Here is a 71,863-nt window from a genome sequence, read left to right on the forward strand (position 1 = left end):
TTACACCAGAGAAGACAATGGCACCCCACTCCAGTATTCTTGCCTGGAAAATCCCATGGACAGAGGAGCCTGGTAGGCTGCGGTCCATGGAGTTGCTGAGGGTTGGACACGACTGAGCGACTTCACTTTCACTTTTCTCTTTCATGCACTGGAGAAGGAAATGGCAACCCACTCCAGTGTTCTTGCCTGGAGAATTCCAGGGACGGGGGAGCCTGGTGGGCTGCCGTCTATGGGGTCGCACAGAGTCGGACATGACTGAAGTGACTTAGCAGCAGCAGCAGCAGACATCCTCACACACACATCACAGACACAGATTGAGTGCCTACAATCTTACCTTCTCCCTCTTCAAGTCCTTCCGTCTCTCCAAGGCCCCATCTACTGACCTCCTCCAAGAATCCTTGGCCAGTCCCCCTGCTGTTGGTCAGCGCCCTCTCTCTGCAACTTCTTCAGCGCTTTTTTCATTCCCATGCCCTTGGCACTTAAGTCCTATGACATGATCCCCAACTTGTTGTCTCCTGGTGGGAGGCATCATGCACCCATCTTGGGATCCCGTCAGGGCCAAGAAGTCTGCTTTGGAAGTTCTAGTCTGCCATTGAAAACATAAATGAGTGAAGAGGCAATGGTATCTATCAATGAGCACTCTGCTCTCACAATCACCCCGACCAGCTCCACAAATGGAAACAAAAAATGGATTTCAGTTGGTGCCTTATACTTGATTCCTAGAAAGACTGTGTTCTGCTGACACATTGTCAATTTAATTTTCTGTTTACAGTCGATCCTCACTATCTGAGATTCCGTATTTTTTAATTCACCTGCGTTCATGCTAAATCGCTTCAGTCATATCCGACTCTTTGTGATTCTATGAACTGTAGCCCCCCAGGCTCCTCTGTCCTTGGGATTCTCCAGGCAAGAATGCTGGAGTGGGAAGCCATTCCCTTCTTCAGGGGACCTTCCTATCAACCACCAGGATCATTTTAAGTCATTTGAAAACATTTAGAAAACTTCTTTATCTTTGTGTGTGTGTGTGTGCAGTATGAACAAGAAAATGGTGACTACATCCAAAGACCCATTTCCTAAGTTTTTTTTTTTTTTTTTGGCTGCTCTGCGTCTTCATTGCTGCTTGTGGGCTTTCTCTACTTGTGGTGAGTGGAGGCTACTGTGTAGTTGTGGTGCTCAGGCATCTCATTGGGGTGGCAGAGCGCAGTTTCCAGGCATGCGGGCTTCAATAGTTATGGCACACGGACTTAGTTGCTCTGTGGCATGTGGAGTCTTCCTGGGCCAGGGATTGAACCAGTGTCGCCTGCATTTGCAGGCAGATTCTTAAGAGAAGAACTTAAAGAACTTAAACATTTTTTCTTAAACAAAGAATTTAAGAGAAGAAGAACTTCTCTGGACCACCAGAGAAGTCCCCACCTCCTAACTTTTGAGCTTTATAATCTCCTTTGAAGCTGAATAGCACTGAGCCAACTTTAAAGCATAGGAAGCCTGAGCCTGCGAAAGACCCCAGGACAGGATGTTCTCAGCAGACTCCTTGTATGATCTGCTTAGGGCTGCCAGCCAGGTTCCCTTCCTTAGAAACCCCCTCTGGTACCAACTGATGGCATCTCTAGGAAATATTCCTAGTCAGGGAATGGCAGAAAAATTCCATGGAGAAGCCCAAGTCACCTGATTCACGTCCCAGCAGAACTCCAGTCTACACCATTCTGAAAACATGGGTCTGAAGTGAGAAAAATTATAGTCGAAGCCATTTTCTGACTATACCTAAATAATCCTTTGTAGATGACCCTCCCTGCTACCAGAGCCCTCTTGGATGGCCCACCTTAGTCCTTGCTGCTACAATTTCATCCCTTCCTGCCTAATCCGTTCTCAGCCTGCAAAGACAAAGCGAGGCTCCCTTCTGAATGACACCCATTCACATCCCCAGCTCTGTGATTAGACCCCCCTTGGGCGGCCTTCTTTAGTTAAATGATCCTCATTCATTGAACTTTTCCTCCTCTGACCCATATTGCTGCCCTTATATCAATTTCCTGGCTCCTTTTTGGTCTCTAGGTGAAGAATGTGAAAAATGTTTCCCCTCAGCTAAGGTCTTAGAACATCCCTCTCTTTTAATTTCACCCTGGGAAGTCAGGCATAGACCAGACCCTCTTTTCTGAAGAAAAGGGACCATCACCCAGTTCATTTTTTTAATTTGGTTTCACCGTGCTTAATACATGATACATTCTAAGACTCAGAAGAAGCTCTGTTGTTGCTGTTAAGCATGTATTGAAATTACATTAGGATAATGTATTCAGTTCTAGAAACCCCAGGTAAAGAGAGTGCTAACGATTATCCATATTATTCCTATTTTTAAGACATCGACACTCAGAAACTGTCACAATAAAGGGGGGGACGAAGCTACTTTCTGTTCCTAATTAATGTATTAAATACTGTCTTTCCCCATCTCCGTCTCTCTCCTCCGCTTCCAAGACACATGTATGGGTGTCGAGTTCTCTTCGATTAATTCATGGCATTTGGAGGCATCATTGTTCTCTCTTCCATGTGTAATTTACTGTAATCACCTTGGAAAATGAAAGCCATTTTCCTGAAGCCAGGGAGGAGGCAGATACTCATCTGCATCCCACATTTCAAGCCCTAAATTACTCTCTGGTTCCCCAGAGGTCAAGCTAGAGGGGTGGTTGTCACTGCCGCTATTTCCTGCCTGCTCCCTCCACATGCACGCTGGTGGCTGCCCCGGCAAAGAAAAGTGTTTGGTCCTAGCTTTCTCTCCAGACCCGGGATTGATGAAAACATCCATGGCTTGGCCACCATCTGACAAATTAAAGTCGACAACACAGGTACTGAATGTGTAATATCACTGAGATGGACTGCAGTACGGCAAAAGGACCAAAATCTGGCACAGGGGCAAAAACAGTTCAAGGTCTGGGCTGTTTTGTCTGGAGAAGAGAACATTTGGGTCTGCGTGAAAACTGCCTTCACGTGCCTGGGGGCTGTCATGTGGAAGAGGGATTAGTCTTAGGCCGCCTGGTCTCCAGGGAAAGGACAAGAAAGCCATGAGTGGAAGCAGAGAGAAAAAGATTGTAGCACAACATAGCACAGACTTTTCAAAGTGGATGGATGGAAAATGCACTTGTCGCTTGCACTTGCTGGATTCCTACTATGTGTCAGGCATCCCGCTGGTCACTGGGCATATCATTTTCCTTCATCCTCACGAGAACTCCTCGAGGTAAAGGCAATGATGCCCATCTCTGAGCTCCAGAAGCTAAAGCTCACAGGGTTATGGGGTCCTGCTCCCAGGAAGGAGGAAAGTCAAGAGGTGAATTCCTACCTGACTCCAAAGCTCTGTGCTAGAGGAGGGGCTTCAGGAAATCACATGGCCCGGCCTTGAAAGATACGCAAGAAATTCGGGGTGATGCTGCAACAGGGGTAGGTGTGAGAATCCATCTCTTTGAAAGACACTTTCTGTCCTGAACCTACCACTCAGATGCCACCAAGAACAAATCAAGAAAGATGGGGTATGGAGCTTCTGTGTGTACTGAAATCATAATGGTAGTGACTATGTCTGAGGTGTCTGTGTGTCTGTGCTGAACAGTGTGGTAGACATTTAACGGCATTGCTCCCATTTCTCAATCCTCACACAATTCTGCCACGTGGTTCAAATAAATACACTTGCTTCAAAGAGGCCAAGTAACTTGGCAAGACCACACACAGCTCAGCACTGGCAGAGAGCTCCAAATCCACCAGAATTCTGAGAAAAGGCCTGCATCTCTGAGCAGAAGTGAATATTTATATCAGGGGGAAGTAGAATAGTGTTCTAAGTAAGTGGTTAGACTCCCGAGCAAAACCTATGTTCTGACTACTCCCTTTGTGTGACCTTTCGGAAATTGGTTGACCCCTCTGGGCTTCAGCTTCCTCATCCGTGAGACGGAGGTTGTAAGGATGAACTGAGTTAAAGCATTTAGATCTCTGACTGATCTTGGAATGATGACAAGGGCTATACAAGTGTTGGTGATAATTCATTTTTATCTGGTTGAATTACACTGCTCAGAAATAACAATGGAGAGTGTGATAAGAGGGGTCCCCCGACTCCTCAGTTTGTTCACTAAGGCTGACCATCATTTGTTCCATCTCTGCGGAAGATGGAACCAGAAGGCTGCTCTGTACCCAGAGAAGGGGGAGCTTCCCTCAGCACCTGGGTGCCCCACAAACTTTCCTCTGCTGGAACTTCTCAGAGTGTAACTGCTGGTCCAACACATATGTTTTCATAAGCAGCTGGCAGTGCCTACCCACTCACTGAAGCGAAGAGGCAACCTGGGCTTTCTTCGAAGAAGGGGCCCCTTCTAGGGACGAAATCAGGCAAAGCTTCACCTCCTTGGTGCCAAGTGGGAGGGGCAGATCAGATGCCCAGTTTAGCACAGAAATTGTCCCAGCAGAAAGAGTATGATAAGTTTTAAAAAGATAATGTCATTCACTAAAACACTAAGCAAGCACTGACCATCTGTCAGTTTTTGCTCCATCCTAAGTACTCTTCATGCTTGAGTGGGACAAAGGGCAAGATTCAGGAAGAAGTTTTGAGCATAGGATCAGATTGGCAGGGTTGGAAAAAGAAAGAAAATGAAAGTGTTAGTCTCTCAGTCGTGTCTGACTCCTCGTGACCCCATGAACTGTATGTAGCCCACTAGGCTCCTCTGTTCATGGGATTCTCCAGGCAAGAATAGTGGAGTGGGTAGCCATTCCATTCTCCAGGGGATCTTCTGGACCCAGGGATCGAACACAGGTCTCCTATGCTGCAGGCAGATTCTCTATCATCTGAACCACCAAGGCAGGTTGGAAGGAGGGAGCAGATGCTAACGGAGCCCCTCTCTGTGCTGGACAGTCAGCTCGTATCATCCTTTCCAGTCATGTCAGGATGGAGATGAGGACCAATCAGATCAGACCACCTGGGTCCCACTTTCTATATCACACAGACCCTCGATGGGGGGACCAGAGCTTGCATCTGGATCTGTTCAGCTTCCTGTCCCACCTTCATCTCACACACTTCACTGCCTGCATACAAACATCTCCTTCTTAATAAGGCCTGTTTGGGGCTTCCTTGGGGCTTCAGACAGTAAAGAACCTGCCTGCAATGGGGTAGACTTGGGTTCGATCCCTGGGTTGGGAGGAGCCCCTGGAGAAGGGAATGGCAACCCACTCCAGTATTCTTGCCTTGAGAATCCCAAGGACAGAGGAGCCTGGCGGGCTACAGTCCTTGGAGTTGCAAAGAGTTGGACACGACTGAGCGACTAACACTTTCACTCTGCTTGGGGAACCACCCAAGGTGGTTTGGGGCTCATGCTAAGCTTCCAGTGACATAAAGTCCTGCGTGCTCTTTCACAGGTGCTGCTGTGGAGACAGGGGGATGGGTGTGGCAGGGTCAGTGCTCTCACAGAACCGGCGGACTTCAGGAGAGTGCTGAGGCCCACTAGGACCACAGGCTTGCAGAGAAGAAGGGTGGAAGGCCCCATCTCGGCTCCGCCTCCCAGGTCCTGGGGGCTCCAGCTGACTCTCTCGGGAGCAGGCAGCCACTTCAGCTGGGTCCACAGTCCCAGACAGCTGTGCTGAGGAAAGGCAATCCCCATCCTGGGGAGAATAAAGCAAGGCCTATACTGTAATCCACTGCTCGGCAGAAACCAATCAGTCCTCCTCATTAGCGAGCAAAGAAATGCCTCTCAGGGCTCCTTTCCCTCCTCACAAACAAAATAAAACAAATCCTTCCTATGGATTTCATTTGCCATTTAATGCAACCTAATGATTTCCAATTGAAACCATATTTGTATTTGTATTGACTTATTAATAGCACATCCATTTTCCACGCAATAAAGCCCAAACGTGAACTGATGACTTTGACCGAAATGCATTAGGTAGCATTAAAGATTAAATAAACACGGTTTCTATGAATAATGTTTAACGTCTTCTATTTGCCAGTCTATTGAAAATGGATCTCTGGGTATTTCAAGCTGGGGTTCCAAGGAGTGCATTTTGAACACATTATGAGTAATGAGGACGCATTAAGAATGGCTTCCAGGCGATCACTAGAGCTTGTTACAATCCAGTGTATCCTGGTCTGTTGGCATAAACCATCCCGTTGTTGATGGCAAGAGCGAAGCACCATGAGGACCAAACCAAAACGCATGTCGAATTCCAGAAAGCAACTTAGAAACAGCTTAAAAGAAAATTGAGGAAACCCTTCCTTTTTCCTTCCTCTGGGCACACTGGTCATGTTCGTTCATTTTTTTAAAAATATTTATTTATTTACATGGCTGTGCCAGGTCTTAATTGTGGCATGCGGGATCTTTCCCTGATCAGGGATCAAACCCGGGTCCCCTGCATTGAGAACACAGAGTCTTAGCCACTGGACCACCAGAGGAGTCCTATATTTGTACATTTTAATTGTCATTGATCTTTGCTTTTCTCCTTATATGTTGGTGGACTGAGTCCTACACTGAAGCTCAGACTTGAGCTCCCTGCTGACTCTGCCAGTAGAAGACGGGGGGGACCTTGGATGGAGGTAGCCCTGGCTGCTGCTCTCTGGGTCCCAAGTTTCCACCTAGAAGAGGACACAGTGGAGTCAGATGACCTGAGGGTCCCAAACATTCTTGTCTTTCCTTCACTTTGTGATTTCACTGCTTATAAGTGTTCTCTTTGAATTGGTGTCCCCAGGATCCAGAGCAGAGTCTGACACCAAGGTCTGCAGAAAGGAAGGCCAGACTTACAGAAACTTGGGCCAAGTTTAGGAGTCAGATTTTTGACCTGCCTTCAATAGGTCAATATTAATAATAAAGAGAATACTATAATTAAAACGTTGTTGTTGATCAGTTGCTCAGTCGTGCCTGACTCTTTGCGACCCCATGGACTGCAGCACGCCAGACTTCCCTGTCCTTCACCATCTCCCAGAGCTTGCTCAAACTCATGTCCATTGAGCCAGTGATGCCATCCAGCCATCTTGTTCTCTGTCATCCTCTTCTCCTCCTGCCTTCAATCTTTCCCAGGATCAAGGTTTTTTCTATTAAGTCAGTTCTTCGAATCAGGTGGCCAAAAGATTGGAGCTTCAACTTCAGTATCAGTCCTTCCAATGAATATTCAGGACTGATTTCCTTTAGGATTGACTGGTTGGATCTCCTTGCAGTCCAAGGGACTCTCAAGACTCTTCTCCAACACCAGAATTCAAAAGCATCACTTCTTTGGCACTCAGACTTCTTTATACTCCAACTCTCACATCCATACATGACTACTAGAAAAACCATAGCTTTGACTATTCAGACCTTTGTTGGCAATGTAATGTCTCTGTTTTTTAATATGCTAATAAGGATTCCCTGGTGGCTCAGATGGTAAAGAGTCTTCCTGCATTGTGGGAGATGCAGGTTCTATCCCTGGGTGAGGAAGATCTTCTGGAGAAGGAAATGGCAATCCATACCAGTATTCTTGCCTGGAAAACCCCATGGATGGAGGAGCTTGGCAGGTTGCAAAGAGTAGGACATGACTGAGTGACTTCACTTTTTTTCACTTTCTAGGTTTGTCATAGCTTTTCTTCCAAGGATAGCTACAACTATTTATCTAATAATGTAACTGCCACTCTATGTATTATATATGGTTATATAGCACCTACTGTGGACAGGCAGGCAACCAGGTAGTTACAGACGTGACCTCTGAATGTCTCAGCAATCTCCCAGAGAAGTTACCACCATGGCATACACTGGATGATTTCCTCCATTTGCGGTAATTGACACTATCCCCAGGATTATTATTAGGTGGTACAATATTTTCACATAACTCTCTTTCTATTCCTGAGCCCTGGTGGCTCAGGCAGTAAAGAATCCACCCGCAATGCAGGAGATCTGGGTTCAATCCCTGGGTCAGGAAGATCCTCTGGAGAAGGGAATGGCAACACACTCCAGTATTCTTGCCTGGGAAATCTCATGGGCAGAGGAGCCTGGTGGACCACAGTCCATGGGGATGCAAAGAGTCAGACACAACTGGGCAACTAATACTTTGACACTATGGAGCTATTAGGCAGGATGGTTTTATACCCATTTCACAGATGTGAAAGTGAGGCCCAGACCAATAAAATGACAGATTGGTTCCTGCCCAGTCTCTCCTTATCTTTTCCTTTCCTGACTTCTTTCCTTCTCTTCCTTCCTTGCCCTGGTTCCCTCCTATGGTTTCCCAGCCATCCTCTCCACTCCACCCTCAATCTCTTTTGGGTTTTTTTAATTTCATTCCTCTTTCTTCTGTGACAGTGAGAAGGAGTCTTCAGAAGCTGGTATTTGCAAGAGATCTTTTGGCCAAAGTTTTAAAAATAAGCCAACTGGCTAAGGTTGAAGTCTTTTGTCTTCAAATCTTAGCATGGTGGATTTGGAAAGACCTTCAGCCTCGAGCCAGCCTACTCTTAAAATTTTAGAGACGGGGAAACTGAGGCTTAGGGAGAAATGATTCTCCTCAGTCCCCTCTGCCAGGTGTCCTCATTCATCATGGTCAGCTTTTTCACGTAAGCAAGGTCGATACATCTCCTGTTCCCACCAGTTCCACTAGCTTCTGTCCCTCTTCCAGTCTGGACCACAGGGCAGACAGGGTTGGTCCCGCCTCCCACAGCGCGTCCCCTGTATTGCAGAACCAGCTGTCACAGGGCAGGGGTGGAGCCTTCCCAAACAATCGGCAGATTGTTGGTTACAGTTGTGCTCGGACAGCTGTATTAGTGCCCCTCATGCCATATGGTGGGGAAGCGAGTGGCTCTGAGCCCGACCCAGGAGAGTCTGCACTTCACCTGTTTGCTGCATCTCAGGACCAGCTCCGTCCTCACCCAGGCGGCAGCTGGAATCCCCCTGGAGACACCTCTTATAAACCATCCTCACTTAATGTTTTCAAATTGTCCAGGCTTAGCCTCTAAAAATACTGTATTACTCACTTAACTCATCTCCCTGCCAAGTAAAGGACCTGTTAAATTTGGGCACAACCATTAACCCTGGAACTGTGCCTTAAAAACCAGCAGAGTAATGGAGTGTTCTGCTGCCCAAGTGCCTATTGAAATTTGTAAGGAATTCCAGAGGACACTTGAGTGTGGGCAGGTCTGTGGACAATGTAGTGTGGAAGGCCCAGAGACCCTTTCAGGTATCCTATGAGGTGAAAATTTGTCATAATGATCCTAAGATATTGGCTTTTTTTTTTTTTTTTTTTTTTACCATTCTCAAGTAAACCATGGTTTTTCTAACAAGTAGAAAGCAGATGCCTATGAAATTCCACATGTCTTAATAAAGATCCATGTCAGTTTCTAATGTATTCATGAATTATAATTAAGATGACTGTATACATAAAAATAAAATAAAATAAACCCATCTTTACTCTAATCATTCTAGCTGCTGCTAAGTGGTCCTGCACAGGGATTGGGGTCTCACAGCTGTAGTCAAAGTGATTATCTACATTTTAAGTAGAAAAAAAAAAACCTGAGACTCAAATTGAACTGCTTAGGATCACATAGTGGGTGAGTGTTAGGGCTGAGATACAAACACAGATCAGGCTAATTCCACTGCTGAGGTTGAGCCTTGTGTCTCTTCCTTCAGGTCTCTGGGGACTCCAGGTCTTGGCTTCATTCCAAATTACTCTTGGTTCTGCTAACCCACGCTGAGCATTTTCTCCATGGCACACAGGACAGAGGCTAAAAGAGAATGAGTGAGACAAAGACACCACCCTCCAAGTGCTTGTGTAGTGTTAGTTAACTCAGTCGTGTCTGACTCTTTACAATGCTATGGACTGTAGCCAGGCTTCTCTGTCCAAGGGATTCTCCAGGTAAGAATACTGGGATGGGTTGCCATGCCCTTCTCTAGGGGATCTTCCCAACCCAGGGATCAAACCCAGATCTCCCACGTTGCAGACAGATTCTTAACTGTCTGAGCCACCAGGAAAGCCCTAATAAAAATAATAACCTTTGACTACATGTCCCGTGAATACCATGGGTCAGACGCTGTTCTGTTTTACATATGCTTTTATTCTAATTTCCATCACAGTCTTGTTAGGTTTAGTCAGGTCTGACTCTTTGTGACCCCATGGACTATATAGCCTGTCAGGTTCCTCTGTCCATGGAATTCCCCTGGCAAGAATACTGACGTGGGTAGCCATTCCTTTCTCCAGGGGATCTTCTCAACATCCAGGGGCTTTATTATTGCAATCCTCATTTTATAAACGAAGAAACTAAGGCAAAGAAATGTTGGAGTAAGTGGTCCATGGTCACATAACTTATAAGTTAAAAAGCCGGCATTCAAAACTATGGTCATAGGAATCCCCTGGCGGTCCAGTGGTTAGGACTCTGAGTTCACACTGCCAAGGATCGAGGTTCAATCTTTGGGAACTAAGATCCTACATACCTCATGGTGTGGCCAAAAATTAAAAAACAAATAGAAACTATGGTCATTTCCTTTCCACCAGAAAACAAGGAGAAAGGTAACATGTACATAAGCCATGTGAACACCTGGCAGGCAGAGTGAGGTGAGCAAAGAAAGGCCTTGCCAAACGTGGCATCTGAGTCCAGAAAAGTAACAAGACCCAGAGCCGGGGCCCTCTGAGGGTGGGCGGTGCAGAGAGCACTAAGACCAGTGTGACAGCCATGGGGGCGGGCAAGGGGCCCAGAACATCTGTTTCACACCAGTGTGCCAGGCCAGTGCTTGCTGGTTTGCACACATTATCTAATTCCATCCTTTCTTCAGCATCCCCCCATGGAAGACGTTCCTTCTTCATTTCTCAGATGACAGAGCATTGCAGAAGTTAAGTAATTCACCCAGATCGCCCAGAGCCAAACCATGGGCCCCTTCTGACCTCTCCTTCTGTCTCCCAAGATGTTGTGCGATAAGAAAAAAATCAGTCCCTTGGACTGAAGGTCCTTGAGATCATGCCCTTCATCCTAAGTGGCTTTGACTCCTCTTCAGGTATCGCTCAGGCCTGGGCACACAGGAGACCCTAGCACAGGGCATCGACTTTGTGTGGATTTCATCACAGCCTCATCCTTTGCTCTACAAAGCCCTCAGAGCATCTGTTTATCATGTGGAAACTTAGAGGACAAGCTTAGCTCGTCCTCTCCCACCAGCATTCGTGGGGGGACAACAGGGCTCTATCTATAAGTCACAAGCCTAGTGTTAAAGGCAAGATAGCAAGTCCGGAGCTGGGAGTTCGAACCCACGAGTTCTGGCCCTCACTCTGAACACACAGCCGGGGACCTTGAAGAAGTTGTTTCACCTCTCTTTATCTCAGGTTTTCCATCTGGAAATTGGATTTTTAAATATATATATATTTTAGAGGGAGTTCCCTGGCATTCCAATGGTTAGGACTCACCACTTTCACCACCAGGATATGCTTTCATCCCTGGCCAGGGAATTAAGATCCTATAAACCATGTGGCCTGGGCTTTCCTGGTGGCTCAGTGGCAAAGAACTCACCTGCCAATGCAGGAGACCCAGGTTCGATCCCTGGGTCAGGAAGATCCCCTGGAGAAGGGAATGGCTACCATCTCCAGTATTCTTGCCAGAAGAATCCCATGGACAAAGAAGCCTGGTGGCCTGGCATGCTCCAGTCTGTTGGGTCGCAAGGAGTCCAGACACAATCTAGAGATTGTAGAACAACAACAAAAAACTGTGTGGTGAGGCCAAGAGTAAATACACAAAGTAAAATAACACTTTTTATTATTATACTTTTATTTTTATATCTTTATTATACTTTTATAATATGTATATCTATATTATACTTTTATTTTATATTATTATACTTTTATTATAGAAAAATAAATACTACTTTTAAAAAAGAAGTGAGGAAAATTACAAAATGACGTCTGTCTGTTGATAGGGGCTAGTGTGACAAAACGCCTGGTCCTAAGAAGAGATGCCTAGGAACAGTGGGAGACTGTAGGGAACCACAAAGCCTGCAGAAGAACAGTCACTCTCCAGTTTGCCCAGGCACATGCTGAAACCCAAGCAAACCTGCAGCTCAAAGCATAAAGAAAGGGACATTTGCTTCCCACCCCGCTTTCCTTCACACAGCCACTCCCATCCTCCTGGCCTGCACCAGACCCCTCCCACTTAGGATCTCCCCACCCTGTCCCTCTGACCTATTCTACTGTGTCCCCAGAAAACGGTCTGCCTCATCCCAAAGTGGTGACACCCCAGCCCTGGGTCCTCTCTTCCCAAGGAACTTGCACTCTAAGCCTCCTCTCTGAAGAGGGAAGCTGGGCCTTTCTCCTCCATGGAAGATGCCAGGTACTGTCCACTATGTGCCTTGTTCAGCAGAGGCGAGACAGTCGCACACATAAGTTGTCAGTGCCCTGAGTCCAGTCCCAGCCTCTGGCTCTCCCCACTCCTGTCTGAGCCTTTGTTTCCTCACTTATGAATCACAGCTTGGATGATTTCTAAGTCTCTTTTCAGTTCACAAACTCTTGTTGCTACTAGCATGAAGTTCAGAGAACCTGCTGGAATTGGTTGTTAAGGTAAGAGGCTTTGGAGAATGTGGCTCAACCGGTATCTTGGGCACGTTCAGACCCTCCCAAGGCTCTGGGAAAAAAAAGAAAAGTCCTTGGTGAACTTTCCTCGAAGAATTCCTACCCAAGGCTTCCTGGGCACAAGAAGAATCAAGCCCACAGAGCTCTCCCTACTAAACCCACAGCTACTCAACTAAACACGGTTTCTTTATAATTTCAAGTATATACCTGATTAAAAGGGAAGAAAATGATTCTTTTATATAAACTTTTTTTTTAGTTGAAAAAAAAAATCCTATTTTCTCACTTTTGTGTTTTAAGGAAAAAATCTTTGCAAGGCACAAGAAAGATTTTTTTTTTTTCTCACTCAAAAGATTTTGCTTCAAGGTTAGTTAAACAGCATTTTCCCATAAATAAGCATGAACACTGAATCTCCTGGGCTGATTCTGTTTATACACTCACTACAATGACACCCAATTCTACATAGGATGCCACTTCTCTTTGAATAATAATAGCTAAAATATATAATACCAGTGCTTTAAAACACACACATACACACAGAGAGAATTGGGTAAGCTTAGCCCTGCACCATTACAGTATTTTGAAATGGTTTCCAACATTTCTTGATTTCACACATCTTTGTCTAAATTATAGGTTACTGTCAAGCAGTATTATTCTGTTGATCATTTTGGTTTATATATCAGAGTGCAAATTATTTGTTTTAATTTAATCTTCTTTTCTATTGAAAACGTTCCAGTTATGCCTCTAGCATTTCAGTCACAATAGGGATGAATTATGAGTTCCAAGAGAGAGAGTCTAACACTTTTGCATAGAGAAGGACTCAGAGAGGAGCTAGACCTACTCAGAAGAAGAAACTGAGGCCCAGAGAGGTAAACAGTTTGTCTGAGGTCACCAGCCAAATGGTGACAAAAGTTGACTAGAAAACACTGATATCCTGTCTTCCATGGGAATGCTATTTCCTCTATAGAAGCGTTCTCAAATTTTTAATCAAAAAATACCAAATGCCCTATGAGTCTTCTCTCATCAGGCCATTTGTCCAGTCCTTATAAAGCCTTTTTTCCTTAAGTGGATATTTGGAACCTTTTTCAAATTATCTTTGCAACCCTCTCCAGTATTCTTGCCTGGAGAATTCCATGGACAGAAGAGCCTGGCCGGCCACAGTCCATGGGGTCCTCAAAGAGTCGGACATGACTGAGTGACTAACACTGTTCTGTTCTCAAACCTTGAGAGTTGTGTTTCATTGAGTCATCACTGTCAAAAGCCAAAGAGTCCCCACTCTGGCCCTTGGTTTACCCAATCATGGGGTCAGAAACGGTACTTGAAATGGAACAAAAGTCCCAGTCTTTTGGTTAGGGACATGTGGTAGACCACATATTTCAACTTGTAAGTTTCCTTCATCACCATTAGGCAAGTTGGTCAGCACTTCTAGAAAGAAATTGAACAGGTTCAGTTTAGTTGTCACTTCTTATAAGACACCCTCCCAAACTACCTCTCCTCCCACTACCCTGGTAAAGCGCCTCCCCCTCCTTGAACACAACCACTGCCATGATGTCCTTTTGTGAAAGACATGTCAAGGGGAGCAAGGCGGAAAAAGAGGGCTTTGGAAATAGTGATATAAAGCTGCAAAGACACTAAATGGAGTTCTGTTTTGACTGAAGCACAGACTGTGTCCAGGCATGGGGAGGCGGGAGTCAGGAGAAGCAGGCAGGAAAGGAGACAGAATATGAAAAGCTTTGCAAACCATGTCAAGTTTGGATGGTATCCCAGGAGCAACGGGGAGTGATTGAAGAATTTTAAGTAATAAGGGATATAAGCAGATTTAGGTCTTTTTAATTTTATTTAGCATTTTTTAACTTGCTAAAGTAATGTATGTGCACGTGTGTGTGTGTGAGCACTATAATAAGTGAAATAGTAGGAAAGTAAATTAGTAGTAAGAGAAGGCCTATCTTTTGCCTCCAACCTCCCCATTTCTCCCCCAACCTCAGATAACTGCTATTAACAACCTATTATATATCCCTTCATGCTTCTTTTTTTAATTCAACATTTACAACATATACATACATACAGGGGGGTTGGCTGACCTTTTCCAGTTGAAAAGCAGCCTGGTTTATCTAACTATGTATCAGTGGCATTCCATGACAATGCACATAGATAAATCTAAATCTCAATCAGCATCTCTCTCTATTTCTTTGGACATAAATGCACCTACATATGTAATTGCACATAAGTGTGTGTCATAGCAAATGCACTGAGTTGTTACTATTTTTAATATGTTCTTTCTTTTTTAAGAATTTGCATTTTAGAATCTTTCCTTCTGTCAATTACATAAGAAATAAACTAGAGGCAGGCAAAAATGGAGACTTGGAGACAGGAGGCTGCTATTGGATTCCGGGAAAAAGATGAGGAGTCCTGACTCTGAAAGTGACTGTGGGGTTGAGGTATCAACAGCACCTCATTGGGTTCTCCAGTGGCAAACTGGCTCTGGGCATCCTAGTTTAGAAGAGACACTCACTAATCTTGTAAGATTGGATGACTCAGAAAAGAAAACTGAGTTTTTCAGTGGAACAGAGCTGGTTTCTGACCTATGGCTGGGCTTCCTGGGAGAGTCACTTAAACTATCTGAGCCTCATTTTCCTTTCTACAAAACTGGGATGGGAATAATCTAGTGGTTCAGTGGTTAAGACTCTGCACTTCCAATGCAGGGTACAAATGTTTGATCCCTGGCCAGGGAACTAAGATCCTGTAGTCATGCAGCATGACCAAAACCGGGATGACCATTTCCATACCTTAGGATCTGTGTGAGGATTAAATGAAAGGGCATGTGTGGAAGACATCGAATCCCAGGCCTAGTGTTTAGTACACAGTGAGCAAATGGTGAAGCAATACAGAAAGCAGGGGGCAGAATTCGGTCAGGAAACAGGCTCAACTGGACAAAAAGAATTCTTGGGCCAGGCTGGGCCCTCACGGCCTATATCCTGATTCCTCGTACCTGTGCTGGGAGAGGTCTGTCATCGATGCTTATGTGAATAGGGGACTAGAAGTGAGTTGACTCGTGACTTGGGTTTGCATTCACCAGGCATTCCTAAGGAAATAATGGTGAGAGACCCCACAGTGTGGCCAAGTCACAGAGTGGAGACATGTGTAGTCAGAGGGTGGTGGGCTCTCAGGAGAGCGCACAGAGGTATAGCTCTCCTCCAGGTTGTGTGAGGGGTCAGGCTGGAGGAGGAGCCCAGGGTGTGGTGGGGAGATGAGCCAGCTAAAAGTCAGAGCCTTCTGAATCTTGGTTCTGATGCTTCAGACTCTGGTTTTTGGAATTTGTCAATCAGCCACCTCACGCTGTGCTGGATGCTGAGGGGAAGATCAAAGAAAGATCCTTCCCTCTCCAAATGCCACATACACGTACATACACACACACACTCACACACTCATGCCACACACACATTGATACATACACACTCGCACACACATATATATACTCATGGCACACATTCACTCTCATGGGACATACTCACAGATACACACACACACACATACACGCTCATGGCACACACTTTCGCAAATACATACACACACAGACTCATGACACACACACACATTCACACACACACACACTCATGGCACACAAACACATGCACTCACATACACACACTTGTGGCACACACACATTCACACATACACACCCACCCAAACACACACACTCATGGCACACACTCAAACACATACACACACTCACACATATACACACTCACACACTCTCACACTCATACACACACTCACAGCATACACACAGTCACACACTCACACCACACAAAGCCTAGGATCCTCTAGAGAACCAGAGAGAGGGCAACAGGGAGACAGAGAGACCACGAGAAGGTAAGGAGATGAAGAGTGAGGAAAAGGAGGAGGAAAGGCCCACAGCTTCAGGGAACTCCGGCCAAGGCCAAGGCCAAGGCCAGACTTGGTGAAAGTTGTTCGGTCACGTCCGACTCTTTGCGACAGGAGTCCATGGAATTCTTCAGGCCAGGGAGTAGCCATCCCTCCTCCTGGGGATCTTCCCAACCCAGGGATGGAACCCAGGTCTCCCGCATTGCAGATGAATTCTTTACCAACTGAGCCAACAGGGAAGCTCAAGGCCAGTCTTTTTTTTTTTTTTTAATTTAAATTTATTTATTTTAATTAGAGGCTAATTACTTTACAATATTGTATTGGTTTTGCCATACATCAACATGAATCCGCCACGGGTGTACACGTGTTCCCAATCCTGAACCCCTCTCCCATCTCCCTCCCCATACCATCCCTCTGGGTCATCCCAGTGCACCAGCCCCAAGCATCCTGTATCCTGCATCAAACCTGAACTGGCGATTCATTTCTTATGTGATATACATGTTTCAATGCAAGGCCAGTCCTGAGCAGGTCAAATAGAAGAGCATGGTGCCAGGGCACTGCCTGGTGGTAGGATTTGCTCTGTGGTTTCAACAAGTCTTCCCACTGCCCCCACCTCCCACCCCCGCCCTCATTTTCTCCATCTGGACATTGGGAACACTGGACTGGACATCTCCAAGTTCACTTTCAGTTCTTGGTGACCTTGACTGCTTTGGTTGTTAATGGCTCCATGAGTGAAGGCAGTAACAAGACTTCTAAAAGCAGAGCAGTCTTGGGGAAGGGAAACCTTCTGCGAAACTTGTGGGGAGAAGGGGGCACCCCAGCCAGAGATGGTCAGGAGTTTCTGAGAAGGCACTGTAGGCTGGGTAAGAGACTTCAGAGAGGGCCTTGCTAGGGCCTCTCTGAGTGCCTGCGGCTCTGCCATGAGGCCGGGAGCCCTCGCCTGGGCGCTGACGGGCCAGGGCAGCAGCGGGCCAGGGAGCGTTTTCCCGCGGCTGCAGACAGTCTGGCTCCAGGCCCACCTCCCGGTGCCCTCGGCCTGACATCTTCTGGGCAGAGCCGCGGAGCCCAGGGAGCCGTGTGGATGGTGTTAGTAAACACGCTTTCTTGCGCCCAGCCTGGCAGGGCCTGTGGGCAGCGGGAGGGCGAAGAGCTGGCAGCTCCCACGGCTGGGCAGGCGGACGGGCGGACAGACAGGCGGGCGGGCCGCCCCGCTCAGCCAAGCCAAGGCCCAGAATGGAGCAGCTGCTCCCGTCACCATGGAGACGGAGACCGAACAATGAGCAGACAGAGATGCAGCATGGCCGCCTTGCACGGGGGCCCCACGCTCCCACCCGGCCTTTACACACACATGCACACACACGCACCCGTGCGCACACGCTCACACACGCGGCCTAAGCCTCCCTGCTGGAGAAGAGGCAGAAAGTGAGGACGGGGAGGGAGGAAAGGAGAGCAGCGTTAGCAAAGGAGGGACAGGGTGAGGCTGGCAGGCAGCGAGGATCACAGCTCCAGGGCTGCAAAGTTGAGCGGGAGTCTCACCCTTTGACTCCAGCTAAAGACACATTTTCCAAAACTAGCCAGTTTTTCAGAGGGTCATGTGGTGGTGCCCTGGATTCTCATGTAACAGAAGTAAAGGGGTTTCTAATTAGCCCAAAGCATCTGGAACCAAAGCACCTTAGAGACAGGTCGCTGAGAGCCCGACGCAGCTGTAAGTCTCAGGAAATTAGAAGAATGCTTTCTTCAATGGACCTGAATCCCATGTAATTTCTCCTTGTGATAATGTAAAGCGGAAGCCGAAAGGTTTGGCCACAAAAGGGGAAAGGGGAACCTGAAAAAGTCCCGGTTTAGGCCCTCAGGAAGGCAGAGGGAAACCATGTCCAGAGACATGGGGAGGCATGGGAGGACGTGGGGGAGCTGGGTAGGCTCTGGCGGTGGCACTCACAAGGTGTCCCTGGGTACCTCCTTTGCGCATATCGACCAAGAGGAATGAACCAGTCAACCCCAGTCTTCCAAGAGCTCCTAAGACCCCAGGGGAAGATGGCGGAATCCACCACAAGTCACCTCCATCTTTTGCACCAAGGGCTCACTTCCCTGTGTACAGACCCTCCCTACCCATCAACTCGCCAGCAGGTCCTCCTTCAACCCCTATCCTGTTTCTACAATGAAAACCCAGCCCTGGGAGCCTCTGAGCCTTGCTGGAGCACTGTCCAATGACTGACAAGTCCATCAAGTGGGAAGAACCACCTCACTTGAGTTCTGGTGGTTTTGCCTGATTCCGAGCAGATGGGGACCTGCTAGATCCTTAGTGACAAAGACAGGACCACTTGCTAGTTGGCATGATCAAGGGTGAGAGCTGAAAAGGACACTTTAGAGAGGATGGTGACCACACTCAAGTCAGAAAGAACACACTTTAAGGATCACAGGGAGTGAAGGCTAGAGCTAGGAGGGGAAACATCACATGGGACATGCCAGCCGTGCACGGAGATCAGCAGGGGAGAGGGAGGGGGCCAGGAGAAAGAGGATGAGGCAGTGACCTCTTCTCTGGGGATAGAGTTTAGAAAGCGACATGGATTGAGGAGACGAGAAATAGAACACCTTGGAAAGGGGGGAGGGAGCTTGGGAGCCTGGGTGCCTCCCCATCGTAAATCTCATCCATGGAGTCAGGTTCTATCAGGTTCTGATAACTGCCTGAAAACCCAGCTGAGAAATCCTGAAGGACTCACCCTTGGCTTCTGGCATAGAAAACTACAGGCACCACCAGAAAGAAAACACAGCCAACAGTTGAAGGAGGGAATGAGCACTAGGACCAAGCCAGACCCTCCCAGCTCCCCACCACCCCCTCCCCTCTCAGGAAGGTTCTGGGAGCTCTAGGAAGCCATCTGCGCTGGCTCAGAAGTGGCGGAGGGGGAATTAAAACCACGAAAGGAAGGATCAGAGAGAGACGCTCTCCCCCTCAAGAGCCACTTTAATAGATGAAAAAAGCCAGGCGATTTTTAATCATCACAAATTGTTTGAGCCTCTGATTCCATCCTCTGAAACCCAGGCAGCCTCCCCTGGTTGCTCCATCGTGCTCCTGGGTCAATGGTGGTCTCAGCTCTCCCACCAGCCAGGAGCCCACCTACAATCTCCCTCCCCACTTCCTGGGACCCTCCGAGGGTCCTCTGGGCCTGACCCAACGAGGCCAGGCAAGCCAACAACCCCCCACCCCTCCCCACCCCACTTATCTAAGGAGATCTGACAAAACTCGGGCCCTCAGGGGTATGGCCGCTGGCAAAACATATGGTGCATCGTAAATAGGACTTCCTTTTAGGAAATGAGCCGCTGTAATTAAATCCTCATTCATTTTTTGTAACATACACACAGAGACAAATAGATCTTTATCCTTTGTAGGCACAGAAGAGAAATGGCTTGTGGGGAACAGAGATTCTCTGGTGTCAACTCTTATATAAAAGGCTTCCTAGAACCAGGTGAAGGGAGAATGTGGAATTTTGAAACCCAGCCACTGGTCCAAGAAGGGGAGCGACTTCCTTTTCTGCCTGGGGAGCATTTGGGAATGGAAGTAGGTATTTGCCTGGAATTTGGACAGAGGAAGTGCTCCCTCTTCGCATCCTGCAGTGGCACAGCAGAGTCTACTGTGGAACAAAGGTTAAATTAGATTATTTCAATTGGATTTAATTTGATTCTGCTCCACCCAAATGAACACCGGCTGTGAGCTGTACCCTGGGAGATGCCCCACAGAGGGATACAGAGAAGAAAAACCATGGGGCTCAGGTCCACCAGGAGAGGCTAGACGATGAGTCCGGCAGTGGTTTGTTAGGAGGAGTCTGGGATTTCTCCCCCAGAAACTGGAGTGAGAGCTCTTCTCAGGGACAAGGACAGGGGTGGAGGCAGGAAATGAGGCAGCATGCTGAGATCTGTCCACTCTTGGAGTCACAGGACTCATGGGGCATAAGGCCGAAGCGAAAAAAAAACAGAAGAAACCAGACATCCCTCCTGTCTTTTGGAACCAAGACACAATATTGGATTTCCTCAGCAAAGAATTTGCCCTCATGAAATCATCCAACATCTGTAGTCCTGCACACATTAATGCTAAAAAAGTAAACAAACCCAAACCTGAACTGAAGTGTTTCTCAAGCTAAACGGAGGGCGAAAGGCAGGAGCTGGGTGGTGCAGGATTCCCAGGGGTCAGCCTCGAGTCATTTGCAAATCCTCAAAATTGCAAATACCCTGGGGCCCTTCCCTGTAGTGACAGCTTTGAAATTGGTGCAAAACCACAAAGCTTCTTTGAGATGCAAATATGGTGCGGTGGGCTGGGCTCTGCACGGCTCTGTTATCTCTACTCCAGTCCACGCCTGGCTTTCTGTGGGGCTCCTGGCTGGTTGATTCCAAGGAACGTAAATCCCAAATACCAAGGCATGCTACAAGGTAGAAAGGGCCAAGGGCCATTTGAAATGACACATTAAGTGCCAGAGAAAAGCATCTTTAAGTCCCAGGAAGAGGAGAGGCTACATCCCAAAGGGCTCCAGATTCCTGGCCTGCCTGGTCGGAATCCTGACTCCAGAGCTAATTGCTGTGTGACTTTTAGCCCAATACCTCACCTCTCTGTGCTCTGATTCCCTCTCTGTAAAATAGTGCAATATTCCCTCCTAGGGTTATGGTAACAGTCCTTGAACCAGGAAAACAAAACACCTGAGATAGTGCAGGATATGTAGCAAGTACCTTAAGTGTTATTATTGTTATTGAATGAACAGTTTAGGTTCATTAAATAGGGATTCTAGAAATGGCAACCCACTCCAGTGTTCTTGCCTGGAGAATCCCAGGGACGGGGGAGCCTGGTGGGCTGCCTTCTATGGGGTCGCACAGAGTTGGACATGACTGAAGTGACTTAGCAGCAGCAGGCTAGGGTTATGAAAAAAAAAGTTCACTTTTCACTTTTTCACCGAGGTAGGGTTATAAGGAAATCATTTTAGATGAAGAAAGTTCTGTTAATTCTTGGCAGCAGGGCAGATTTCAAAAGTAAAAACTGGTGTTCCTTGTAGTTTTTGTTGTTCAAAGCTGAAATGGACCATCTCGTGAAGGTGCATCTGATTTGAATGACAGGGGCACCACACTGGCAGTTGCACTAGATGACCTTTGAGGTCTCTTTTAGTCCTGAAATTCTGCAACCCTTCTTCGGTCACATGCACAGGTGAGTCTTCTCCCAGTGTTCCCTGAGCCATGAAAAGAAAAGCGAGAGTACAATGACTGAGATGCCCCCTGACATGTCCTGCCAGAGAGGTCCTCCTGGGCTTCCTGCCCCTACCGGGATAACACTGTGTCACTCGGAAGTTCTGGACCTTGTGATGTGGCCTTGCTCTTAATAAGGAAGGAGTCAGCAGTCGTTAGGAAGATTTCGTTTCTCTTTCAACATCATTTTTTCGTGCACTGGCATCATGCCCCAAACCATATACAGCTGCTCACTGGCTGAGCCCCCAAATAAATCCCATTCCCATCCTCCCTGATCTCGGTCACCTCTGTGAGCTGCTCCATGGTTTGCAAAGGGCCATTAAGTAGGTGATTCCCATCTGACTTAGAGCAGGTATCAGGGGACCCACTTTACAAGGGAGGAAACTAAAGCACAGACAGAGGTAAAGAGCCTTGGCCACACGTGTGCAGCCAGTATCCAGGCAAGAATACTGGAGTGGGTTGCCATGCCCTCCTCTGGGGGATCGTCCGAACCCAGGGATCGAACCCACATCTCCCTCATTGCAGACAGATTCTTTACCAGCTGAGCCACCAGGGAAGCCCCAGTGTACAGTAGAGCTGGGATTCAACACTCTTCTCCCTGTACCCCACCTTTCCAGCACCCTCTCCCAATCCCCACCCCCCATGCTCATGGCTCACCTCCAATCCCAGCCTTCTTATCACTGCTGTTCCCTTTGGCCAAGCATCTCAGTTCCAAAGTGTCTACCCCGAGACAATCCTTCATCTCCAGGACCAGTTCCATGTCGAAGAAACTGCTCTGTCTACAAACCAAACACTTACCTTAGGAGCACTTTTTTCACACTTTCCACCGCTTTTTTCCCCTATTTTACTTTGAACGAAACCGGCAGTTTTCACACGGATAATTACACTTTGCATTCACTTAGCACTTTCAGCTTCTCACAGCACGTTCCCATCCATTATCTTGTTTTCTCCTAATAAACCCATGAGACTGACAACTTTCTCCCTGTGCACAAATGCAGAGAAGGGGGGCCCAGAGAAATGAGTGCCTGCTTCCTGGGTCATCCAAGGAATGGATGGCAGCCTGAGGACAGAACCTGGTAGATGTCCAGCTCTACACTTTTTTCACTCAACCTCACTACATTCCTCTCTTACCACGGATTGTGTGTCTCTCCAATGTGTATCATGAATCACTTTAAAGAAGGAGGAGCTCATTTTGAGTTTTAGAAATGTCAAAATAGGGACTTCACATCCCAATGCAAGGGGTGAAGTTTCGATCCCCGGTCAGGGAGCTAAGATCTCACGTGCTTTGTGGACAAAAGAACCAAAGCACAAAACAGAAGCAATACTGTAACAAATTCAATAAAGACATTAAAAATGGTCCACATTAAAAAAAAAAAATCTTTGTAAAAATGTCAAATTAACCAGTTGTTGCAGGAGGAGAGATTGTGACTGAGTCATGAGTGGACATTCAGTTTCATTATTTACTCCACGTGTGACCTTGGGCAAGTCCTTTCTCAACAAGCCTCATTTCCTTCACTACGAAGTGATGGGATTGAGACTTCCTTGGTGGTCCGATGGTTAAGAATCCACCTGCCAATGCAGGGTACATGGGTTCGATCCCTGGTCTGGGAAGATTCCACATGCCGTGGGGCAATCAACCCGGTGCATCACAACTATGGAGCCTGCGTCCTAGAGCCTGTGCTGTGGGACAAGAGATGCCATCACGATGAGAATAGCCCCCTCCGAAACTAGAGAAAGCCCTAACACAGCAACAAAGACCCAAAGCAACCAAAAATAAATACATATAATTTAAAATATATATATATATGATGGGGCTGGACCACACCCTCTGGAGGCCCCTTCCAGCTTCCAGAGTCTACATGCCTCAATTCAGAACTGACTAGTAGAAAATGTACAATTTTCCTTGACTCTACACCTGGGAGAGACACAAGAAGGTACAGAGAGGCAAAGAAAGAGTACTTGGAGGAAACGAGTCTTTCCCTAATCTTCTGGTTTTCGATGAAACGGTCTCAACTGGAATGCCAGGTAAATGATTAAAACGTGAGTGGGCATTGTTCTGGCTTTTTTCATGATCCAGTCATTTAATCCCAACACCGCTGTGTGAAACGTATTCCTGTTTGCTTGGGGGAGGCCCAAAGGTTTTTAATTCTTCAGTGGGAAACAAAGGCCCTCATTCACTAAACAGTAACTCAAGAGGGTCGTTTCTGCTCTTACCAGTCAAAAAATGTTGTCTGGCCACGAGATCTCATCATCGAACTCAAGAGGCAAAAGAAAGCTCTTTTTACACTGGGTCCCTTTCATACATGGTTAAAGTCCGTGTTTGCATTTTCCTCTGTATGAATAAGGTCTCAGGTTTATTTTATAGAGAAATATATCAAGCCAGAGGTTTTAATGACAAGATAATGAGCAGAGGACGACTCTATTTGCTGCAAAAGGATTTGTGTTACAGAAAACAAAGTGACTTTGCCATTTGTTTTTGGAAGAAAGACTGGGCAGCTCCCTTCAATGGCTAGCTGAGAATTGATTTCGCGCATCCACTGGACAAATTTCTATCTCATTTGCAAAAGTTCCCAGAGAACACTCCCTTCATCCCCAGAGGAGCACCCAGAAGACATCTAATTTATGGCCCAAGAGTTGCGATACAAATTTATTCATGGAAGACAAATATGTCATTTTCTAATGGCTTCTGAAATATACACGATAGAATTACATTCCCAGCGAGGACCATAACACAGAAGGCCGTCTGTCTTCCTGTCTCATCCATCCTTTCAGACACCTATTTGGTTAGGGCTGATTAGTTTGCAAAGCACCGAGGGGGGCCATGGAGGGTCGGGCGGCGTCAGTACACCCAGATCCATGAGCCTTCTACCAAAACTTCAACCCTGTCCTCCACTGGCTTGCAATTGTGTCAAGAAATCAACTGACTATGTATTGGCCTGAAATACAGTGAAGAATTTGACAAGACCTCAAAAGAGGTCAAGACAAATACTGACAAGAATTCCAAGGAGGGAGTAATCACAGCTGATTGGAGCTTCAAGGAATGTCCTTTAAAAATTAAATAAGTGGGCCTAGAAGGACCAGAAGCAACTGGGTCCACAGAATCTTCTCTACATTACAGTACAGCTCTGAACAGTACAGTAGTCACAAGGCATGTTAAGTATTTGAAATGTAGCTAGTGTGACAGAGGAACTGCATTTTATCTTAAAATTTTTTTAATTTAGAAAATATCTCATACATTTTTATTGTGGCAAAATACAGATAACATAAAATTAAGCACTTTCACCATTTTTAAAGATCCAATTCAGTGGCATTGTCTATTCACATCCCTGTGCAACCACCCCCACCATCTGTTTCCAGAAATTTTCCATCATCTCCAAATGAAACTTGGTACCCATGAAACAGTAACTCTTCATTCTCCCTCGCCCACCCCCATCCAGCCCCCTGAGAACCTCTATCCTACTTTCTGTCTCTATACTAATTGCCTAGTGTTCTGTGACAACCCAGATGAGTAGGATAGGGTGGGAGATGGGATGGAGATTCAAGAGGAAGAGGACATGGGTATACCCCTGGCTGATTCAGGGTGATGTATGACAGAAACCTACACAACACTGTAAAGTGATCATCTTCCAATTAAAAATAAGTAATGCTTTTAAAAAAGAATTGCCTCTTCTAAGTACCACAGATAGATGAAATCAGACAACGCTTGTCCTTTTGTGTTTTTCTTCTTTCATTCAGCATGTTTTCAAGGCTCATCCATGCTGTGGCAGAATCTCTTTCCTTTTTAAGGTTGAATAACTGATACAAAACAAAGTTTGTTTAGTCATTCATCTGTTGATACTTTATGCAACTAACGATTTTTTTTTTAGTTTCGGTTGTGCTGGGCCTTCATTGCTACATGCAGGCTTTCTCTAGTTGCAATGAGCAACTTCATTGCAGTTGCATTCATTGCACAACTACTCTTCATTGCAGTGCTCAGGCTTCTCAGTTGTTGCGGCTCCCAGGCTCTAGAGCATGGGTTCAGTAGTTGTTGTGCATGAGTTTAGTTCCTCAGCATGTGGAGTCGTCCCAGATGAGGAATCAAGCGTGTGTCTCTTGCACTAGCAGGCAGATTCTTTATCATTAACCACCAGGGAAGCCCCTTTGCTTTGTTTTGCTTAGTCGCTCAGTTGTGTCAACTCTTTGTGACCCCATGGACTATAGTTTGTCAGGCTCCTCTGTCCATGGGGATTCTCTAGGCAAGAATACTGGAGTGGGCAGCCTATCCCTCCTCCAGGAGATCTTTCCAAGCCAGGAATCGAACCAAGGTATCCTGCATTACAGGTGGATTCTTCACCAGCTGAGCTGCCAGGTAAGTCCCTGAAACCAACTTAAATTGAGATAACCACCTGTGGCTGGCAGCATCTATGTGGGACACAGCAGATCTGAAGGATTAGGGCACGTCTGTGGGTATGGGTAAGAGGACACGTCAGTGAGATGGTTTTGAGTGCACCTGTGTTCTCGAACACACCAGGCTGAAGAAGTAGTGCTGGAATGAGGAGTATTGAAAGGGAAGGGATCTCAGTAAGCACAGAGCTCTGAGAGGGGTGAAGATAAAATCTTTTGGAAAAGAGCAAGGTGGGACTTCCCTGGTGCTCCCAAGGCAGGAGGCCAGGATTCAGCCCCTGGTTGGGTAACTGGATCCCACTTGCTGCAACTAAGAGCTCATATGCCACAACGAAAGAGTCTGCATGCTGCAACTAAGGCCTGGTGCAGCCGAATAAATAAATATTAAGGAAAAGAAATGAGGAAGGTACTGCTGGCTGAAGCATATGGCAAAACAAGAAAGGAAATAAAATAAAATAAGACTAGAAAGAGAGCCAGAGCATGAATGGTCTTGGATATCAGGCTAAAAATTTAGAATAATTTCACAATGAACCATTTTGATTTGTACAATTGCAACGTTACATCCATCTTCAAAGCTTTCCCATCATCCTACTTGCTATTATTTTATAAAGAATCAGCATCAAAAGCTGGACAAATACCCAAGGACTCCACTTGAGAAAAAAATGCTGTCTAAAAATGCTGGTCTAGAAAGCAGGTAAATTAGACAGAAATTGTTAAAGTTGCAGGAAAAAAGTCCTCACTTCACAAAAGGATTCCCTGGAGACTTTCTTTATAGGTTGTGTTCCCTTAAGGCACTAAAAATAAGATTTGAATTACTAAAAAATGCATTTACAAGTTTTCCAGATTCATATTGACAGCACCAAGCGAAGTCTCCCTGCAGAACCAATGCTCCTTGTAGAGCCTAAAACACAATATTAGGTCCGTTTTTCTCCAGGTTGGTGAAAAAGGAAGAAGTAATGGGAAAAAAAAAAAAACAAAAAACTCAGGTCTTGAAATCCGTGATATCTTCCTCAAGAAAATGAACTTATCAAAAATGTGTTTTCTTCACCTGTCCTACAGAGAAATTCACAGCAGTCTTGCAGGTCTCTAGGTGAATTACCTCACCCAACATCTAGAAAGTGATAAGAACACCAAAAAGTGGGGGACAGAGGAAGTGGGAGTCTTTGACATTATATTGTTGACAGAAGAACCAAATTCAGACCAAAATGGGCAAAAAGTCCAGATTCAGGAACATCTTATGGGGCATGACTTAATGGTCTACAAAAGATAAGAGATCAGGATGAAAATCACATTACTTCACTGAATCTGCAAGGGAGTGATTGTTATCATCCATTTGTTTTTGAAGAAGTGGAAACCAAGGTTCAGAGATAGAAAGTGACTCAGCAAATCGCTGGCAAAACTGAGACTCAGTTCCCACCCCCATGGTCTTCCCTGGACCATAGGAAAATGCAGAGGTTTCTTCTCTTTACTTCCACTGGGAACTGTCCTTGGTGTCTCTGCCTTAGTTGATCCTTCGAAGGCCAATTATGTTCAATAAGAGCACCCCAAGTGTTCCTCCAGGAAACAAGCACTTACCCTTCACTCACGTTTCCAGGACATCCCTCACTTGATGTTGGGGAAACAACCCAAGACCCCATCTGGACTATGATAGCAGAGGAGGCACATTAGCTAAAACACAGTACATTCCTGAAATTAACCCAGAAGAAGCATGGGGAAATACACAAAGAGTTACCAAGAACAACAATATCCTGCTAACACCACCAGTAGATTACAATTGTGTGTGTGTGTGTCTGTGTTTTGACCATCAGGAATTGCATTTACATGTATTTTATCAAAGTTAAAGCATTTTCATACTCGTTCTATGATGTGTTCCATAAAATGCGTTGATATCCATGGGACTTCTAATATTCCCTTTTTTTATAGCTCAGCCCCAAATTTGTTCCATTTCTTGTCATCCTCTGCCTCGGTATAACCTGCAGTTCCCATGCAAATTGAGTTGTTCAGTATTGATATCTCCAAGCCTCTGTTTGTTCTTTTCTTGCTTTCTGGAATGTCTTCTTTCAGTATTGTTTTTCCCTGAGTATCTCCTTCTTATCTGTCAGATAAGTGTTGCTTCCTCCCGGTCCAGACGCCCAGCTTTTCAGGGTAAAGATTCCACTGGACTCATGTCTGCTTCCCCACGCCTGGAGTAGGGACGAGCCCTCCATGGGATTGTGGGTGCTGGGGAGTCGTGTCCAACTCTTTGCAACCTGTAGACTGTAGCCTGCTAGGATCTTCTGTCCACGGAATTCTCCAGGCAAGAGTACCGGAGTGGGTAGCTGTTCCCTTCTCCAGGGGATCTTCCCGACCCAGGGATTGAACCTGAGTCTCCCACATTGCAGGCAGATTCTTTGCTATCTGAGCCACTAGGGAAGAGTGAGATCCATAGAGGCCTGGTCATCCATCAGCTCAGCCTCAGAGAGTGCATTCAGCAAGACTTGGATTAAGACCTGTAGATCTGCCTCCCATTCCAAGGCAGCAGCCAAGTGGCTTCTGCCCAGAGACAGAGGATTGCCATTCGGAAGCCAGGTCCAGTTTTTTTCTGCAGCTGGAGGGCTCTGGACAGGGAATCCTGCCTCCTTCTTGACCCTGCGGGGCCCTGAGCCCTCCCACAGCCCCCTCTGTCGTGGGGGCCCCCAGCACACAGGGTCGTGTTTCCTCTCCTCTCTCCTGAGCCGAGGAACAACCTTAAAGGAATCTGGAAGCTCCTAAGTGACCGTGTCTTTCCTGCTGTATCAGTTTCTAATTGTGCAGGGAAAGGTCACGAAGGAAGTCTGGGGTACGCTTTCATCCCAGGCTTGAGTTTTATTTCGTTTCCTTCCTCATTCCCCCTAGCTCTTCCAGTCCTCTGTCATAAAGTTGCAAGGCTGTTAGAATTATTTCTAATCTCATTTTAAGGTGAAGTGAAAGAAAGCCTAAGAAAGACAGCAGAGACAATGAGGGAGAAAATGGAAGGAACTAGCGAGGGGAAAGGGAAAGGGAAAGTGTGTACTTATTTCTTTGGCTGAGTTGGGTCTTCGGTGCGGCACTCAGGATCCTCGTTGGGGTCGGTGGGCTGTTTGTGACGTGTGGGCTCGAGGGCACATGGGCTCAGGAGTTGTGGGATCTTAGTTCCCTGACCAGAGATTGAACTCGAGTCCCTTGCACTGGAAGGCGGATTCTTAACCACTGGACCACCAGGGAAAGTCCCAAGGGGAAGCATTCCAAGGTTAGTGGGTGAGAACAGAAGGACAACCTTCTGTCCTCTCCTTTGACCCACAAAGTGGAACAGCAAGGGTGGGAAAGACAGTGGCTGATTGTCCCTCAAACAGAAGTGGATTTTCTGTAAAATTAATGAGACCGAAGCTTCAGGACCCTCAATTCACAGACTGCTTCCAGAGCCTTTGCAATAGCCTTACCTGGTTTTATAAAATTTGCAAGAGTAAGTTCTTTTGCAGTGAATGATTTAGAATACTGCCCTTCTCACTCCAGCTTGCTCTTGCTTACCTTTGATTCTGATGGCAGTGAGGTGGTCACAGGCATTTTAACAATCCAGCTCAGGGGAAATTGATATGAAATACTGACCATGAACATACCCTAAAACTTAACCCCACACCGTCACACCAGAGTGTTGATGAGAAACTTGTTCATGAAACTTGTCAATTCAAAGAATATCTAAGATTTGTTCTTGCACAGGGCTGGGCTTCCATGATGTCTCAGACAGTAAAGAATCTGCCTGCAGTGCAGGAGACCCAGGCTTGTTCCCTGGGTTGGGAAGATCCCCTGGAGAAAGGGTGGCTACCAGCTCCAGAATCCTGTGGACAGAGGAGTCTTGGCAGGCAACAGTCGAGAGAGTTGGACATGACTGAGAGACTAATACTTGCATAGGGCTACCTTGAGATCTCACAGGTAATCTATGAAAGATATTTGATGGAAGTCTTTTCAAAACTGACAACTATGAAATGGATATTTTCCTAAAGTACAAATAATTTTTTTAATGACTAGCCATTCTATGCTAGAGAAAAGCCTGGATTATCTTTTCATTCTCTCTGTAGACAATGCTGCTACAAAATTGTTTTTAGATGAAGAGACAGCCAAAAAAATGTAGGTAAGCATAGAATGAGCACTTCTTTCCAGGTTCTGAATCAGGTGCTGACAATTCAGAAAGGAATAAAATATGGCCCTACCCTGGGAGAGCACACATTCTAACCAGGCAAACATTTGAATGAGAAGGTCAGTAGCTCTAGTACCATGAGATGATGACTTTGGAATCCAGATCGCTTGCCTCTAGAACCGAGACTATGCAGTGTTCATGATGAAAGACTCAACAGAGGGCAACATAAGTTATCTGCTAGCTTCCTACTGAGTCAGAGAAGAGTGGTTATGGGCCCATCACCAGACTAGCCACAGTTGGATTTTCAAAGTTCTTCAAGACATTAGGGACTTAAAAAAAAAAAAAAAAAAAAAACATTGTATGGGACTTCAGTTCAGTTCAGTTCAGTTCAGTCGCTCAGTCGTGTCTGACTCTTTGTGACCCCATGAATCACAGCACACCAGGCCTCCCTGTCCATCATCAACTCCTGGAGTTCACTCAGACTTACGTCCATCGAGTCGGTGATGCCATCCAGCCATCTAATCCTCTGTTGTCCCCTTCTCCTCCTGCCCCCAATCCCTCCCAGCATCAGAGTCTTTTCCAATGAGTCAACTCTTCGCATGAGGAGGCAAAAGTACTGAAGTTTCAGCTTTAGCATCATTCCTTCCAAAGAAATCCCAGGGCTGATCTCCTTCACAATGGACTGGTTGGATCTCCTTGCAGTCCAAGGGACTCTCAAGAGTCTTCTCCAACACCACAGTTCAAAAGCATCAATTCTTTGGCACTCAGCCTTCTTCACAGTCCAACTCTCACATCCCATACATGACCACAGGAAAAACCATAGCCTTGACTAGATGGACCTTTGCTGGCAAAGTAATGTCTCTGCTTTTGAATATGCTATCTAGGTTGGTCATAACTTTCCTTCCAAGGAGTAAGCGTCGTTTAATTTCATTTTAATTGGCACCTAGGAAATATGGGACTTCCTAGGTGCCAAAAATCACCCCCAAGAAATCTGTGTGTGTATTAACTAATGTAATCTTCATAATTATCCTAGAGGTAGGTCGTATTGGTCCCTGTTATAGATGGAGAAACAGAAACATGGAGAGGTTAAGGAACTTGGCTGTGATCAAAGAGCCAGGGAGAGGCAGAGTGGGCCCCATCCAGGCTGAAACCAGAGCCTCTGATTCACCCAGGCTACCTGCCGGCTCCAATCTAGAGAAGCCTAGCTGGACTGTCTCCATCCCAACCAGAATTCATGAGGGTCAGCCAAAGTTGGGCAGCCAGATTATGTGAAAGGAGGGCGCGGAGAGGAGATTTCGTTGAGGAGATTTCAGCAGCACAGGTGAAAGATCCCCAGGTGTGGAGGTGGAAGCCTCCCTGTGAATCTGGGTTGAAAGTCACATGACCTACCTCGACTTCCTCACTGGAAAATGGGAACAAAGTTTCATCCTGCCAGCCAGGAAGTGCCTGGGTGAGAATCCATGAGGCCCCATCTTTGAAAGGTCTTTGCAAAGGTGGGGAAAGCAGAAGAGAAATAGAGGGGGGGGAAAAAAGAAGATGCAAAATTTTAGCCAAGAGACCCTCCCAGAGGTATTTGATGGCTGCCTCAATTAAACATATTTTGGGGTAAAATGGTTTGTGTTTTCGATTCTGCAGTGACGGATCTGCAGTACCTTTGAACAACTCCTGGAGTAGACCAAGCCAAGCCCACAGTCGCCCGGTTCCTTTGTGGGAAGATGCCAAAGATGAGCTGGTCAAGAGCGCCAGCCATGGATTATTCTGGTCCCAGGCCTTGGGCGGCCCTGTGCTCCGCCCTGTCCCCAGGGACCCCATTCCCACCACTCCTCCAAGTCCACACTCTATTTCCAGGTATAGGTACCACTCAGTTTCACACAGCATGAGTCAGGATCCACAACTGCCAGAAAAGAATTAAAAGGATTCAAGAAAACAGTTAAAAACATCACATCCAGCTCCTGGAGTGTTGGTTTTTCTTTCTCACCTGGGGATCCAGGGATAGAGGGGCAAGGAAAGCCTCACACAGGTGCCTACTGACCGTTCTTCCTGGGGTCTGGGCTGGGCGGCAGGCGGTTGGGGCAGTTGGAAAAGAAAGGAGATGTTAGAGAAAGATGCTCCCTGACCCACATCAGCTGTTAGAAACCTCCCTCGCCCCCAGGACTTCTGAGGTTTTCCTGAGTCTGTTGGCAGATTTGATCTCACACAGTATTCTTGGAATCTGAAAAACGCATCTTTCCCATTCTTGTCCCTCCTGAGTCACCGGCTCTCCTCAGCAGGATGTCACTCCCTTCAGAAAGGCTCTCCTCTCTTGTCACCAGGTGGGATGGTGGACACCTTTATGAGATCCCTTGATCCCTTGTTACCTCGTTTTCAGTCCATTCCCGGGGTTGCTCAAACTGCATTTTTTTTTAATCGAAGTAAAGTTGCTGTACAATATTATACAAGTTACAGGTGTACAATGCAGTAATTCACAATTTTTAAAGGTTATAATCCATTTATACTTATTATAAAATATTGGCTCTATTCTTGGTGCTGTGTAATATATCCTTACAGCTTATTTTATACAAAATACTTCGTACCTCTTAATCCCCTACACCTATGTTGCTTCTCCTGCCCCGCTGGTAACCACTAGCTTGTTCTAGACATCTGTGAGTCTGCTTCATTTTTGTTATATTCACTAGCGTTCTGCATTTTTTAGATTCCACATATAAGTGATATGACACAGTAATTGTCTTTCTCTGTCTGTCTTATTTCACATATCATAATGCCCTCCAAGTCCATTTATTTGCTGCAAATGGCAAAATTTCATTCTCTTTTATAGTTGAGTTAGTATTCCATCTATATATATATACCAAATCTTCTTTATCCATTCATTTGTTGATGGAAAGCTTGCTGCCATGCCTTGGCTATTATAAATAATGCAGTGATGAACACTGAGTGCATGGGTCTTTTCAAATTAGTGTTTTGGGGTTTTTTGGATATATACCCAGGAGTTGCTGGGTCATAAGGTAGTTTTAGTTTTAGTTTTTTAAGAGAACTCCATGCTATTTTCCACAGTGGCTGCACAGTTTATGTTCTCCACCAGCTGGTCTCATAGTGTATTATAGCAGCTTTTCCTCCATTGTCTCTTACAAGAGGGTGTAAATTTCCTAAGTTTCTTACAGGAGGCTGTAAGTTTCCTGAGGGCAAAGACTGTCTTGGGCATCCCTATGGCCCCCAAGCAGGCACACGGCCTAGCACAGAGCAGATGGTAAATAGAAACTGACTGACCTGAGCCCTCCTGTTATGGGGTTGATGTGTGCTCCCCACCCCCACCCCAGGAGGCATGTTGAACCCTTAAGCCCCAGAACCTCAGAATGTGACCTTATTTGGAAATAGGATTATTGTAGAGGTGATTAGTTAAGATGAGGCCACACCAAAGTAGACGGATTCCCTAATCCGATATGACTGGTGTCCTTATAAGGGGAAGGAAAATTGTCCACAGACACGGAGGGGAGATGGCCATGCGGAGACACGGAGATTCAGAGAGAAGGCCAAGTAAAGATGCCTACAGGCAATGAATGCAGAAGATTGCCAGCCATCAGCAGAGGTGGGAGTGAGGCCTGGACAGTTCCCCCGCAGAGAACACGAGAAAGCAAGGCTGCACCGACACCTTGACTTCAGACGTCTGGTCTCCAGAGTGTGAGAAAGAAGTTTCTGTTGCTTTCAGCCACCCAGCCTCTGGTACTTTGTTGTGGCAGCCCTTGGAAACGGTTACACTCCCCTCCACCCACCTCCTCTCCAAACCCCTGTTCTTCTCCTGAAGCACAGCGTGGTCTCTGAAAGACTTCACTTCTTAACCCTTGTCTGCTCCTTGGGGACTATTCCTCAGTCCTTCCTGTTCCCTAATCTGGGCTGAGAAAAAAGCAAAGGAGATTGGTACCCATCGAGCACTGTTTCATACAAATGCTGGTTTGGTTTTTAACATACAGCCTTCCAAGTGGCCTTGAGGATGCTATCAGAAATCTCATTAGAACTTTTTTTCCAAAGACCTAAGAATCTGCCTGCCAATGCGGGGGACATAAGTTGGATCCCTGGGTCGGGAAGATCCTCTGGTTGAAGGGCATGGCAACCCACTCCAGTATTCTTGCCTGGGAAATCCCAAGGACAGAGGAGCCTGAGGGGTAACAGACCATGGGGCCGCAAAGAGTGAGACACATCTGAGCAACTAAACAACAACAGAAGTGCTTGGTGTCCAGCAGCAGGAGCCAGTGCACGTGTCTGAGCACCAGGACCCGGGGGCCAGGTCCTCCCTCTTCACCTCCCAGGAGCATTTCCCAGTCTCCCAGGGCACATTGGCGCCAGGCAGCCAGAGCCCCCAGTGCTGAGATGACAGGAAGCCGGGTGGCAGAATCTGTCCTCCACCCCACAAAAGACAGGAAATCCAGAGCTGAAGGTTGAAAATCTGACCTCAGCTCACCCCTGCATTGTGTCGGCCGGAATGAAAGAATGGGCTGCACAAAGGCCTCTAAAGAAAGTGATTAGAGCCTGTCCCCCGGGGCGAGGCAGAGAGAGACACCAGCCCAGCCCCACCACCCCAGCTCACAGGCCGGGTGGACCGGCCCACAGCTCCCAGGACGAGGACAGACTGAGTCCCTGCAAACGGGAACACCCAAGGCTCCCCCAGAGAGTGAATGCCTGGGGCTGCTTCTAACCAACCAGACTCCTGGAGCACAAAGGCCAGTGTTTAAAAAAAGTGTTAGTGCACGTTCAATTGTGTCTGATTCTTTGCAACCCCATGGACTATAGCTCACTAGGCTCCTCTGTCCGTGGGATTTCGCAGGCAAGAATACCGGAGTGGGTAGCCATTCCCTTCTCCAGGGGACCATCCCAACCCAGGGATCGAACCCAGGTCTGCCACATTGTAGGCATTTTTTTTTTTTTTTTTTACCATCTGTGCCACCAGGGAAGCCTCAAACCCCATCGGAGCAGGACTTGGTGACCGCCAGAGGGGCTGGAAACCTGCATCCTCTCCCCAGCTCTGCCAGCACTTTTCCTGGGCTTGACCTCAGTTTCTCCACCTGTCATGTCAAATTGGAATCACCTCCACCCAGCACAGAGGTGATTAGGCAAATCAAGTGAGCTGTACTTAGTGGCTCAGTCATGTCCAACTCTTTGCAAACCCATGGACTATAGCCTGCCAGACTCCTTTGTCCATGGGGATTCTCCAGGCAAGAATACTGAAATGGGTGGTCATGCCCTCCTCCAGGGGATCTTCCCAAGTCAGAGATCAAACCCAGGGCTCCTTCATTGCAGGGGGACTCTTTACCATCCAAGCCATGAACAGGCTTCCTGGAAGTGGGTAGCCTATCCCTTCTCCAGGGGACCTTCCCAACTCAGGAATTGAACCGGGGTCTCCTGCTTTGTAGGCGGATTCTCTACCATTTGAGCTAAGCTATTGGGTAACAATAACCTCTTCCATTCCTGTGATGCTTTGCATCACCCTGAGGTCCTTTATTTCATTTAATCCTCCTCGCAATCTGTAAGGTTAGAATGATCGCTCCCTGTTACAGACGAGGTCATAACTCCTGAGAGCTCAAATGACCCCCAGCTCAGAGAAGAGGAAGAATAAGCTGAAAGCATCCTCCCCACGTGCACACATGCACACACACACACACACACACATGTGACCCAGAGGCTCCAAGCTTGGTGTCAAGATGGAAGGCAGACCTGCACCAGTGGACGACTAGATGGGTGAGGGGTGGCAGGGGAATCGATCCTTCAGGACTGGCCATGTCTGTTCGGGGTTTTCCTGGAGTCTCTTACCTAAATGGACTAGAAGGTTTGTTTTCTTTTTTATTTAATGATAAAAAATCATTGTTTACCATCATTAAATATTTATTATGGGCCTTTTCACTGTATTAACTCATTTAGTGAAGGTGAACGTCATTCAGTTGTTTGACTCTGTGATCCCATGGACTGTAACCCACCAGGTTCCTCTGTCTGTGGAATTCTCCAGGCAAGAATACTAGAGTGGGTAGCCATTCCTTTCTCCAGGGCCCCTTCCCAACCCAGGGATTGAATCCTGGTCTCCTGCATTGCAGGCGGCTTTTTTTTTTTTTTTTTTTAACCATCTGAGCCACCAGAGAAGCCTCAAACTCCAGCGAAGCAGGCCTCAGTGAGAGCCAGAGGGGCTGGAAACCTGCATCCTCTCCCCAGCTCTGCCAACACCTTTGCTGGGCTTGAGCTCAGTTTCTCCACCTGTCATATGGGAATCACCTCCACCCAGCTCAGAGGTGATTAGATTCCTCTGTCTGTAGAATTCTCCAGGCAAGAATACTGGAGTGGGTAGCCTTTCCCTTCTCCAGGGGATCTTCCTAACCCAGGGATCGAACCCGGGTCTCTTGAATCTCCTGTACTGCACCACTGTGCCATCTGGGAAGTCCCATATTAACTCATTTACTCCTCACAAGAAAACCAAAGTACTATTTTTATTTCTATTTTCCCAGCGTGGAAACTGAGGCTTGCAGAGATGAATAATAGGCTCAGCGTTAAAAAGGAATCCGGAAAACACACCAGGTATTCTCACCCAAGAACCTATGCTCTCAACCTGAGGTGTTAAACTGGCCCTCACATGGAGGATGGGGTCCGAGTCACATCCTCTCATTGTAGCTGTAAAGGCTATTGCACCCAGAGCCACACAACGGAGGGAATCTGGGCAAAACTTGGAAAGAACAATGTTTCATTTCTGTCCTGCAAATAACAGTCACTAGGACATGTTTCCTGAGTTCCAGAAGCTCACAGTCCATTGGGGAGGAGATGGTGTGAACAGAATGACAAAGTTGTGTGACAGCAGGCATTCTCTGATGGGGGCCTGAGTGATCACAGTGCCAGGAAAAGGACAGGCTGCCTGAAGGAGTTGCAAGGGGCAGAACAGCGAGGAACTTGTGAGCCAAGCGTCCAGGTGAGCTGATGACCAGCAAGGGGGCTGATGGAGGTGGAGAAGGGCCTCCACAGAGAGGCCCTGGCACTGCCCTGGAGCTCCCGGCCATGGATGAGATGACCAGCCTTGCAGTGAAAAGTAGAAGTGAAAAAGTTGCTCAACTGTGTCTGACTCTTTGTGACCCCATGGACTATACAGTCCATGGAATTTTCTAGGGCAGAATACTAGAATGGGTAGCCCTTCCCTTCTCCAGGAGATCTTCCCAAGCCAGGGATCAAACCCAGGTCTCCTGCATTGCAGGCAGATTCTTTACCAACTGAGCCACAGTGGAAGCATGAGCTGTCTATGGGCTCCGTGTGAAAGATCAGACAGCTGACTAAAGGTTCCTATGTACTTGGCCTGAGCCCCCTCCACCTGGTGCCCCCTTCAGATCCAGGCACTTAGTCCTACCCTAGTCACACTCTTCCTCACAGGGCCCAAGGGGACATGCCCACTAGATGCGAGAAGAAGCTGGTGATGCGAGGTAAAAGGGGCAAGCTAAGATAGGGCCCCCATTTGTGCTCTTGGTCAAGCCTGACAAATGCCTCCCTTTCCTGGATGGCACTGCAACACATTCGAGCAGAGAGAAGAAAGCAATTCGTTTCCCAAGGATATGGCCCAGGTCTCTACCAATTTCTCCTTTTATATCTGCTAACATTTGCCTTATATATTGAGGTGCTCCTATGTTGGGTGCATATATTTTTTATAGTTATTATATCTTTTAAAATTGATCCCTTGATCATTATGTACTGCCTTTCTTTGTCTCTTGTAACAGCCTTTATTTTAAAATCTGTTTTGTCTGATATGAGTTTTGCTACCCTAGTTTTTATTTCTTAATTGGCTTAGCTGCATGGCTTGCAGGATCTTAGTTCCCCAGCCAGGGATGGCACCCAGGCCCCTCAGTGAAAGTGCCCAGTGCTGACTATTGGACAGTCAGGGAATTCCCCTACTCTAGCTTTCTTCTGATCTCCATTTGCATGGAATACCTTTTTCGATCTCCTTACTTTCAGTCTGTGTGTGCCTCTAGATCTGAAATGGAAAGAGAGGGCTCTCACACTCTGCCCTCAGCAGTCCCCAGAGACACAGGGAGACACTGCACAATCCCTGGAGCCTCTAATGGTTCATGCTTGAGGCTCTGGGCTGCTCTGTCTGTGCCCCTTGTTCACGCCCCCAGCTCTGCTCTAGTGAACATGCCTGTGCTTCCTGCCATGAAGCCTAGGCTCTATCATCTTACAGTGATTCTCATTCCTTGCTGGATGTTAGAAATACCTGGGAAGGCTTTGAAAATCTTCAGCATCAGGAATCCCCTGGTGATCCAGTGGTTAGAACTCCACACTTTCACTGCAGATGGTGCACGCTCAATCCTTGGTCAGGGAACTAACATCACATAAGCCAAGTGGTGTGACTAAAATATATATACTGCTGCTGCTAAGTCGCTTCAGTCGTGTCCAACTCTGTGTGACCCCATAGACGGCAGCCCACCAGGCTCCCCCATCCCTGGGATTCTCCAGGCAAGAACACTGGAGTGGGTTGCCATTTCCTTCTCCAATGCAGAAAAGTGAAAAGTGAAAGTGAGGTCGCTCAGTCGACTCTTAGCGACCCCATGGACTGCAGCCCACCAGGCTCCTCCATCCATGGGGTTTTCCAGGCAAGAGTACTGGAGTGGGGTGCCATTGCCTTCTCCGAAAAAAAAAAAAATATATATATATATATAGATATATAAAATATATATAATATATAATCTTCAGCATCATGTGGATTTAGTGAATCCAGAGATCAAAAAGACTGTGACTCTTCTCTAGGAGTTTCACAGATAGCAAAACATACATATCTTCATTGGGATATTCATAGTACTTATTGAGGAACTTGGAAGATGTAGCCTATTTTCTCTATTTTAATGATGATTAACTTGAGGCCCAGCAGGATGCCTGGCCACTATGTAAACAAATCACCTAACACCCAACGTGAAACATGAGATGCACACAGCAGAAGAGGGTAGAGTGGTTGTAAGGCAGCACAGAAGAGGGTTCAATGAATTCCAACAACATGGGTCACAGAGGGCTTTGTGGAAGAGACAGCCTATGAGCTGAGCCTTGAAGAATGGTGGTGTTGAGAAAGGGGGGACAGGGTAGCCTCCAGATAGAGGGATCACCAGGAAGAGACACACAGTGTCTTTACCCTGTGATAAACCTTATTGCTATGTGAGCCCAAAAATGCTATGGTTTCTGTCATTTGCAGCTTATTTTTCTTTGTTTAAAGAAAAGTCCTGAACAGAAATATAAAACATTTAACTGGCATTTTCAGTTCTTTGAAGTACTCTGCACCAGGGCTGCTGGTATAATTGTTCACATTGTGTCCTACCCAAGAGGTGCCCTCCTGGGGCCAGGGGCGGGACTGGGGTGGGGAGTTGATATCCAGCTGCATTCTGTTCACCAATCCATGCATCCAATGTGGTCTGCATCTGCCTAGAGAGGAGAGGAAAGTGAAAGTGTTAGTCACTCAGTTGTATCCAACTCTTTGAGACCCCATGGAAGTATAACCCTCCAGGCTCCTCTGTCCATGGAATTCACCAGACAAGAATACCGAAGTGGATTGTCACTCCCTTCTCCAGGGGTTTTTCCTGACACAGGGATCAAAACTGAGTCTCCCGCACTGCAGGCAGGTTCCTTCTGTCTGAGCACCAGGGGAGAGGAGAAGCCTTTCTCTAATTCATGCAAAGGTGCCATGTAGGCTATTGGTAGGCAGTGCTGCAGATCAGAAGAAATACGAAATCCATAGCATTCAAAGCAATTTGTTTCTGGACTTCCCTGGTGGTGTGGTAGATAGGAATCTGCCTGCCAAAGCAGGAGACACAGTCCAATGCCTGGTCCAGGAAGATCCTACATGTTTCAAAGCAACTAAGCCTTTGCGCCACAACTACTGAGCCTGTGCTCTAGGACCTGAGAAATGCACTGCAATGAGAAGTCCATATACTGCAACGAAAGTAGCCCCCGCTCACTGGACCTAGAAAAGGCCCATGTACAGCAAAACACCCAGCACAACAACCTCCCCCACCAAAATTTGTTATTCTCAGAGTCTAAGTGTCTGCTGATATCCCCAAATCTGTCATTTGGGGTAAGACAAAAAAAAAGAGAGAACTGTTCCCACCAATCCAAGTGGTTTTTAGATTTTGTATGGACACAGTGTGAGTGCATGTAGTCATCGTTTGATCTCCTTTTAGTCTGGGGACATAACAATGTAGGGGCTAAAAAGAACATACCCAGCAACCAGATTTTAAGAAGATTCTTTCATCCACCACAGACACGTAAGAACCAGAAATCTACAGATGGGAACAAGAATGACTTCAAACATAACACAATCCAAAACCTTCATTTTACAGAAAGATACAGTTTAGAGAGAAGTTTCCCAGGTGGCTCAGTGGTAAAAGAATCTGCCTTTCAATGCAGGAGGTGCAGGAGACACTGGTTCGATCCCTGGGTCAGGAAGATCCCCTGGAGGAGGAAATGGCAACCCACTCCAGTATTCTTGCCTGGGGAATCCCATGGACAGAGGATCTGGTGGGCTTCAGTCCATGGGGCCACAAAGAGTCGGACACAACCGAGTGACTGAGCATGCGCTCACACACAGTATAGAGAGACACATTCAATCATTCATTCATCACTTGCTGCTTGCCTACTATGTGCAAAATTCATTCTAGAAAATACAGAACAAAGGCCAGAGAGCCTCTTACCCCTAGTAAGAGAGATAAGACATAATAAAAAAATAATTCATGACCTAATAAAGATACAAAACAAACAGGCATATTCATATGTATTTATGTGTTTATGGAAAAATCTAGAAAGATGTACACCAGCATTTTAATAGTTGTTCTCTCTGGAGGGTGGGTTACTAGTGATATTTTTGTTTCTCTTTTATACTTCATTGGCTAATTTTTTTCATAGTGACCATAGCTGGGAGGAAGCGAGTTACCTTCATTTCCCAAACCCAAAATGATACAGGAAAAACACCAGGTGAGGTTAGAGGCTGGGAAGACAAGTCTACAGTGTGAAGTTTTGTGAAGGAGAGACCTTAAAGCTGGTTCCTGGAAGATGTGTGGGCTTTGGATGTGAGAAGATGAGTGGAGGGAAGAAAGAAAACACAAGGTCAACAAGGCTTGACATAGAAGAAACTGTGAGCAGTGGCCTTGCTGAGCCAATTCTGAGGCTCTCAAAGGTCTGGGCTCCTCCTACAAGTTCAGGAGTGCTGAGGAGCTCCCCCAAGAGAAGCAAGCATGATGATTACTAGTTATTGAAGCTGACAAGCACCATCCAGGGAATTTTGTATGGCTTAAATATATGCCAACAAAGGTCTGTCTAGTTAAAGCTATGGTTTTTCCAGTAGTCATGTATGGATAAGAGAGTTGGACCATAAGGAAGGCTGAGCATCAAAGAATTGATGCTTTTGAACTGTGGTGTTGGAGAAGACTCTTGATAGTCCCTTGGACTGCAAGGAGATCCAACCAGTCCATCCTAAAGGAAATCAATCCTGAATGTTCATTGGAAGGACTGATGCTCAAGTTGAAGCTCCAGTACTTTGGCCACCTGATGCAAAGAACTGATTCTTTAGAAAAGACCCTGATGCTGGGAAAGATTGAAGGTGAGAGGAGAAGGGGATGACAGAGGATGAGATGGTTGGATGGTATCACCAACTTGATGGACATGGGTTTGAGCAAGCTCCAGGAGTTGGTGATGGACAGAGAGGCCTGGCACACTGCAGTCCATGGGGTCACAAAGAGTCAGGCACTACTGAGTGACTGAAATGAATTGAATTAAATATGCTCATATGTTCTTCCAGAGTCAGGTGAGACCCAAGTGAATCCCTCTCCTCAGACCCCATGGCAAGTTCCCCATTGCATGGAGGTGGTCCTTAGACTCCACCCATCCATCTCACCTGCTGCCCCAGTGTGCACTTGTACCCTAAACACACTCCATTCATACCTCCATGCAGCTCCACTCAGGCTGCCCCTCAACCCAGAATGGTCTTCCTGCCTTTCCCCTTCATGCCAATCACCCATCTTTAAGGCTACCTTGCATACCATCTCCTTTATGGGAAGGCTCTCTTGTGCATCCTGCAACCCCAAGTCTCTGAAAACTATCTGCATTCACATCTCACCTTCCTTCCCAGGTGATGGTCCGAGTCCTCAGCAGCCATGACTGTTCTTCCCACCAGCCCTTCATCTCCTTCACCTGCCCACAGGTCCCATCCCTGAAAGGGTTGACTAGAACGGCATTGAATGCTTTATATTTTGTTGTGGAGCCCTAGTACAGGAAGGGCAAATGTTATGTGGCTCAGGAGACTTGGGGAGCCTGGCATTCTGTAATCCTCAAACTCCAAGAAATCAAAGCAACATTGTATTTCAACTTCACAACACATTCTGTGATCAGGCATCGCAGTAGCATTTTACAGAGGAGGTAGGGATGTGGAGAGGGAACCCCCACACTGCAGCCATTCTGCACTTAAGAGCTGACTCTCTCAGGGCCCTCCAGCATGAGATTTATAATAAGGGTACCATCTGCATATTGAAGAGTCCCCAGATCAACTCTCATTCCCAAGCTCCAGGCCCTTTGTCCCTTCTCTTAATAATATGCACATGTCATTAACATGACAGACTCTTTCCCCTTCAGGGGGCCTGGGAAGGGAGGATCTTCAGCTGGGCACTTGTGCCCCTTGAATAAGGATTTTCAGAATGTGGAAACTATTGATCCCTGGGAGTTAACTGAGGGTGACTCCCCAAAGCTAAATATATGTAAACATCTCTTTTAAAGGTGCTTAAAGTCTCTCCTGGTGGCTCAGACAGTAAAGAATCTGCCTGCAATGAGGAGACCTGAGTTTGATCCCTGGGTCAGGAAGATCCCCTGGAGGACAGTATGACAACCCACTCCAGTGTTCCTGCCTGGAGCATCCCACGGACAGAGGCGCCTGGCGGGCTACAGTCCATGGGGTCATAAAGAGTCGACAGGACTTTGTGACTAACACTTTCACTTGCAGAAGGTCTATTTGACTTGCCTTCTCCTTCATTCTGTGAAAGAACCCACCTTCAAATCCTCAGGGATGCCATCCTTCTTCCACCCACCCTTCCCCTCAACAGACTTCTCCAAAATGGTTTCACAACCGCCAATAAAAAGGAAAACTCCAGCCCGGGAGTCATGAATCTCACAGATGACGTTAACAGCAATTTCATCACAGGGTCTTCAACCCAGGGAACGAAGCCCCAAGCCCTGTCTAGGTGCCTGAACTACAGCTCCTCTGATGTAACAGAATACACCTCCCCAATGGGTCTTGTGGAGGATTTTACACCATGTGTCCCAGGCAGTCTCTGGGACCAGTCCATCCCCAGATGGCTTTAGGAAGGCCAAGCCTTCACTGCTTGGGATTATTTGGTGACTTAAAAATTGCTCCTTTGGCTCCTTGCAAAGACCTGAGAAATAAAGGGGATGCAAGAAGGGCCAGACTAGAAGACAGAAGCCAGCATCATGGTCACGCCTCCATAACATTTTTATTATCATCAGTAGTGTTATCATTATCATTATCTTGAAGGAGACCCAGAAGCTGATAGAAGTAGAGGGGGCTGGCCAAATGGATGTGGGTCCCCGGCCTTTATTACCCTCCCATCTTCCCATTCCTGGTTGACAGCATCTCCAAAGGAAAAGAGAGATTTCTCCTCCTTCCACAACCTCAGGATGACTTGTTCCAGGTCACGTAGCAGAGGTTCCAGAGTTCAAATCCCGGTGCTTGGACACCAGAGCAATATTCTTTCCAGCCCATTTTTGCTTGCCAGGCCCTTGAACTCTGCAGGGCTGGTTGAGCCCTCAGGCTGTGTGTGGTGTGGGTCCCAACTTCAGCCTCCAGGCCTACCCAGCTAGCCTGGCCAAGCTGGTCCCACCCTGCAGTGAGAGCACAGCAAGCCCTGAGGGTGTGTGGGTTAGGCTTAGCAATGGGAACTCTCCACTCCCATGTGCCCAGAGACTCGGTGTTTACTGGGACACAGGACTTTCAGCTTTAAAACTGGGACAGTCATGAGCCGACTGGGACCAGTCAATCATGCTAGGTAAAGGTGGGGGATGGGGGTAGGGGAAGATACCACATCCCTGCAAAAGGGCTCAGTTCAGTTCAGTTCAGTCACTCAGCCATGTCCAACTCTCAGCGAACCCATGGACTGCAGCACACCAGGCTTTCCTGTCCATCACCAACTCCCAGAGTTTACTCAAGCTCATGTCCATTGAGTTGACAATGCCATCCAACCATCTCATCCTCTGTCCTCCCTTTCTCCTCCCGCCTTCAATCTTTCCCAGCATCAGGGTCTTTTCAAATGAGTCAGTTCTTCGCATCAGGTGGCCAAAGTATTGGAGTTTCAGCTTCAGCATCAGTCCTTTCAATGAATATTCAGGGCTGATTTCCTTTAGGATGGACTGGTTGGATCTCCTTGCAGTCCAAGGGACTCTCAAGAGTCCTTCTCCAACACCACAGTTCAAAAGCATTAATTCTTCAGTGCTCAGCTTTCTTTAAAGGTCAACTCTCAAAAAAGGGCTTCTCCTTCTTAAATGGAAACACTGTGGAGACAACATGTGAGTGGCAGTGAGCACCACAGTAAGCCTTCCATGGTGGGTTCTACTCCAATTACCCAGCCCTCAGAGTCCATGCCTCCTCCAGTGAAGTGTGTGTTGGGGGGGCTTAATTTGCACTCGAGCTAAATGTTGCTTCTTTGCTCCAACATGTTCACATTGTGGTTCATCACAGTGGACAAGAAAAAAGTGCTCCTGGGATTGGCCAACCAGAGGAACCCACAGCCACATACAACACAGCAGCCTCCACACACATGCAGCCAACAGTAACGGAGGCTCAGACTTCAGTGACTAAATGACATGCGCACTTATATTACCCAGAGGAATTTCCAAAGAGGAGAAGTGATCTCCCAGAACTGTCAAATGAAATGCCTTCACTGGCATCCCGGAAGTTTACAAGACAACAACCCAGAAGACACGGAGAAAACCTCCGACTTCATTATTTTAATTATTTTAATGAGATGTTTGGGGAACAGGGTTTCTAGTCGAAAGATGTTTTTCCCTCAAGAGAAACTATAACATATTAGTTCAGGGAATTCAGAAGAAGGACCAGTTTAGGATTAGAAAGATCTACTTTCATATCCAAATGCAAACCAACCATTTACAATAGTAAACTTTGCTCTCAACCCTGCCCTCCTTGTCAACAAAAATGCCTCTTAACTATAGTTTGAGCATCTTCAAATCTCTAGTATTTGTATAAATTCCCTGTTCTTCTTGGCTTTATGCCAAAGAAAAGTGGCTACAGCAACCCAAGCGAATACTCAAGGTATTAGCTGTCTGTTATCATATTCTGCTTTCATTTGAGCAACACAATTAAGAATTGAATTTATCATCGTTTTCTCTAGTTCCATATGAGACAAGCCTGTGTATCCAGTTGCACAAATTGAGAATCTCTAGCTGGCTGTGAACAATGAGTCAAGTCTTTTCGCTGGTAATAATTATTGACTATTATGGGACAGTTACTTGTTAAAGGTACCATGGAGCAGGGCAATCAGAGATATGCCTATTGCCTTTAAAGGTGTATCCTAGCTGGGGGAAACCTACTTAGAGATGAATCCAGAAAGCAAACAATGAAGTAAAAGGCACATGCTGAATAAGAGCTGACTGTGGCAATAGGAACTCATAGAAGATTCCCCAGTGCTGTCCCATTCTTCATACACTGTATGGCATTCCCTATTAGAACCTTGGGGGTGATGATTGCTATTGTTGTTTGAGAGTTACAGAAAGTGAGAGGCAGAGGGAGGTGGCTTACCCTCAGCCACAGACTGAATAAATGGTAAAGCCTAGTCCTGCTTTTCACCCAGAGCTTCCTGGAGACTGGAGAAAGTTTCCAAGCACTGCAGATATTTGTAGCAATTCAAGGCTTCAGGCACTCCCCAAATTCAATGACTCTCCTTAGAACTGAAAGGACTTCCCTGGCAGCCTAGAGGTTAAGACCCCTCTTTCCCAAAGCAAAGGTCACAGATTCGATCCCTGGTTGGGGAAGATCTTGGTGCATGATGTTGCTAAAAAGAAAAGAAAAGAAAAAAGCAAAATACAAAATTATCAAAAGATTTAAAAAAAGAAGAAGAAGAACTGAAATGGAGCCCTGGAAATCACCAACTCCAACCCCTTTCACTTCCAGACAAGACAATAGAGAACCAATCGCTTACCTCCTGTGCCAAGACTGCAAATAGCGAATAACTGAGCTAAGATCCAAGCCCCAAACAAGTATTTTTATTTCCCAGAGTTGCCTTCCAGTCCACAGGTAACATCATTCTGTAGGGTGAAAGGACTGCTTTCATGGTCCCCTTCAGGAAAATAGTGGACGGTAACATAAGATCCAAAATTCAATGGGTAACAAGCTATGGATTTGTGAAAAAATAGACTTATCTCTTGCAAACCACCTCCCCAAAGCCTGCTGAAATTCTTGGGGTTGCTGAAAGGCAGAAGAAAATTGATTTCGCCTTGCATCTCACAGCACCCCGGCTGTGTTTAACACAGGGGTATGGCTGTGTGTGTTCTCCCGATATGCATTGTACCATGGGTTTGTCTGCTTCAGCCATAAAAAGGCTCTGTTACTTCTCCTGGTCAAAGGTTTCAGGATGAATGTCTTGTAGCAGGATACGCCAATATCAAAAGAGATCAGGTAACTCTGGTCAGTGGCCTATGAAGAGATTTCCTTTACAAGTAAGGAAAACTAATAAACCATTGTAGAAGGCGTCGATGTTCTGCCACACTCAAATTCCTAGGCTTCATCTTAAAATAGGCTTCAAAGCTCACATTCATTTGTTTCCAAGGTACCCGTTTTCAGGTTTTGTAAGGCCTCTATTGAGGAACAAAAGTCTGCAAAGTTCTTGTTAAGTGCAGGCTTGTGAATTTGTTCTACCAGCAAAGGTTTTTTTTTTTTTAAAGATTCTTTTCCCTAGTAACATACTAGGGAAATGGAGAAAGGAAGGTTTCTGTTAACAAGAAATCAGATTATTGAATAGATGTACATCGTTCCCAGCATGCACCAGGCACTATTCCACGTGCCATGCGTTAGCTAATTTCTGAAATCCCCCAGAAGCCCAGGCGAAGTACATGGTGCCTTCAACCCTAAAGTGCCTGTGGGGAAACGACACAGCCCAGTGCTCTTCTGTGGGAGTCGGATTCAAACCGTACGCTTTAACTCTAGAGCACACTCAACTACGGCTTTCTCCTGCTTCCCTTTGGGGTTGGAAAGAAGACGTTATTGGGGCAACGTTGCAGACATCCAGAGGAAGATGCAGAAGGAAGAGCCTTGAACTGGGAAGACTGAGGGCACAACTGTGCCCCAGGGTGCTCTCGGCTGACCCTGCCCCTCAGCTCCACGGAAACTTCCAGATCACTCTACTCTAAACTGCAACTCTCTTCCCTCCTGCTGTGGCACCTTAGAATTCCTCCATCCTGTTCTACTTTCACAGCATTCACCACCTTATTCAATGCTATTTAATTTAGTTGATTATTTTCTTTCTTTTTTACTGTTGTCACTCTCTCCGAGAATATAAGCTCCCTAAATCATGGATTTGGGGGAATTTTGTCTCTTGTTCACTGATGTCTTCCAAGCTCCTGGATCTGTGCTTGGTGGGTGTGAAGTAAATGTTTGCTATGAAAGAGAGAAGGAACAGAAGGAAGAGGGGAGGATGGGAAGGAGAGAAATGAAGAAAGGAAAAAGAAAAGTGAGCGGACCATCTACTACTTTCTCATCCAGTTTTCCACCTCTGAAATGGGACACCGAGCTTAATGGCTGCTAGTGTTAGTCACTCAGTCGTCTCTGACTTTGTGACCCCATGGACTGTAGCCCACCAGGTTCCTCTGTCCATGGAATTCTCCAGGCAAGAATCCTGGAGTGGGATGCCATTTCCTTCTCCAGGGGATCTTCCCAACCCAGGGATCAAACCTGGGCCTCCTGAACTGCAGGCAGATTCTTTACCATCTGAGCCACCAGGTAAGCTGCTTCCAAATGTAATAACCTCTGATTCTAAAGACAATCCAAACCCAACCCAAATTAGGATTTTCGAAAGACAGCCATTATGGGGATGAAAGAGTCAAACCCAGAAGACCCAGTTGCCAACACAGGTATAGAATGAATTGGCCAGCACTCCTGGAGAATTGTGAGACTCGGGTATAAAAACTTGGGTGATCTCTCAGATGCTACACAGAGGTGGGAAGACTGGAACCACTGTCACTACAGCACAGGGGACCTGTGGCCTCAGATGAGTGTAAAGACTTCTTAGGCCCACGGTAGACCAGCAAACCAGCTCCCTCCAATAGCAAGCTCCATACCGGGAGCCTGGAGGAAGCTGATTCAGCCACGGGACCCCTCACAGACTTTGGATCAACCAAAGTTGGTGATATACTTCCCACCAAGGACTTGATTCCAGACTGTGGGCTCCCTGAAGACTGGCCTCCCGTGTGTGCTCTATTTTCACTTCCAGCAGTCAGTTTCCAAGGTTAACTGATGCCCAGTGGATCTGCTTCCCTGACAGGAGTTAGCCCAAGAGCTTGCGAACCCAGTTGGCAGGAGGCACTCCATAACGGTTCTCACTGCGTTCCTTCATCTGCTGCCTACTCAGCCATCAGCCCTTCTACCAGCTTCTGCCAAGGCCCTGTCATCTGCCAGCCACCTGGCCAGGGCTGAAGAATCAGAGGTGGACAGAATGCTGTACTTGCTTTAAGGGAGGTAGCTCAGCTGGTAAAGAATCCGCCTGCAATGTAGGAGACCTTGGTTCGATCCCTGGGTTGGGAAGATCCCCTGGAGAAGGGATTGGCCACCCACTCCAGTATTCTGGCCTGGAGAATTCCATGGACTGTATAGACCATGGGGTCACAAAGAGTTGGACACAACTAAGCAACTTTCACTTAATGGTCAAGGAGTTCCGGGAGGGTGATGAAGATAGCTCTTCTCTCTTCAGAGGTAATGAGGGATTAGGAGCTGAACACCCACCCCCACCCTCCACCTTGGATATGAGAAATGCTCCCTGAAGGAGGTGATGTTGCATTTGCCATTCAAGGTTGAAAAATATTTCAATAAACGGAAACTGGGTAACCCAAGAGGAAGGAATATAGTGGGACAAGTCGGAGGTGAGAGACCGTGAGCGTGTGGTTGGAAGGAGTGGTGTCTGTGGAGGAGGGGTGATGGAGCTGGTGTCCAGGGTGGAAGCAGCCTCGCGAGCTGGGCTGAAGATTTGGATTCAGTCAGAGATCCCCAACCTCCAGGCCTTGGACTGGTACCTCCTGCCAGATCAGGGGCAGCATTAGATTAGAAATAAAATGCACAATAAATGTAATGCACTTGAATCATCCTGAAACCATCCCTCCCAATTGTCTTCCATGAAATCCATCCCTGGTGCCAAAAAAGGTTGGGAACCACTGCTGGAAGTGGTGGGGAAGCATTGGAAGTTTTTGTGCAGGGTGAGCTAGCTAGGACTAATATGGAAACACTCTGTAGATGGATCGGTGAACCAGGAGGTAAGGAAGCCACCATATGAGTGTGGGGAAAGCCAACAGCATGGAAGAACATGGGGTTGATTATCAGAAAACTCCAGTCCCAGGTGATGCCACTAATTTGACGTGGGGTCCTATAAGCCCATTCCATAAAATGAAGTAATGCAACGAGATGACCTCCACAATCCCTCCAAGTCCTATGATTTATTGATCTAACCAGTAGAGTGGTTTCTCAGTCTCAAAACTGCTCTTGGAATGCAGAGGGTCTCTCATGTTATTGAAAGGAGTGGTTCAATTCTTCTGTGACTACAGCAATTACTTTTTAGATAATTGCAGAGCTAAATTGGGTGGCACTTTCCCAGTGGCAAATAAGAGGTATTTTATTGTAGTTTTAATGTTTTAATACATATTTTTGATCCACCTAAAGCAAAAAGTTCTCTTTAAGGTAGCATAGAGAACATTATTAAAAAGGTTGTTAAACTAACAATGAAAAACAGATCATAAACATTTAGAAGAGAGAATGGGCACTAAGTGTGTAAAATTTGAAATGGAATTTGGCTCTGAGATTCCCAGCAGCCAGAGCAAAAATGAAGCCTGGTAGAAATGCCAATCTAGGGCCTCATTCATCTCAATGGTTTAACCTCCGCCAGGGCTGTAGTTCCAGTCATCTGAAACACTTCTGTAGCACCTTATGGAATCGCAACAAACAGAAATTGGGATGACTGAGTTGAGTTTTAAGAATCTGAGGTCTCTTGGCTCATGGGTACAGACAAAATACAGACTGCAGGGAGATTTGGGGCCAGTAAAATGCAAATAGATGGGAAGTCTTTTTGAATGACAATTCAGAAAGGACTTTCAAAGGGTGTTACTTTCTAGTGTGGGGATGGGGGCAAGGAGGGAGATTAAGGAGTAAAAAGATTTCAACATGGTCTGACCATTGGCAATACCACTAGCCTCTTAGGAAATGTGGCTGAAAAGCTGGTGGGGGCCGGGGAGGACCTCAAATTCTAAACTGCCCTGAACTATGTAACATGGCCAAAGCAGCTGGAGACCCACATGGCCCAGGCAAGCAAAGCTCTTTCTCATTCCTGGACCTGTTTTCTTCTGAGCAGAGGTCTTTTCAGTACAAAGCTCCTATCTGAGATGAATGAAACCTTAGAGAAATGGCCTTGAATACCACCATCACCTAAGAGAAATATTTGTAGGCTCTATTCTGAGAAGCTGAACACCTCCTCAATAAGGATATCACCTCCCATGAGGGAAACTGTGAAATTGCCCCCTAGCTTCATTGTTATCCCCGTTCCCCAGACTCCAGAACCTGCAAAGGTTAATGCTGCTTCCATAGGCTAGTCCAAACTAACAGGAGTGTCAAGCAGACAGAGCTACACTCATACCCCAGTGCCTCTCCTGAAGGGATGGGGCACTTGATTGGGGCCACACAGTTGTCACACCACACATCAGTTAGCTTTTTGAGGGGAGGGACCAACTCCATCCTTATTTGGCTACAATGCCTTAGCTTAGTAAATTCTGACCAGAGCTTTCTTCTTGGAGACCAACTACATATACTTTATGCCAAAATATAATGCCATCAGCTAACAGAACAAAGGTTACCAACACCAAACACAACCAATTTGCAGAACTCGGGGCCTTAATTTTACTTCTCATTCTAAAGAATCTGATGTCCCAGCTGTTTAGTTAAAAGGACCCTGATGCTGGGAAAGATTGAAGGCAAAAGGAGAAGAGGACGGCAGAGGATGAGATGGTTAAATAGCACCACTGACTCAATGGATATGAATTTGAGCAAACTCCAGGAGACAGTGAGGGACAGGGAAGCCTGGTGTGCTGTAGTCCATGGGGTCGCAGAGTCAGATATGACCTAGTGACTAAACAACACAGGAAAATGTTTTTAAACTATACGATGCTATTGGTAGCACATATAATCACTAATAACATATCGATATTGTATAATTTGGGAGAAAGCTCATAACCTTCCTAAGCTCAGTATCCTCCCCACCAAGGGGGCACAATGGCAATTTATCTGTGGAAAACCAAGTTCCCTCTCTAGATTATGTGCTCTTTACAATCACTGCCTAAGAGCTAAGAGTTTAACCATTGCTACTAAGGAAAAAAAAAATGTTGCATCATTTAATTGCTATTTATTTTCATAAACATGAGGTATTTCAAAGTGCTATAAGATGCAGCACTAAATATATACATTTTGAAGAAATTAAAACACAGAACTTTGCATTTACCCAGTTCTATGCACCAAACATGAACAAATACATTAACAGGAAGAAACAGGCTAGGAAAAAGGCATATATATATAGTAAATTTCTTTACAAAAGTTTCTTAGTTCAAAAAGTGATAAAGTAATATCTACTCAAAACTTTCACAACTCATTTTCATACGAAAATATAAGTATCAAATTTAGTTATGTATCAGCATCATACTAAAGTATACAGGCAGTTTAAGAATTAGTACAGTACATAACAGAGATTAACAATATATTTGTATACAAAACATGCTCCTCAAACATTGAGGTATTACAGTACTTAGGTGTGAACTTCCAGTCTAATACTGGCCGCAAAAGCCACCTCTCATTACCCAGGATGTATACAAAAAGGCAGGTGTGTCCATGGTATTTACAGAAATGTTCCCCAGGGGTATCAGTGGCAAACCCCCACGTGGCATCGGCTGGAACTTAAGCACCATTTGAAAAAGAAGGAATGACTTTCTGTCTGGAAACTTGGAACAAACAAGGTGACTTCAACAGCCCCAGAAGGCTCCCAACGGTCACAGGCTTCAACCGCTGTCTCAGAAGTGACGCACAGGAAAGCCGCCAGGGTCACCAGCATCCCACCAATGCAGGTCCTGGTAGGACCCCTCGTGTCCTGCTCCCCACCCCAGATCCGAACTCGACGGGGGACCGATTTGAAAGTAAACCAACATTCTTAATGTCAACACAAGGTTTGTTTAAAAAAAAAAAATCAAAATGTGCAAAGTGGCAGTGACTGTCCAGTTCTGAGATGCATTCAGCAAGTCCGAGCGTGTTCAATTTTCTTTAGCAACTGCTGCTGTCTGGCCTGCAGCTTCTCCTTCTCCAGCAGAAGCTGGTGCTCCTCGGCCTGGAGGGAGTGGACGTACTCGGTGGCCTTTTTCAAAATGACCACTTTGGCGGCCTTCTCGTTCTTCACCAGCTCTGGCACGTGGTCCCTGAGCGTGAGAAAGCTGGAGCGCAGGTCATTGCGGCGCTGGCGCTCCAGGATGTTGTGGTTCCGACGGCGCTCGCTGTCCTCCGAGTCAGAGTTGCGGGGGCTCAAGCTCTTAGCCTTGGGCGGGGGGACACTCTTGAGGGGCCGTGGGGAGGCTTCGCTCTTGATCTTCTTCTGGGGGGGTGCCTCCTCGCTCTCCACGTAGGGTGATGGGGCGGCATAGTTGTGCTGCTGGTGGATGGGGACGCAACGTTTGAGGATCAGCTCCCCTGACGCAGCCCTCCCGGGGCCCAGGGCTGCGCTCTTGGGACGAACGGTGATGGTGAAGGTGGTGACAGCCTTGCTGCTGGAGGACGACCGCCGCTTCTCCACGGTCACCACATCGATCTCCTCCTCTTCGTCTTCCTCCTCCTCGTCTTCATCATCTTTGAGAACAAGATGAGAGTTATTCTCAAGGTAAGACACATAGGAATGAAATATACACAGTCTCACAAGGTAGGCCTGGCACGTGGTCTGTTATTACTGATCCATCAGCATTAGTCTCTGAACAGAGATGTATATACTTTTCCCCTCCCCATCCTCAATTCAAGCTTGAGTGGGTGGCAGAAACTAAAAGAACCTTGGCTTTGGAGTCAAGACAGAATCCTGGCTTCATCACAGTTTTCCCAGCAATGAAATGGGGAATGACACCATAGATTGAGTTGAAGGGATAATATATAGACAGAAGCTCAATAAACAGTAAGCTTTCATCATCGTCGCTAGTCTGTCCCGTAGACTTATTTATATTTCCATCTCCATACTTAACTGACACTTCTCATTTTAGGAGCCTCAGCTAGCCACTACTTACACATGATGGAGTTTGATTTTTAAGTCAAATAAACTTAAAGAACAATTTAATTAACTAAGGAAGAAAAATACCTTGTCTTCCATGAACATGAGTTCTATACAGTAAGCAGTTTTTCAACTAACAAAGATTAGACCTTAACTGCAAAGTTGTAATCCATTGGAGCTCTAAACCCAAATAGCGGGGCACCTCTTTTCAGTCACCACCAAACAACACCCACAAGAACATGAAGCATCGTGTGTCCATTTTCATTTACCACCCCCCCCCCCTTTTCATTTACTACCAGGCTTGGATAGAAAATTATTGTTTAAAATGCAAGCATGAAAATCAAAACACATCTTCGGCTTGATCTGAAGGGGACCGGAAAGCTGAACAATTGTGGGATTTGTTCTAAAGCCGAAATGTGAGGCTGTTCCAGTCTGTGGGTCCCTTTAAGCCAATGTTTTGGTTTTCTGCCAAGAAGACAGCTGTTGGAAGGAAGTGCTTCCTCACCGAAAGCTGTCAAGGCACAGACATTAAAGGGGCAGACCCGTTCAAACTGGAGGCTTATCACCAAGTTTCCTTCCAGGAGCCTGGGACCAATCTGTCCTCAGCCCCAAAGGAAATTTAGGCTTTTTATGCATCTGTATTCTGAAAACACTGGATTTCAAAGGTCCAAGGCTCCCAGCTCCAGGGACAAGAGCTATTCCAGTATTTGGGTAGAGTGCTTCACTTCCAGGCAAAATCTTGGTTTTAACCCTACCCTTCAGTTTCAGCAGCAGGCACACAATAGAACTAATCAATGAGTGCTCCAGGGTGTGTGCATTCCTTGACAGCCGGCTAAGCGCCCGCCCTCACCTTTGAAGGGCACTGGGTTACAGAAAACAACTCGGATCTGAAATTAGTCCTAGAATTTTGGCTAGAAGACAAAACTCGGCCGGTTTTCACTGCACACTGTAAAGAGGCAGCCCCTTGAGAATGCACACAACCGCTGTGGTACTTGCCGCCAGCTGCTCAATGAAGGGGCGGGGGGGGTGGCCCCACCACCACCCCCAGCCTTTCCGATCCTCGCCCGCCCGCTGGCCAGCATATCGCCGCCTGCTGGCGACCAACCAGAAGCAAATAGCCCACCACCCAGACAGAGCGAAGGTACGGAGGTTTGAAAAAATAAAAAATAAAATCGGTACTCGCTATTTGTGCAATGCCCCTTAACTTCCTGCACCCTTAATAGGATTTTGCACAGGCTTGCCCTTTATGGAGGGTCTCTCCACCCCTGACCTGTGTCTGTCCTTTTTCACCCCTTGGGCTAACAGGTTTCTGTCCAAGCAATGCACCCTGCGGCCCCCTGAACCCCAACTCGGCTTTAACCACTCAACTTTTCCTAATTTTCCCCCCACCCTCGGAGGGAACGCTGCCAAGAGAGATGCGGGACAGGGTGGGGGCCAGTGATGGAATCAGGCTCCCGGAGGGAGCTGAAGGAACTTCAGTTAAGGAGAGGCTGGAGAACACAGCTTTCACTCACCCTCTCCTCCAAACCCTGGGGATGGGCCTGGGAAAAACCTAACCTCTCAGCCATCAGTACTGTCTCCAAAATACCCTCTCCCAAAGCCAGAACTCGTGAACCACAAACGGGGGGGCCACCCCAGCCCCAGCGCCCCAAGGAGGCAGCCGGACCCTGGCTCCCGCTTTACCTGAGTCGCTCAGGGTGTCCTCTCCGGAGGTGCTGAGGGCCTTGTGGTCACTGGCGCTGGCCAGGCGGCCGCCGGTGCGCGGAAGGGCGACTACCGGGGCGGCCGCCGGGGCTGCACTGCCGGCCCCCGAAGCGACCGCGGCGCCTGCCGCCGGGGCATTGGCTGGGGAGGCGGGCACGGGCGCGGGCTCGCGCTTGTTCACCGGGAACGGGAAGACCACGGCGGGATCCACGCACTCGGCGGCCGGGTGGGCGAGCTCGGCGGGTAGGGCGGCCCCGGGGCGGCCCGGCCCGGCTGCCGCGGCTCCGTGGCCGCGGCCCGGGGGGCTGGGGGCGCCCGGGGCCGGGGCTGCGGGCCCCGCGGCGGGCGGCCGGCCGTGCTGCAGCTTCTCGCTCACCGCGCGCTCCAGCTTCTCGCGGGCCGAGAAGCCGCTCCACATGCAGTCCTGGAGGATGACCGGGTTGGGGGTGAGACCGCCCAGACCCCCCAGGCCGAACGCGTCCTCCTCGGCCGGGTTGCCCCACAGATCGGCCTCGGGCAGCAGCATCTCGGTGGCCCAGTTCGGGGGCTCGGGGCTGTGCTCCGGGAAGGCACGGCTGGGCGACAGCGGGGGCGTGGGCAAAAGCTCAAACTTCTTCCAGATGTCCTCCCCCGGGGGGGTCGAGTCGGGGCCGCCGAAGTAGAAGTCATCTTCGTCCGGGTAGAAGCAGGGCTGCAGCGAGTCAAACTCGAGGTCTGGGTTCTTGCAGATCATGCCCGGCATGGTGGACGCGGTGCAGCTCGGCATCGGCTCGCCTCCTGGCCCCCGAATGAGGGCTTCTTTCCGCTCCGCTCTTTTTAGTTCGGGGGGTGCTTCCTTCCCGTGGGGGGCGTGGAGGGCGGGGGCCCGCGCCAACCTCCAACACTGCAACCGGCAGACACACCAGGAGAGGGTTGGCAAGCGGAGCCGGATGCGGGGTTGGGGGAGTGTGCGGGGGGGGGGACGACAGGCAGCGGTCACCCCCTCTTCCTCGGTTCCTCAGTCTCCCCTCCAAGCCCCCCACTCCGCCCAGCGCTCCCGAAGGTGGAGGAAGTTGTGTCTCTCGCTCTCTCCCTCCCTCCTTTTGTGTACAAGCTGTCTACGACAGGGGTGGGAGGGGGCATGCAGATGCGGGGGGTGGTGGCCTGGCTCTGCAACTTTGGAAACTGCCATTTCATTCACACCAGGCACTGCCTGGGGGAAGGGGCTGTTCAAGGCTGCAGAGTTCTAGCTCCCACCAGCTCGCAGACAGCCCCGGTGGCACCTAAGTAGGGCCAGCTGCTCAGAGGAAGCCCAGGCCTCCAACCCAGCAACTGGGTATAGGATTTAAGAGTACCCTCAATTCCTCCTTTGTAAAATTGCCACCTCCGGACCGCAAGCAATAGCGGGGGAAGCCGGGGGGGGGGGGGGGGGGGCGGGGGCGGGAATTCAGGCAACTTTGCAAATGGAAAAAATCCTTTCTTTAGACCGAGCCCAACAACAGGCACCCCAATCCTGAATCCCTTCCCCCCCCCCCCAAATTTGATGAGACGCCCCCAGCAGTCACTGGCTGCAGGCAGAGTACTGCCAATAGCTGATTCTGAACGTCTCTAACCCCACCCCCGCTGCTCCAAACCCCCAAGTACGCCCTCTTCCTGAGAGAGGCTGAACCCCAGTTCCTGGGAACGGTTCAGGGGCACCAGCGCGGAGAGGGTCTCGCGGAGAGCCGCTGTCTCCTCCGAGCTGGAGCAGCCGTGACCCAGATTACCACCGCATCGGCCTCGCCCTGCTGAACCCTTTTCGTCTTCCTCTGGGGGCACCATTTGGAGACGAACCCAGTTTCGGGGTGGGGACGCACCGGCTCCCCATCAGCTCAGATGCAGACAAACGTTCTAGAGAAGGGTGAATTTCCTTTCGATGAAGCCATTACACCCCCCTGGCAAGGGCAGTAGAGGGATCAGGGCGGGTCTCTCCAGTCCCGGAGCCTTCGGGAGTGGAACTGGCTTTTCAGGGAAAACCCCGAGATGGTTTTGTTTCGGAAGCAGTCCCCCGGGCATATTCGGGCCCCCGGTGCGTCAGCCGCGATCCCCGTCCAGGGCTTGCCTTCCCGCCGCGCTCGCCGCTCCCGGGGCGCCTGTCCTTACCTCCCGCCGACTGCCGGGGATCCGGAGGCGATTCTGTGCGGGGGTCCCCGGGTGGCCAGGGGCGGGGGGTGGTCCTCGGGTGGCTGCAGTCCGTGCGCGCTTGCGCCTGGCTAGAGCGAGCTCGGCTCCAACCCAGTTCCCAGGAGCCCCCCGCATCCACCCAGCGCGTCCAGACAGATGACTGTCACTGGCTGCGCTTTGAAGCTCGGGGGATATTATTAACTGAAAAATCTGACACACCCGGGGGGTGGGGAGAGAAGGGGGCTGCGGCACAGACAAGGGGGAGGGAGAAAGGCAGAGGAGAGCGGCTTTACCCCGCCCTCTTGATTTCCATAAAAATCAGGGGAGGCGCCAAGGCTTTCGCGCCAAAAGCCACTTGCTTTTCTTCTTTGCAGAACGGAGGCTGCAAAGCTGGGAAGCCCGGGGCGTGCTCCTCCCGCCCTTTTAGACCCCCGGGCTTGCACCGGGTGCACTCTGCGGACCAGCTGCGAATCGAGCCGTGCAATGCCGCACCCAACCCGCGGGGCTGGCCATTGCTCGGCATTTAAAAAAAGAAAAAAAATTTTTCCGGAGGGCTCCGGGGGTGTTGGTTGAGGTTGCGGGGTTGGGGCGGGAGGTGGTCGGGGACAGTTCAGAGGCTCCTAACCCATCCCCCGCTTCGACGGCGCGTGTGTGCAGCTGAGCTCGAGGCCAACGTCCAGCCGGGCAGTAGGGGGGAGGGGGGAGGGCGGGGAAGTGGGTGGTTGCTCGTGGGTGATCTCGGAAGGGAGGCGGGAGCCAGGGTGCAAAGTGGGAGGGAAAGGACGCGCCCATTTAGGAACGAGACCGCCGGAGGTTTTTCTAGTTTTAAATTGAAAGGAGAGGGGCGCCCCCTTGTTTGAAAATAAATAAATAAATAACTGCGGGCGACGAGGGTGGCGCAGCGGTGGTTTCTTCGGCCGAAGGCGACACCTCGCGGAGACCGCGCAGAAAGCGGAGCTGCTGGGCCTGGTCTCGGGGTGGGGCGGGGAGGGGCTCGGAGCAGGGCCACCGGCGCCCTCCCGCCGCCCTGTCAACATATCCCCACCACCGAGGATGGCGGCTTGGGCCCGCTTCCGCAGGGAATGGGCGAGAGGCTCCCCAAAACGTCCCCACGGGCTCCCGAGTTAGCCTTTCAAAAACCAGGGATTGCCCGAATTCTGGGGAGGCGGATGAGGTTCACATAGGAGTTGTGGTCCACAACTCCGGCAGCCCAAACCCCGGTTCGGAAATCTTGGCTCCCGGTTGTCGGAGGCAAAAGGGTAAGTGGCTGCTGCCACTACTCAAGACTCTGTGCCTTGATGTCTTCAATTGCCAAATGGAGTTAGTAATGGTGCTTACCTCACAGGGCTGTTATTGAGAAATAGTTTTGAAAGCACTGAGAACGGTGCCCATCAGCAGAGGGTGAGTGTTGAGTGTCAGCTATTGTTAGTTACCAGACCCTGATAGATTCTTCCTGGGAAACAAACACCCTCACCTCTGCTCTCCCAACCCACCACCACTATGAAATCTTCAGTTGGCTCTGATTAAGCTTTCCTGCAGATATGTTGGGATGCAGGGTTGACAGGGTTAAAGATTCTAGTACCCACATTCCCCAGAACAACCCAGTCTCCCAGGCAGCCCCTTTAATAATCAAATGCACAACAAAGTGGGATTTCCCCAGGAAGAATTCCTCTTGGAATGATTTGGGGCAGGGAAACCTGCCCTCCTCCAACCCCCGCCCTGCCCCCCGGGTTGGGGATGGGGGTGAGAAATCTTCTCCACCTTTTTCCCAAACTGGAAATGCCAATCATCCTCTCCATTCATCTCCACATTCAAACTAGTTGTGGGTGAGGATGCGGAGGGGCAGGAGGCAGCCTGTAAAATGCTCACCTATTAGCATTTGTGAAGACTCCCCAGTCCTTACCCTGGATACCTACATAATTCAAGGGGAGGGGGCAGGTTCCTCGAGTCCTAGGAAGTGACCCATGAATGAGGATGAGCTGCCCTTCCAAACACTTTCATTATTATTATTTCCTTCCCATATGTAAAGCTCTAAACTCTTGCAAAAACCTTTTATACCCCCTACTTCTGCTTTTCCCTAACTCCCTAATCTAAACCAAGCCCTCCTGCAGTTTTCTCCTCAAGCATCCCAGATTTTCCTTCAAAACACTTGCCTTCATTTGTAATGATGTCTGCCTGGGAGAATTTGTCTAAGGCCAGCTTCCCCTGAGACAAGGAGAGGAAACTGGCTCTGTCCTCCTCACCCTACTTGTGTCTGTCTTGCTCCAGGGGGCATCCACCACACAAAGCAGATACCTATCCGTACTCTACTACAGTATAGTATTGTTCAAGGCAGAGGTCCCCAAATGAGTCCTTCTGAAGCAGCCAACTTTTTGGAGAGAGTTTCTGTTTGTCAGCAACAGAGGGTAAGAGGAATGATGACCACACCATCAAGGCAGCAGCCCCAGGAAGGGATCTCAGAATTGCCTGACCCACCTTTTTACCGACACGGTAGGGGAAGTATCAACAGATCAGGTTGGTCCCTGTCGCTACAGAGCCCTACCTTGTCCTCTCTCACCCAACCTGTACCCTTCACCACAGCATTTGTCCTTTGTCAAGGGACAAAGTGCAGCAGAAAATGAGAAGACAAGAGACCCGGTTACTCTGTGTGCCTCCAAGCAAATTGTGTATTCTTCCTGGACCTCAATCTCTAATCTCATCCTCTTAATGCTAACCAATAATTACTGACAAGTCTGAATTTGAAGTTTAACAGAGTGATAAAGTTTTACAAGTATTTATTGGTACTTTCATTTGCAAATGGAAAGATAAAAGACTTTGTCCGTGGAGAAATCTTGCTACTGCTGGTTCCTCGTCTGCTTGTAGGGAAACCTTCAAATTCTTCTTTGAAAGGTTGAAACTCTCTCAGACTATGTGGACACACATGAAATAAATCTTCAGAGGACTTGGAAGACACGTTCAACCAGCATCCACTCAGAACAGAGATGAGTGAAGGCACAGACTCAATGAGCTCATCACAGGCTGAGGGAGACACATCTAAAATGGACCAACAGACAGGATGGAGTTGTCCACAGGATTCGGTTTATAAATAAGGAGATTTTTGAGGGAGAACAATGTTTTCGTCTACAAATCCCTTCTTTAAAAAACAGAGCTAAATCACGCACACACACGCACATTCAGAAGAGTCCAACCCATGACTGGCTAGGCGATCAAAAACCTCTAGATGTTTTTCCTAGATTGTGAGTTAAAGATCTGGATCCAGCTTCAGGGACCTCAGTTTCTCCTAGGAAACTTAATGGGTCCTTTCCTGCCCACTTCACCCCTCCACCACCAAAGTGTACATTTTTGCCGATTAAATACTTTTAAAATTCCTGACTCTTCATTTAGAATAAAGCTAGCTGCCTGACTTACCCAGTTACTAATGAATTAATTAAGCAACTTAATGAATGAATGAAACTTAAATTGAAGTTTTAAATTGGAAAAAGTAAGATAATAAAGTTAAAGGAAATATAGAGTGGCATTCTAAAACAGATAGCCCAGAAACACAAGACGGAAAATTTGAACATATTTGACAGCAATGAAAATTTTCAGTTATACTGAAAACACATCCAAAGTCAAAAGACAATGGTGTGATAGAAAAATATTTGCCTCATCTATAAGAGACAAAGAGTATATCCTATGTCTACAAAGAGCTCTTTCTTACACATCAAATAGAAAAACAACCCCATAGAAACATGGGTCCAGGATAAGAGTAGATAATTTACTGAGTAGGAAATGCAAATTGTTCATAAACATATGAAAAGATGCTCAGCTTCACTAGTAGTCAAGGAAATGCAAATTAAATCTCAAGGAGATTAACATTTTTTGGTCTAGCAGATTGGCCCAAGTATTGGCAAGGCTGGGGAGAGGGGGTAGGGACCCTCCTTACACTGTTGGCATTCCAGCCCGAAGAATAAAGGCAATCCCAGTCTTCCAAATACACCCTATTGTTACAAGAAATAATAAAATAAATATGTCAAAATGCATAAACAAGAAGCTGTGTTACAGTCTTGTCCTCAGTAGCAAAAATACAGTTAATAATCTAAATCCATTCCATAGGAACATGGTTGCATCTTCTATAATACACGTAAGCAGTGGAATAATGTGCAGCCTCTGAAAATAATGTGTTAGATCTACAGGTACTGACTTGGAGGTATCTATGAGTATAAAGGAAAATAAACTAGGTCTTGGGCAGCAGTCTGCCACTTTGGATATCTGTGCATTTAGACATGTCTGCATAAACCCAGCAACAAATTGGATGTAACATGCAACAACTGGTTAATAGTGGTTTACTTTGAGGAAAGGAATCAGATGCAGGGAGAAGATTTCCTCTTCATGCAATATTTTTGAAGCAGTGGAATAATTTTTTGTTTTGGTTAATTTTCAAAACAATGCTTTTATTACTTCCCAGGAAAGTTCGTCATTAAGCTGACCAGTTGGGGCAAGTAAAAGATCCTTTGGTGAAGGCTAATATGATCCCCAACATTCTCTTTTGTCTCCCAGGCTAGTTGGCATTCTTTCAAACCAAACTAGTGCTAAACTGAGTCAGCTGAGAGTGGGTTCAAAGAAATAAAATGGCACTGGCTTAATTAGGATTAGAAGCAAGCCAAACAAAGCCATTTGAGTATATGATGTTGGATGTGCCCAAGACTAGACATATATATATTTACTTCTAAGGATGCAGGAAAATTTAAAATACAATATTGAGAGAGTTTTGGGGGTGAGAAGTTTTACTGGTAATGGCACAATAATAAATAAAACAAAAATTATCTTCATTGAATGCCAGTAATTTAGTTACAGATTTAGCAAATCAGAAGTATCCAACAGGCTCTGTACTCCCCTCAAAGACAGATTTCGCATCCTTTGGGGCAGCTCAGAGATCTCCCTTCCACTAGGAAGCCTTCTTTCAGGCTTAGTATGTTACAGAGACCTGGGGAAATCATGAAGATGGGATGAGTAAAAATGGCTTGCAAACTCCGAAGAGCTCAGGGATGGTAGTTGCCATAGAGCTGGAATTCCTGTTTACCTGTTTTCAGTTCAGTTCAGTTCAGTCGCTCAGTTGTGTCCGACTCTTTGCAACCCCGTGAATCACAGCACGCCAGGCCTCCCTGTCCATCACCAACTCCCGGAGTTCACTCAGACTCACATCCATCAAGTCAGTGATGCCATCCAGCCATCTCATCCTCTGTCGTCCCCTTCTCCTCCTGCCCCCAATCCCTCCCAGCATCAGAGTCTTTCCAGTGAGTCAACTCTTCGCATGAGGTGGCCAAAGTACTGGAGTTTCAGCTTTACCTGTTTTACTTGATGCTAAAAAACGAGATGGGAAAACTGTCCAGGGAGACAGGCAAGTGGCTCAGGGCCAGGCTCAGAGGGGTTGGGGAGGCAAAGAAGCTTCCACTCTGTAGACTATACAAACTTGATTTATCAGCATCAGAGCTTTTGCACGGAGGGGAATCCAGTCTCAGTGTGAACCCATAAGAACTACAAGAAATTCTGACTCCAGATCTGGTCTTCAAGTCTGTTTGCCACCACCCCTTAGAAACAGTAGCACTTCCTATGTCCAATCTTTTTTTCCTGGGGCTACTTTTCAATGTCACTGATTTAGTTTGGTGGGGTGTGTCCAGATTTCCTCAGCTGAAGTTTTCAGACCTCTTGCGATGGTTACATAACTGATGGCTGATTTGCCCATTCATTGATTCTTGTTACTCTCAGTTTCCTAGGATGCTGGAGAAATTCCCTAAAGCCCATGCATGCATGAGTGCTAAGTTGCTTCACTCATGTCCAACTCTTTGCGACCCCATGAACAGTAACCCACCAGGCTCCTCTGTCCATGGGATTCTCCAGGCAAGAATACTGGACTGGGTTGCTATGCCCTTCTCCAGGGGATCTTCCCAATCCAGGGATCGAACCCATATCTCAACGTCTCCTGTTGGCAGGTTCTTTACCATTAGCACCACCTGGGAAACTCTATAGCCCAGATCTGCCTGGAGGCAGGATAGGGTGAGGGGTTTCCTTGTATGTAAACAGTGATGAGTGACAGGTCCCACTGCTACTTCTGGCCTAGAAAGTCTTTTTCTTTTTTGCTTCAAATTCTCAAAAATCAGCTGGAGACTCTCTAAGAAGGAATGCTGATCTTCTTAGCCCCAGCCCCACTCTTCCCTCCGAAACTCTGTTCATTGTTGATTGCCAGCTAGCATAAGCCAGCTGTGTTCTTTATCAAGTTCTTGTGTAGGCGTGGCTCTTCTAACAAGATGGCCAGTTCCGGGGTAGAAGAAGCCTTCCCCACAACAGGCCAACTGGGCTCTGCTGGATGAGCCAATCCAGACAGCCACTCCCAGACTTAATTTCAAGTCTTTAAATTAAATTAGCATTCCGTGAGGATCAAGTTACTTTGCCATTACTTTGCCAACAAAGGTCCGTCTAGTCCAAGGCTATGGTTTTTCCAGTAGTCATGTATGGATGTGAGAGTTGGACTATAAAGAAAGCTGAGCGCTGAAGAATTGATGCTTTTGAACTGTGGTGTTGGAGAAGACTCTTGAGAGTCCCTTGGACTGCAAGAAGATCCAACCAGTCCATCCTAAGGGAAATCAGTCCTTAATAATCATTGGAAGGACTGATGTTGAAGCTGAAACTCCAATACTTTGACCACCTGATGCGAAGAGCTGACTCATTTGAAAAGACCCTGATGCTGGGAAAGATTGAAGGCAACGACAAGGGGACAACAGAGGATGAGATGGCTGGATGGCATCACCGACTCAATGGACATGAATTTGAGTAGGCTCTGGGAGCTGGTGATGAACAGGGAGGCCTGGTGTGCTGCAGTCCATGGAGTCGCAAAGAGTTGTACACGACTGAGCGACTGAACTGAACTGAGGATTAAGTGGTAGTGGTAGTGGTGGGTGGGTGGGGGGGAAGTCCCTAAAGTGCCTGATTCATAATGGATTAGTTCAGTTCAGTCACTCAGTTCTGTCCGACTCTTGGTGCCCATGAATCACAGCACACCGGGCCTCCCTGTCCATAACCAACTCCCGGAGTTCACTCAAACTCATGTCCATCGAATTGGTGATGCCAGCCAGCCATCTCATCCTCTGTTGTCCCCTTCTCTTCCTGCCCCCAATCCCTCCCAGCATCACGGTCTTTTCCAATGAGTCAACTCTTCACATGAGGTGGCCAAAGTACTGGAGTTTCAGCTTCAGCATCAGCCCTTCCAATGAACACCCAGGACTGATCTCCTTTAGGATGGACTGGTTGGATCTCCTTACAGTTCAAGGGACTCTCAAGAGTCTTCTCCAACACCACAGTTCAAAAGCATCAATTCTTGGGTGCTCAGCTTTCTTCACAGTCCAACTCTCACATCCATATATGACCACTGGAAAAACCATAGCCTTAACTAGATGGACCTTTGTTGGCAAAGTACTATCTCTGCTTTTCAATATGCTATCTAGGTTGGTCATAACTTTCCTTCCAAGGAGTAAGCGTCTTTTAATTTCATGGCTGCAATCACCATCTGCAGTGATTTTGGAGACCAAAAAAATAAAGTCTGACACTGTTTGCACTGTTTCCCCATCTATCTGCCATGAAGTGATGGGACCAGATGCCATGATCTTAGTTTTCTGAATGTTGAACTTTAAGCCAACTTTTTCACTCTCCTCTTTCACTTTCATCAAGAGGCTCTTTAGTTCCTCTTCACTTTCTGCCATAAGGGTGGTGTCATCTGCATATCTGAGGTTATTGATATTTCTCCCGGCAATCTTGATTCCAGCTTGTGCTTCTTCCAGCCCAGTGTTTCTCATGATGTACTCTGCATGTAAGTTAAATAAGCAGGGTGACAATATACAGCCTTGATGTACTCTTTTTCCTATTTGGAACCAGTCTTTTGTTCCATGTCCAGTTCTAACTGTTGCTTCCTGACCTGCATACAGACTTCTCAAGAGGCAGGTCAGGTGGTCTGGTATTCCCATCTGTTTCAGAATTGTCCACAGATAATTGTGATCCACACAGTCAAAGGCTTTGGCATAGTCAATAAAGCAGAAATTGATGTTTTTTCGGAACTCTCTTGCTTTTTCGATGATCCAGCGAATGTTTGCAATTTGATCTCTGGTTCCTCTGCCTTTTCTAAAACCAGCTTGAACATCTGGAAGTTCATGGTTCACATATTGCTGAAGCCTGGCTTGGAGAATTTTGAGCATTACTTTACTAGCGTGTGAGATGAGTGCAATTGTGCAGTAGTTTGAGCATTCTTTGGCATTGCCTTTCTTTGGGATTGGAATGAAAACTGACCTTTTCCAGTCCTGTGGCCATTACTGAGTTTTCCAATTTGTTGGCATATTGAGTGCAGCACTTTCACAGCATCATCTTTCAGCATTTGAAAGAGCTCACCTGGAATTCCATCACCTCCACTAGCTTTGTTTGTAGTGATGCTTTTTAAGGCCCACTTGACTTCACATTCCAGGATGTCTGGCTCTAGATGAGTGATCACACCATCGTGATTATCTGGTATGTATGACTTGGTACTCTCTTGTCCTGGCTCCAACCTGCCTATAGGAGCTCAACACATCTGACATCAACAAATTATAGCATTGGGTTCCAGGATGAGCCTTCTGAAGTTGGTGGTAGTTTAGTCACTAAGTAGTGTCTGACTCCTGCAACTTCATGGACTATAGCATGCCAGGCTCCTCTGTCCATGGGATTTTCCAGGCAAGGATGCAGAGTGGGTTGCCATTTCCTTCTCCAGGGGATCTTCCTGAACCAGGGATTGAACCCAGGTCTCCTGCACTGTAGGCAGATTCTTTACCAACTGAGCTATCATTTTCTGGGTGGGTGTAGTTAATAATCTTGTCTCCTTCTCCTCTAATAATCTCTTTCCCTTGTTAGGGGATCCCTGGTGTCTCAGTTCCCTGGGTGGCTTCCCCTCCCTCTTAGCTTGTCCATAACCCAAGCAACTTTGGCCTTGGAAGAAGATCATGCACAATCAAGGTAGTGTAAGATAATAAGAGTGAAAACAGAAGACCATGGGGAGAGGATTGGTGTCCTTCAGGATTGGAGGTGGTGGTTTAGTCCCTAACTTGTGTCCAGCTCTCTGTGGTCCCATGGACTGTAGCCCACCAGGGTTCTCTGTCTATGGGATTCTCCAGGAAAGACTACTGGAGTGGGTTTTCATTTCCTTCTCCAGGGGATCTTCCCAATCTGGGGGGTCAACCATCATCTCCTGCATTATAGTCAGTCTCCTGCACTGTAGGCAGATTCTTTACCAAATGTGCCATCAGGGAAGCCCTAAGTCGTGAATTAATTGTTGAAGCATATTACACTGGTCATTTAACTTCCTTTGGCCTCAGTTTCTTTGGTTCACTAAATGGAATAATGAACTCTGCTCCTGCTTCTATTCCACAAGGTGGAAATAGTATCCATGAAGCAGGGGGTTTAGATTCAGAAATTAAGTTTAATGTCCTCATACTATGTCGTTTCATATCTGAGACAAGTTCACTTCCAGAGCGTCGGTTTTCTTATCTGCAAATAGGGATAATAATATCCTTTTTACTGCAAGGGAACAGATAGGAGATTTGGAATTGAAATAAGTCCATACCTTACATTATATGATGAACTCCTAGAAAATGTGAAGGTGAAATTGTGCCAGAAAAAATGGTAAAACCTCTCCACGAGAATAGTAGAGATTCTCTGTGAAGTTATTAAAACAGAGCTGTTTGGGATGGGCACTTTGGAATAATCTTACAATAATGGTCAGATTTCCTGGTAAGTGGTACCAAGTCCAAAAACCTGTCAAAGGGACAGATGGCATTCTTAGCACAAAAGAGGAAACCAATTAGAAGTTAAAATACAGAAAATGGGAACTTGTAAATGCTAACAAATTGTTTCAGCATGGAAGACTGCTCTATATTCCCTGACACTTGCTGCAGAGGGTTTCCGTCTGGCTCATCGGTGCTCACGGGACATTGGCTGTTAGAGTCTAAAGAAACCTACCAAATCCTTTTTTCTAACCTCCTTGATTTCAAAGCTAACCCGAATTGTCGGGCAGATGCTGACAATTGCACTTTGTCACTTACACAGTAACAGATTGTTTCTTTGCAGCTCAGAAATGAGCAATAAACACTAGGCTTTAAGAATCAATTTCCAAAAACTGTACTTGCATTCATTCAGTCTATCAGCAAATACATACATATAACTTCTGCTCTCAAGGTATATACAAACCAGTGGGGAGGACAGACAAAGATCCAGAGAGTCCAGTTAAACTTATTTCATGTTGTAATATATTGTACACACAGAAGATCCTTCACCTCCATCTGGGGGAGGGGGCCATGAATTCACAGACTGGGAAACATTTAAGCTACAGGATGAGATACTGGAGTTTGCCCACAATATTAGAGTAGATGAATTATATTAGGACGGATGAGGTTATGCAGTAGCAACAAACAAACCCTAAATCTCAGTGGCTTAATATAACAAAGGCTTCTGGGGTTTTGGTTTTCTCTCTTTACATAGCATCCTTATTAGAGAAGCAGACCCTCATGAAAAGAAAAAGAAGGCATGAAACAGATGAGTGCAGCTGTTCTACCCTTTGTTAAAACCTCTGATTGGATTAAGGTGACTCCCCATTCAGACAAAATGGTTTGGGAAAAAGAAACTAAAACATGGCTGTCCCCCAAAGATGCTACATAGGTTGAAGATACTGAAGTAAATCTAGAAAGAGAGATGTCCTGAAGAGAACTGTGTCCTTGGCTACAGCTCTTAGGAGTCAGATCACACAAGGGTGAAAACCCAGGCCTGCCTCCCAGCCCATACTCTTTTTGATCCTCTGAACCACCTGCCATGGCCTGTAACCTGTACCGTTTAGCACTACATAACCTCCTTAAGGGCTGGGGTGGAGGGCAGGGCACATTTATTAGAACTTTTTAATTTTTCATGAGGCATAGTTTTACCTGGCACAAAGGAAGTGCTCAATAAATGTTAGTGGAATGAGTGAATGAATTTCTCTGTTCTCCTGAAACGAGACTGTGCTCTCTATATGTGCAGAATGCCAGGACCAGCACCCCATAGAAGAGTGAGACTACAGACCTGTGGTTTCCAAATCTGGTTTTAGCATCAAAACTATTTAGTCAGTCAGTCAGTCAGTTAGTTAATTATGACTGTGCCTTGCAACATGCAGGATTTTAGTTCTCCAACCAGGATCGAACCCCCACCCTCTGCAGTGGAAGCTCAGAGTCTTAACCAGTGAACCACCTTAACCAATTTGGCTGTGGTTAAAGACCAATTTGGATCTTTCTTGTTGCATGGCCTTTCTCTAGTTGCATCAACCTGGGGCTACTCTGTGGTTGCTGTGTGATGGCTTCTTTTGTTGCAGAGCATGAACTCCAGACATGCAGGCTTCAGGAGTTGTGGTTCCCAGGCTGTAAAGCACAGTTGCAACAGCTGTGGCATATGGACTTGGGCTTAGTTCCTCTGTGGCATGTGGGATCTTCTCAGGTCAGGGAAGAACTTGTGATGAGTTCTCCTACATGAACTAGTGCTTCGTGTTTTGGCAGGTGGATTCTTTACTACTGAACCACCAAGGAAGTCCCCAAAACTATTTTTAAACAATTATTTTAAAAAATCAAATAACTTTTACACTAAGCCCAGATTTTTTTTGAAAATGAGACATAAATGGAATATGTCTGATTGATATGAAAATAGGGGACCCTGAACCCCACTTTCTCATTTCTGTTTTGGCCCTCTCCAAAGAACCTCTGGGCATCTTTAAGATTTTCAAACTCAGATTGAAAGTCAAGCATTTAGATAAATCAAAACTCACAAATAAGAAACCCTGGTACTCTCTCACCAAACCAGAAGAAGTTTCTGGCTTTCATCTCCTCCTGCTGTTGAAACTTGCAGTTATCTCCATTCTCCTGTGATGGGTTTAGAGGTAATGCATTTAGTTTTGTGAGGAAGGAATGAACTGTTCAGATATGAGTGTGAGGTGGGCAGTTCTCATGAGTGGAGGGCTGAGAGAAGCCACTGGCTCTAGGACACTCACAAAGGCTCACCCTGCAGGTTCCAGGGCTGGGACTCCTGCAGAGAACAGATTAAGTTAAGCAAGGCTCCCAGTGCTTCCTGAAGATGGGAACCCAAGCATGTGTCACCTTTTCTGCTGAGTCTGCTTAGGCTCCCAAGGAAGATTGTCTTTCTCTCTATCTGATGCTCATTTCTCACACTCCAAGGTTTTGGGAAGGTTGGGGAGAAGGAAAAACGGGCTTTGCCAGTTTGCTCCTCCTGTTTGGCTCACTGAAGACCCCCTACCCATCATACGGCCAGACAAGAGCCATAATCCCCTCTGTGAGTGGCCCAGAGAAAACCCGGGTCTTCTAGTCTCATCGCTGCTAATCAGAGCCAAGGAGAGCCAGACCCTAGGACATGGATGCTGTCCTAGAGCCAAGTGTGCCTGTTTTCTTCCCACAGCAGCTGGCCTAACTTCCACTGAGAAGACAGGGCTACACAGCCTGGCAAACTTTCCAAGCATCATCACTGAGTGCCAGATGGGGTCTCTGGTTCTCTTTGTCCTCATTCTGCTCCATTAAAACCCAAAGTCAATCTTAGATAATTCCAGGCTCTTCATTCACCTTTGAAAACAAGAGGTTGAATACAGGAGATTTTCACTGATTGAACCTGGGAGCGAATAAGGTCCCTTCTCCACCCTCACGGAGGCCCCAAGGACCCCAACTCCAAGCCAAGAAGAGCTCCTCTAGTCCAAGCCACTCCTCAGGCAGCTGGAGTGACAGCATCCTGAGAGGAATGAGCACACCTAGGTTGGGACTGAAGCCAGGATGCCAGCCCAGTGCAGGCTCCACTGTCCTGCATTCGGTGATTTTCAACAAGGGGCAAGCACTTCAGAGGTGCTCACCAAACACTGTGAACCGTTTGCAACTATGTTTAGACAAAAAAGAACCCAGCCCTTAAGCCAGAGGTCCCAAAACAGCATTCCACCGAAATTGAGGAAGTAGCCTCAGTTCTGCATGATCCATGAGGTCAGATACCAAGGGGTGCTCCTTTGTAGGTTCATCTGCTAGCTGAGGACCTTGATAAGTCAGCTCAGGGAGAAGTAGGTTTGTTAAGCAGTCCAGCACAACCCCTTTCCTTGCTCCCAACTTCTGGTCTCCCAGCTGCATGGACACTTCTTTGAACCTCAGTCTTCTCAGGCTTAAAATGGGGGTAATTAATCCCTCCATCCTTGCAGGATCGCTGTCATTGCCAACTGTGACATAAATGACAAAGCGCCACGTAACTGTAGAGATGATCAACAATATTACAAAAATAATCCCCACTCATTCAGAATTCCCTAATTATCTAGATTATTTCCCCACTTGCTGTCTGAATTTCTGCCATATTTTCAAGATGAAATAGTCGGATATTAACCTGAGTTTTTTCTGCTTTCATCCAACTCTTTAGAATCATGGACTCAAAACATCACATTTCACTGGCATTATTTCTAATGAAACCCTTCATTAAAAACCCATCAGAGTAATATATGGCTAAGAATAATGTATAACTTCTTTTCAAACCCATCAGAACCATACATGGCTCTAGTGATAGATGAAAAAGCAAGTTGTACAACAACATACAGCATGACTTCATTTTTGAAGGAAAAACATCATATGTTCTTATTCATGCATATTTGAAAGGTTGTATATCAAATTGTTTCATGGAATTGTTGGGGGTGGGATTTAAGGATTGAGGAGGTGGATGGTAAAGGAATTTTTATTTATTTATCTGCTTGAATTTTTAAAAGAAGTTGTCCGTATTTTATTTTATTTGTTTTTAATATTTATTTACAGATTATTTATTTATTTGGCTGCATTGGGTCTTAGTTGCAGCACATGGGAACTTTGTTGCAGCCTGTGGGATTCTCTCTAGCACATTTGTTTATAAAGTTGCCTCTCTATAGGTTCCCTGATGCAGTCTTCAAGATTGCACTAAAAGTCATGAACAGAAGTATTAAATTTGTAATCAATATACACTTATACATACAATTTGATTTTCAGTTCAGTTCACTCAGTCGTGTCCGACTCTTTGCGACCCCATGGACTGCAGCATACCAGGCTTCCCTGTCCATCAACAACTCCCAGAGAGCTTGCTCAAACTCATGTCCATCGAGTCGGTGATGCCATCCAACCATCTCATCCTCTGTCGTCCCCTTCTCCTCCTGCCTTCAATCTTTCCCAGCATTAGGATCTTTTCAAATGAGTCAATTCTTCACATTAGGTAGCCAAAGTATTGGAGTTTCAGCTTCAACATCAGTCCTTCCAATGAATATTCAGGACTG

The 71,863-nt window shown here is 47.0% G+C and overlaps 1 protein-coding gene across 1 annotated transcript; it reads right to left on the reverse strand.

Moving 5' to 3' along the window:
* Nucleotides 1-51,771: 51,771 nt before the first annotated feature.
* MYCN (MYCN proto-oncogene, bHLH transcription factor) lies at nt 51,772-57,743 on the reverse strand. Its single transcript, XM_070799112.1, has 3 exons — nt 57,499-57,743; nt 55,357-56,260; nt 51,772-53,267 (listed from the first exon to the last, which is right to left on the reverse strand). The coding sequence occupies exons 1-3, from the start codon at nt 57,652-57,654 to the stop codon at nt 52,663-52,665; spliced, it is 1,665 nt and encodes a 554-aa protein (XP_070655213.1). The 5' UTR covers nt 57,655-57,743; the 3' UTR covers nt 51,772-52,662.
* Nucleotides 57,744-71,863: the final 14,120 nt, after the last annotated feature.

Source organism: Bos indicus, chromosome 11 (assembly GCF_029378745.1).
Source record: "Bos indicus isolate NIAB-ARS_2022 breed Sahiwal x Tharparkar chromosome 11, NIAB-ARS_B.indTharparkar_mat_pri_1.0, whole genome shotgun sequence".
Lineage (NCBI taxonomy): Eukaryota > Metazoa > Chordata > Mammalia > Artiodactyla > Bovidae > Bos > Bos indicus.

Coding starts and splice junctions, on each gene's coding strand:
- MYCN (XM_070799112.1), bottom strand. CDS start 57,654: ATGCGGGGGGCTCCTGGGAACTGGGTTGGAGCCGAGCTCGCTCTAGCC. Junction 56,261..57,498: donor TCCCCGGCAGTCGGCGGGAG/GTAAGGACAGGC, acceptor TGCCGGTTGCAG/TGTTGGAGGTTGGCGCGGGC. Junction 53,268..55,356: donor GGACACCCTGAGCGACTCAG/GTAAAGCGGGAG, acceptor TTGTTCTCAAAG/ATGATGAAGACGAGGAGGAG.